General features: G+C 44.7%; 1 protein-coding gene and 1 pseudogene across 1 annotated transcript in view; both read right to left on the minus strand.

Annotated features, from left to right (window-relative positions):
* Nucleotides 1-6493, minus strand: part of CD40LG (CD40 ligand) — a 16987-nt gene extending 10494 nt beyond the window's left edge. The window contains exons 1-2 of the mRNA XM_030576385.1: nucleotides 6283-6493; nucleotides 2690-2827 (exon numbers count right to left, since the gene is read on the minus strand). Coding sequence (XP_030432245.1) covers nucleotides 2690-2827; nucleotides 6283-6438 — 294 coding nt within the window. The 5' untranslated portion in view covers nucleotides 6439-6493. The remainder of the gene's footprint in view (nucleotides 1-2689; nucleotides 2828-6282) is intronic.
* A 29638-nt stretch (nucleotides 6494-36131) lies between these two features.
* Nucleotides 36132-46054, minus strand: LOC115657039 (annotated as a pseudogene).
* Nucleotides 46055-63580: the final 17526 nt, after the last annotated feature.

Consider the following 63580-nt stretch of genomic DNA (forward strand, 5'->3'; position numbering starts at 1 on the left):
TTTGAAAACACTTAGAAGAATGACTGTACAGGGCAATTCAAGAAGTGTGAGGCTTTCCTAAAAGGCTATAGCATAGAGCTGCAATGCTGGTCTCCTCCAGCTCATACATGTGACTAGAAGGTATTCAGAACTGACGAGGCTGGTCAGTTTCAGGCATGATTTGCTTTATTAACTAGAGCCTGATTGAAAACGTTCAGAAGGACTCTCATTTGACTTTGATGGGCCCCTGATGGGCCTGCCACCAGAATCCACTTAATGCAGGTAGAAAATGCCAAATTATTATATTTACGGAACAGAATAAACACTGCTAATTAATTATTCCAAGAGATAGGCAGATTGAGGGCGCATTCCCCTAGTCTGACACCAATTCAGAGTTCATTAGCTGGTTCTCTTCACCTATTCTATCCACTGGGAAATGCCAGAAGGAACTTACTGACTATACCAAATGGATCCTAGTTAGTGCCTCGTCAATGAGCTCATAGTTAAATACCTGAATTTAAAAAACCCCATGATGATCTGTGTCCATGTAGCTGATATCAAACATCTGGAGCCCTGTGCTAGCTTAGATCTGTGTGTGGAATTCTCATTAACATTAATGGCACTGCACTTCCATGTGCAAACCAAGGACTGCATAACATAAAGCGTCTATGCTCGAGCAGAATTTAGACTCAGATGTGCTATGCACACTGTTCTCACGCATCTCAAATAACCTGCTGCCTTGCTTCTTCATGAATAGCAGACTTTTTTCTAGCTGCCAAACAGTATGTGCTGCACCTCACCCCCAGAAATCAAAATGAGCACAGTGTCTGGGCTCAGTTCTCAAGCGCTTTGCAACTTGTGTAGTCATTGACACCTGTGCAATGTGGGTGTAAAAACACTACCAAATCTCACACTAGTGACAGCATTTTACACCCACCTTCCAAAGGTGTCAGTAAGGTGCAAGACAGTGGAGAATCAGGCCGTCTGCGTACTGTTTAGCACACAGGGTTAGATCCTACCAGCAGCCCACAAATGGAGCTCCCTCCAGTTCTGCATGAAAGCTGGCATCAGAGCAATGTTAATGAATCATAGGACTGGAATGGACCTTAAGAGGTCATCTAATCCAATCTCTGCACTCATGGCAAGACTAAATATTATCTAGATCAGTGGTTCTCAAAGTAGGGCCACCGCTGGTTCAGGAAAAGCCCCCGGTCGGCCGGGCAGGTTTGTTTACCTGCCGTGTCCACAGGTTCGGCCGATTGCGGTGCTCACTGGCCATGATTCACTGCTCCAGGCCAATGGGGGCTCGGGAAGCAGCGCGGGCCGAGGGATGCGCTGGCCGCCCTTCCTGCAGCCCCCTTTGGCCTGGAGTGGTGAACCATGGCCAGTGGGAGCTGCAATCGGCCGAACCTGCGGACCCGGCAGGTAAACAAACCGGCCCAGCCCTCCAGGGGCTTTCCCTGAACAAGTGGTGGCCCTAGTTTGAGAACCACTGATCTAGACCATTCCTGACACGTGTTTGTTTAACCAGCTTTTAAAAATCTCCAATGATGGAGATTTCACAACCTCCCTAGGCAATTTATTCCTGTGCTTAACCACCCTGACAGTTAGGAAGTTTTTCCTAATGTCCAACCTGAAGCTCTCTTGCTACAATTTAAGACCATTTCTCCTTGTCCTATCCTCAGGGGTTAAGGAGAACAATTTTTCTTGGATACAATATGAGATCAACTTGCAGGGCGTCGGCTCCAACACTCCCACTAAGCCGATGAGAGTTAGGGTTTCAATGTCCTGAGTGTGGTACTGAGAACACAACCTCTTCTGTATCCTTTTGTAGCTACTGTCTTGTTTGTTAAATAATGGGTGAGATTGTTGTTACATAATGTAACTCATTTTAATGTAAAAAAGAGCAAATATCGTGAAGGGCTTAGAGTGACCCAGTATTTTGTCATCTATATTTTTCATGCTTGGCGCATTGCAAATATTGTTCTGGATAATGTTACTCCTGTGTAATAATTATGATGTGTTAAGTGCCACTGGTATACCATGCACTGGGGTGCTGGAACTAGGAGTGCAGGAAGTGTGGCACCACACCTTGGCTTGAAGTGGTTTCCATCATATACAGGGTTTATAGCTTTGTTCAATGGCTTTTAGCTTCCCCTCTATAAACATTGTTCCAACGCCACTGCCTTGCACTATATTTAACATGGAGGAGACATGATCCGAGCCCTCTGGAGCTCACACTCTAAACAGACACAGTAACTGAACTCCAATATAATTGAGCCTTTCCTATATCTTTGTCTTCAGTACATGATAAATAATGAAATCTCATTTTATCCTATGTCTGTTAAAAGTTTCATTCAATGCAGACGATTGTCAAACTTTCTAAGATAAACATTCCATTGTCAGCTGGAGCAGATTGTGTGAGTAAAATTACCCACAGGTGTTTGTGTTTGTTTGTACAATCAGGCTCTATAATGTTTGTTTTAATGGGCCAGATTCTGATCACACTTACATTATAATAATTCTATTTACTTCAGCTGAGTTATTCTGAATTTAATTCTAGTTAAAATGGGATTAGAATCTGGTCCAATATGTGGAAGTGTACAAATATTACTTTTTAAATACAACTTTGCAATATTGTGTGTGTGTACATACATATGTGACATTGCCAATCTTTATCAGCCTCTTTGTTTATTTAGTAGCATCTTACCTTGACTAGCAGATCCTGGAATCTGTTTATGATCTCCTTACAGTCCAATAATGATGAGCTCACACCTTCTGGTTTCCGACATTTTTGTATTCTTCGGAGGAACAAATAATCTTCTTGTAAGCTCAACTCCTGTTCCAACTGTCAGTGAGATAATAGAGAGGGTAAACAGAATGCTAGAGGCCAACAGACAAAAGAAAATAAGCTCACTGTATTCTGAAACGTCTCATGAAACAATAGATCCCTACACCATACCTCAAGCGCCCAACCCTGAAGTCCATACTCAAGCAAAGTTCCCATTAACTTCAATGGGAATTTTGTCCCTAAAATGAATAACAGCAATCGAAACTTGCTCTCAGATCTTTTGTATTAATTTTAGGGCTGTCAATTAACACATTTAACTCATGTGATTAACTCAAAAACATTGATCACAATTTAAAAAATTAATCATGATTGATTACACTTATAACAATAGAATACCAACTGAAATGTATTAAATATTTTTGGGTGTTTTTCTACATTTTCAATATTGATTTTAATTACAACACAGAATATAAAATGCACAGTGCTCACTTTATTTTATTATTTTTATTACAAATATTTGCACTGTAAAAATGATAAAAGAAATAGTATTTTTCAATTCACCTCATACAAGTACTGAAGTGCAATCTCTTTATCCTGAAAGTGTAACTTACAAATGCAGATTTTTTTTTTTGGTTACATAACTGCACTCAAAAACAAAACAAACTTCAGAGCCTACAAGTCCACTCAGTCCTACTTCTTATTCTGCCAATTGCTCAGACAAACAAGTTTGTTTACATTGGTGGGGGATATTGCTGCCTGCTTCTTATTTACAATGTCACCTGAAAGTGAGAACAGGCATTGGCATGGCACTTTTGTAGCCCGTGTTGCAAGATATTCACATGCCAAAAATGCTAAACATTCATATGCCCCATCATGCTTTGGCCACCATTCCAGAGGACATGCTTCCATGATGATGATGCTTGTTTAAAAAATGATGCATTAATTAAATTTGTGACTGAACTCCTTGGGAGGAGAATTGTATGCCTCCTGCTCTGTTTTACCCGCATTCTGCATATATTTCATGTTGTAGCAGACTCGGATGATGACGCAGCACATATTCATTTTAAGAACACTTTCACTGCAGATTTGACAAAACACAAAGAATGTACAGATGTGAGATTTCTAAAAATAGCTACAGTACTCGACCAAGTGCTATCCAAAATCTGAAGTGCCATTCAAAATCTGACAGGGACGAGGTGTGGAGCATGCTTTTAGAAGTCCTAAAAGAGCAACATTCTAATGCAGAAACTACAGAACCCAAACCACCAAAAAAGGAAATCAACCTTCTGCTGGTGGCATCTGACTCAGATGATGAAAACGAACATGTGTCAGTCCACACTGCTGTGGATCATTATTAAGCAGAACCCATCATCAGCATGGGAGCATGTCCTCTGGAATGGTGGTTGAAGCATGAAGGGTCATATGAATTTTTAGTGCATCTGGCACGTAAAATCTTGCAATGCCAGCTCTAACAGTGCCGTGCAAACCCCTGTTCTCACTTTCAAGTGACATTGTAAACAAGAAGCAAGCAGCATTATCTCCTGCAAATTGTAACCAATCTTGTATGTTTGAGTGATTGGCTGACCAAGAAGTGGATTGAGTGGATTTGTAGACTCTAAAGTTTTACATTGTTTTATTTTTGAATGCAGGTTTTTTTTTTACATAATTCTACATTTGTAAGTTCAACTTTCATGATAAAGAGATTGCACTACAGTACTTATATGAGGTGAATTGAAAAATACAATTTTGTTTTTTACAATGCAAATATTTGTAATAAAAAATAAATATAAACTGAGCACTGTACACTTTGTATTCTGTGTTATAACTGAAATTAATATATTTGAAAAAGTAGTAAACATCCAAAAATATTTAAAATAAATGGTATTCTATTGTTGTTTAACAGTACAATTACTCGTGATTAATTTTTTTAATCTCTTGACAGCCCTAATTAATTTACATTTTTCCCCTTTTCAAAAGGCAGAAGGTGAGATTTCATCAGTTGCTCTAGGTATCTGTGTGTGAATTTTGATGAAGAGCTTGATTCTGCCACCCTTAGTCATGTGGAGTAGAACCTTGAATCAGTAAGAAGTCCCACTGAAATCATTGAGGCTGTATTGGGATGGAAGAACACAGACTCCTGTGCCAATACACATTTCAGTGATTGGAACAGACTTCTGCATGATCTATGCTAGTGGATCCAAATGCAGGGTCAGACTCACTACTCATCATGAGTAAGGGTGGCACATTCAGACTCTTTCTATGGTGTACAACTGCATTTCATCTTCTTTTAGACCAAAACAGTCGATGTCATAACTCGGAGAAGAAATATTTTGTTGTGATAACTAGTCATTACATTCATTCAGACTGTGATGCTTTGTTTCTCTTGAGTAGGACCATACTGCACAAGTAGTTATATTCAAATCAGTGGGACTACTGCATAGTAAGGTACCACTCAATGTGGGTACAGAATTTACTAACTAATCCTCTGCATGCAAACTAACCCAGTCTTAATCTTCCAGACTCTTTTGCCTCTTGTACTTTAACATTTGGAGCCCAGCTCTACATTCCATGATTAGGGATCAGTATTAGCTCATTTAAATTTACATTATAAATGTGCAAAAATCTTTATTTTTAATTTCAATGAGAAAATATTGTCTGCATGCCTTTTAAGGAGAATACACTTTATTTTATACCCAATTCGGTTGTTTTACTTGATATATGAAGCACAGCTGGCTCACTTACTGTACATCATTTCTTTTAATACCCAGTTTAGTTGTTTTACTTGATATATGAAGCACATCTGGCTCACTTACTGTACATCGTTTCTTTTACTTGACTAAAAATTAGTTTTAGGCAAGCGACTATAAGCATAGCATAGTCTGGCTGCAGTTTCAATAAGAGCAAACTTGAACAGTTTTGAAATTTTGAATTCTTTAAAAAATATTGTTAGAAGCATGAAGCAGAATAATTTGGATTATGCTTATTTAAAAAAACTCTACTCTCCTAAAGTGAAACTTACTATAAAATTATCACAGGCAAATATTTAAAAGGCTTTTGAAATCTCTTCCTCTTGCTAGGTATCACTGTAAAGCTCAATACTGCTGAATCTAAAATACTATCACAAAATAAAAGATGTCACCTCACTCCCGATGAAGCGCATAGAATAATTGTCAAACTGTTCAAACCAACCCAACAAATATATCATTCTACTGTCACTGTATTTAATCTGATAAAATAAGCAGTTTAGTTTGATATAATCTATAGTGCCCTTTGCTATGCTATTATCATTTTGTTAATTAAAGTGGAAAACTCTTCATGACAACGTATCTTTTATTAAGTGGAAAATTAAGGCATAAACAAGAAGGTTATGCGATAAATGCTGCTTCTATGTAAGTGCAACTATTTGCATTATTCTGCCTCATTTTCCGCTGTTGTTAATTAGTTTTCTTTGAGCTAAATGTAAATCATTGTTAGAACCAGTCCATTTAACATGATCATGTTTCTAACCTTACCTTATCCAGCTTCATGTGAAGATATAAGCAAAAAAGTACAGTCCCAATAGTCTGTGCTATAATAAATGCAATAAGAAAACACATAAAAATTTTCATGGTGTTAGGTGAGCTGGTACTGATAGGTCGAGGCGTCGTTGGACTATAAGATTCGTTCATTCTCTGTTCAAGTGGCTGTGGCCTCCCCTTCAAAAGCAGGGTGCAGGAGCAGCATGAGAACTGCCTCGCTAGCACACTACTCAAGATAGTTAAGGGATAGATAGTTGTGACAACCCACACTTCCTGGAAAAAAATCCTTCGTAGTGGGTAGGTTTGTTCATTACCATCTCCCACAACAAAAAAGGGTGACTTGAACTTTCTTTTTTCATTCACTTCCATACTTTTTCCTATTGTTCTATCAGAAGTCAGTTGAATGTTCTTATTCCATGTATTCATACTTGCCTAGCAATGCTCCAGAAAATAACTTTATTTTTTTCCTACTGAGGACAAACATTTCATGGCTGATGGCTTCAAAGAAATGAGGAAAACAAATCCACAAGCAAAGCTGTTGAATTTCAGTGTGGAGAGTAAAAGATTGGGAAACAGTCAAACCAACACACACAAAAAGTCTTACTTTAATTTTTGTTTTCCTCAGTGAGGAAAGATGGTTTTGTAAGTAAGGACCTAGATAGGACTCAGGAGATGTGAGTTCAGTTCCTGGCTTTATCACAGTCTCTTCCTTTGTGACCATGGGCAAGTTGCATAATCTCTCTATGCCTGACCTCACTGTTTGTGAAAAGGGGGGGTAATAATACTTCTTGTATCTGCTTTGATGGTCTCTCTTTAGGGCAAGGAATGTCTCTTACCATGTGTTTGTACAGCACCTGGCAAAATAGACTGCCAGGCTTGGTTGAGGCCTTTATGTGCTATCATATCAACAGCCATAGTCTTGGGTTCTACGTCTTCTAGTATCGATTTACTTTTATAGCCAAGTTTTCAATGAATCTTCTGACTTTATGGGATGGCAGAGTTGGTCTTAGGGAAAATGGCATCCTGAGTGAACTTGTATTTTGGTGCCCCAACCTCTGCTGGCTGCCTGTGCTCCTCACCCATCCCCCCTGGCACCCACTGCCTCTCTGGGCTCCCCACCCCTCCCGTCACTGCAGGGCCCAGCTGCCTCCCCTCCCCATTGCCCCAAGCTCACTTCTGCTGCCTCAAACCCCATGCCCACCCCGCTTCTTGCCTCTTGACTATGGCGCCCTCCTGTCACAGCACCCTGGGCAATTGCCCACATCACCCACCCATAAGGTCTACCCTGTGTGACAGAATGTCCACCCCACACAGGTCTGAAGGGGTTAAATTAGGCCAATTAACCCAGGGCTGCCACTGGAGTAAAGCCCAGGTGTACTCAGGCCTAATTGCTGATGATGTCCAGCTGGTAGAGGACTCAGCCAGGTTTATAAAGACAGGAAGTTGGCTTCAGGAAGGAGCTGTGGGGGAAGTAGTCTGTAGTCACTCCCTCAGAGAAGAGAGGTGTATTTGGGGCTACGATGCCAACTAGCCTGTGGTTGCTCCCCGGGAGGAGGGAGTTTGGGCTGGTAAGCCTAGAGCAGAGGGGTGCCAGAAGGTAGAGCTGGGAAGTAGGAAGGAGTCATGAGGAACAGCAACATGGTCTGGGAGCGTATAGGCCATCTTTGCTAGAGAATGGGTCCCTGAACTGGAACCCAAAGTAGAGGGTGGGCCCGGGTTCCCCTACCAGCCACTGGAGGAGTGACACAGTCAGGGCAGTGAAGGGAAGACTGCCATTTTTATAGGGAGGGACTTTGATATCAGAAGGGATGGACTATAATGACCTGGTTGGAGGGCTGAGTCATGAAGGAGCACTCTGAGTCCATGGGCGAGGAACTCACAGAAGGGGGCATCAGAGCTGAAACTAGCTAATCCCCAGAGCAACCAGTAGGAGGTGCTCCAGTGGTGAGTGGACCCGATGACACTTGCACAATTAGGTGACAATCCTGCTCACATTGAAGTCCGTGGAAGTTTAGTAACTGAATTCAAAAGACCAGGTCTTTAAAGAGAGACAGTACTTTGGAAATCCGGTCCCAGCTGTTCAATAATCTGAGGGCCAAATCTTGGAGTCCTTGCTCAGGCAAAACTCTCTAGGCTTTTCACTGAGATCTCCAAGAAGAGGGGCAGTCCCCCCCACCTAGGTATGGAGAAGCTATCCACAAGCATCACCTTTTTACTCCCGCTGTCTTGGGAGTGAAAGCATTGATGAGTGACCTCATGCTGTTGCAAACTCACTGGCCATATTCCTCTCCTTTCCCTCCACCCCACCCCATCACCTGATGTGGAGAGAGCTGTTACAGAGCAGAGACTCTTGGTATCAAGATCCTTGCCATGACCTTTCTGCAACTTGACCCATTTAGGGAGCAACCAAAGCTCATGAGTGCTAGCAGTTGGGAGAGTGGGATCAGTACTTATAGTGAATAACAAGCCCTCTATTCGTAGAGAGGAAAGTTGGTCTCATTGTTAATGCACTGGCCTGGGATGCAGGAAATCTGCATTCATTTCTTGGCTCTGCCATAGACTCCTTGTGTAACCTTGGACATGTAGATCCAAATGTCACTGAATTTCTCTGGGCCTCACTTCTCCAGCTGTAACAAGGAAATGGTATCCCTTAATTTTCTGTCTTGTCTGTTTAGCCTGGAACTCTTTAAGGCAGAGACTGATTCCTAGTATGTGTTTGTACAGTGTCCAGCCCAATAAGGCTTTGGACTGAGATGGCCCGTTTCAGCACTGCTGTAACAAAAGCATGGCAATCCTGTGGGCTCCTAAACCATTAGCAATTAGTGGGATGGAGTGTTCGGATTTTGTGTGGTAGCTGAAAGTGGATCACACCATCGCAGAGAGGTAGGTCTGCAGTAGCTGTAATATGGGATTAGCAGTTTGCAACATAAATCAAAGGGTTAGATCTCTTGTTCAGGCAGCAATCAAACCATCATATAAAGTTGTTAAATGCAACAATCTTATCTGATGTGCACATGGCAATTAAAGAGCCGGATCCTGCGGGAGTTTGAGTGCTAGCTGTGAAGTGCTGAGTGCTGCTCCACTCGCATTGACTGCATTTGGAGTTGAGGATGCTCAGTGCCTTGCAGGGGTGCTCAGCACCTTGCAGAACTGAGCTCGCAGCTTCCTGCAGCTATACACCCACTCTCCAGCATCCTGTCCTGTGTGGTTGGGGAGCTGTTTGCTGCAAATGCAAATGCTGGTAAGCACAAGTACCAGTGCCACCAACTCAGTTTGACCTTGGGCAGGTCACTGAACCTCTGTATCTAAATTTAGAATCAGTAAAATGGATGCCCTAATACTGCCTGAGACTTATCTCATATGATTGTAATAGAATAGCAGCGGAAGGCTGGCCAGCCTTATGGTTAAGGCACTAGCTGTGGACTCGGGAGGTCTGCATTCAGTTCCTAGCTCCTCCACAGATTCCTGCATGACCTGAGGCAAGTCCCTTATCTCGGGGTTCCCCACTGGTAAAATGAGGATTATTATCCTTCTCTATTTAGATTGTAAGATCTTCAGGGCTGGGACTGCCTCTTACTATACATACACATAAAGCTCCTGGCAGAACAGAGATCTAATCTTAGCTTGGGCCTCTCAGCACCACCATAATGCAAAGAACAGCAATTCTGGGCTCATTCACAAAAAACCTTGCTGCAGTGAACTGTTCCAGGTCAAGTTTCTTCTGCACACCTCGAATCCGATTTAAACATTACCTTTGCTTTTCTATATGACAAAAGTTCCCCATCCCAGTTAGCCAAACCATAGCCCCTTCTTCATTCAAAAGCCTCTTGAATCACCCCATCCTCTGCCGAGGCCAAAGGAAGCGAACTTATAATTTAAAAGATGCAAACAAAGAGAGCCCCCTCCTTCCCAAGTTACCCCACCTCTGGGTTTCCCAGTGTATCTTGTCTTTGGGCTATCTTTCTTTTGGACAAACAGCTCTTCGGGGATGGGACTATTACTATTCTTGCATATTATACATGGATAAGCCCACTGTATGAACCAAATATTATTATTATATGCATTATGGTAGCAATAGAGGGCCTGACACACACCCCATTGAAGTCAGTGGAAAGATTCCTGTTGCCTTCAATGCGCTTTGGATTTGGCCCATTGGTCCCAACTGAGTTCAAGGCCCCATTTTGCTAGGCATTATACACACACATTGAGAGTAGCTGGAGACTAGCAGTTTGTTTCTGTTAAACTCAAGTTGATTAAGACCTTTGCAAATGCTAAACTGGACACTCAGTAAAGATTGTGCTAGGACACAAATGTTTATGCCTATTCTAGACATGGGCTGAGAGAGAGTTGCTGCCCCAACGAGTTTACAATCTAAATAGATAATGCAGACAGAAAGTAGGTTCAGTGACTGCCCCATTTTACAGGTGGGGAACTGGGCTCACAGAGATTAAGTGACTTGGTCACACAGGGAATCTGTGGCAGAGCCTGGAATCAAAGGCAGGTCCCTGAATACCAGCCCAATGCCTTTACTACAAGGGCATCCTTGATCTTTAAGCACATGTGATAGTAACCTCAATTTTCCTGACTTCTTCAAAGTTTCTTCTGAATTTGACTAGTTTTTAAAGAAACTGTTTAAATGAGAGAAAAAAGTGCTACATTAAGTCGTTACTTAATACTTTCCCCGAATCCTTCAATGTCAATAATGTGTGAAACCACAACGAAGCATTTTATAAAGAACAGCAGCTGAGGTTTTGCACAGATATTCCTAAACCCTGGCTGTCACCTGCAGATGAAACTCATTCAAATCATCTTTTGGATAAGTACCAGCAGCTATTTCACCGAAATGAGCACAGCCTCTGAATAACACCGGAAACTCTTAAAGCCCTTGACATGCACCCTGCAGGGAGGAGATGGTACTTTCTAGAACTTAACTCAAAAGGCCCAGGATTTCAAAAGTGGTTTAGGGTGGCCTCCATTTTTGGTGGCCCAACATGAAACTCTTAAAGGGGTCTGACTTACAAAGGTGGGTACTCAGCACTTTCTGAAACCAGGCCCCTTTCTGGTGTTGCAAGTTGAATACCCAAAATCACTAGTAACTTTTGAAAGTCTTGGCACAAAGTCACTTGAACAATGACTCTATGGGAGAATAGTGCATCTGGGATTCTGGCAGCAATTATCAATGCCCCCCTTGAGAGAGGGAAGGTTGACAATTTCTCTTAAAGAAGTCTGGCCTCTGCTGACTTGAAGTTGGCAGTCTGGCCAATCACCATCCTGTATCTCATCTACCTTTTCTGATTAAGATTATTGAAAAGCTGATGGCCAAGCAACTCTGAGTGTATAGCAGCCTGAGGTCTTGAACTGTTGTGGGGCTGAGTACCAGCCCAGGCATGGCACTGAGACTGCTCTGGTTGAGTGAGTAGGTGATGCTAGCAGTAGATCTGCTGGCTGACTTTGACACCCTTGACCATGAGATGGCGGTGACTCTTTTGTGGACTTCAGTGGGGCTGGGCAAAACTGCTCTTCGGAGGCTCCATCCTTTTCTGACTGAGCATTCTTAATAAGTGGTTTGCTCCTCCAAACTGAAGGAGCTCTCCTGGGAATCTCCAAATGGCTCCATCTTGTCACTCCTCTTGATCAATGCGCGTCTATGGGGCTGCTGGGAAGTCTAGGGAGAAGAAGGAGGTTGCAGTGGTTTTAGTATGCTGTTAACACCCAGCCCTAAAGTTTCATCCCCCTGCGCCCTGCCAAAGTGTTCAGTTGCCCAGCCCAATGTTTGAGGAGATCAAGGCAGTGGAGGATATGAGGAGGTACACACTGTCCCCACAGGGCCCTCGAGAAGGCAGAAGCTCATGCTGCAAGCCTCCCCAACATGCTTGGTGGAAGCAGTCATCCGGCAGTATGGAAGACTTGGTGGATGTAACAGAAGGGTCCTGTGGCCCTGTGGGTGGTTTAACTGTCCGAGGGGAAAGGGCAGTTGGGAGCACAGAAAGGCCCCAGTGGAGGATGTGAAGGGTGGGGGAGGGATTAGTTGTGTAGGATACCCCACAGGAACTGAAATCTGTCGAGCTGAACCCCTCAAAGCAGACCTGCAGGGCTTGGGATGGTTTCACACCCAGATCCCTTTGAACAGAATCCCAGGGCCCAAGTCACAAACCCCTTCCTGAATCAAACCAGGCAGGGTTCTCTCACAGCCAGATCACCGCCTGCTATGTGACAGGATGGGAAAATGTGATCCATCGCTTGGATGCCGAGTGACCTACTTAGGGTATTTCCACTGATCAGCAAATTGTCACAGCTATGGTTAGAGCATTCAGCATTGTTTACTAAGAAAATATCCGGTAGCCTCCCCTGATGTTCTGGCAAATACTGTAGGGTTGCTGCCGCGTACCATTGACTATGCTGATGAAAGGTGAGATTTTGTGTTCTCACTAGTGGTTTGCGTCTGGCTAGCTGATATATACCACTTGCCCCCCTGATGCTTTACAGTGTTCTGCACTTAATGAACATGCCACAGCGCAACGTACTAATAGCAATACAGTGAAAGGGAGGATTTTATTTTGAATCTCAAAGGCAGTTTGGTGTAACGCTGAGGGAGATACAAAGAAGATGTAGATCCAGGGGTATAGAGGGCATTAATAATTTAGCTTCCCCAGTTGTAACTTTTTTATAGCACCTCTCATTGCCACGTGAATTTGAAGGCCCTCAGTTTAACAATATATTTAGAAAACCAGGTATCAGCCCCAAGTTTCAAGATGGTCTTTGCAAACAGGAAACAAATATAGCCAGAAAACAGCAAAATGCCATCCGCATAAAGAGAAATGTTATGTTTGATTCTCCCTAGGTTTAATTATAGAAAGTTATATCTAGTCCACATTAGCACAGAAAGGACACGCAGGAGTGATTGTGAAAAGGTCTGAAGCTTGCAGTCCTGTGTTTTAAAAAAAAAAAAAAGTATCATTATCATGGCCATGTACGAACCAAGAACTGCACTTGCAAATTGTCATTTGAACGTGGAAATACAGAATTGATGCATGTGGATATAAGAATGTGTAACAACCTTCAGCAAGTTTGAAACCTCTGCCTTCAGTACTGCAGCAGAGACCTCCACCACTTGACCTAGAGAACTAACTCTGATAGCTAGCAGCAGTAATAGATATTTTTCCTCTAGGGAACACAGCACACGCTCGGCCAGTATGGTGCATATGCAGACCTATCTGCAGTACTATATTTTGGTCCCAGGGTTGGCTCCACATTTCAAAGCAGCCAGGCTGAGTTCTGGAGAAACACTCCATCAATCATCAAATAGAGTTGCAGAGAGCAACTAAAAAGAACAGCAGGGTGATGTGCTGACACAGCAGCATCAGAATACTGTGTCCCAATCACTCTGAGGCTTTTTGCAACTATATTTCCCATAATCTTGTCTTCTTCCCTGCCCCTCTTCTGACTGCTGCGGGGAGGAAGATGTCTCTGTTCTTTTTTCCCTCCAACCTTTCTTACTCTGCACCCCATCTGTCTGGAGGGACAGCGACTGCAGTCTGTTTATTCAGTGCTGCTTCCAGGGGCTCAAGTCACAGGGAGCGTGAGGAAGGCCCCTAGATGGTGGCTTATTCTCTAACCAGGGCTAGGCACAGAAAAGTAGCTCAGGCCACACACTTGGCTTTGATGAGAGCAGAACACAAGACTCCAAATGCTCATTACATGGTGCTGCTGGCTGAGCTTCTTGATTATAAGACTAAACCCACAGTCTTTTCACCAGGAGGGCACCTTTGACTTTCACCAGCTCAAAAGTGATGCTGCATCCCACTGCATCTACTGAGACACAAATAGCATCAGAAACTGCTCACTGAGGCGGCTGTACCTACCACTCCCTGCTTCCTAAAAATAGACCCTGGAAAAGCTCCACGCTGTGGCATTAGCCTTGCCAAAGCCTTGCTGTCTGAGTCATAGGGGAAGAACCCATCAGGCAGAGGCACCCCACGAGCTCCCCAAGCAGCGCACGGCCAGGCTTAGCATATGCTGAAAGCAGCTTTCACCAATACAGTTTTCAGAGGCTTGCGCGCATCAAAGCTGAACTGAAATGCACAAGTGGGGCTCTGCCCTTTTATCTTGTGACAGAAAAGAGTAGGTGTGTGGAAGAGCAAAAGCTGCGGGAGGCCCCCAGCCCTTCTAAGTGCCAACGCCATCTTCCTACAGTGCAACTCTGTAGGGTAGGTGGGGAGGGTCCCAGCATTACGCTGGCACTCCTACTCCTAGGCCTTTCCTGAAATAGATACGTGACAGTGTTCTTTATCTCTGCCGTGTTCACCAGCAAAACAAAAACACACGGCGCACTGAAAGAGGACACAAGCTGAGTGAGCAATTGCAGCAACCTGTCAGAGACTAAGTGTGACCTTCTCCAAAGATAGTGGGTCACTCACAATGTACTTAGAACTGTTTTCTGTTGTGACCCCATCACCTGTACCTGGGATTCTTCACATGCTGGAAATAACATTAAAAATGCAGGGGCTGGTTAACCCCTGCCTTGTGCTTTGTGTAGTGATTTACACCTGCTGCAACGTGGGAGTCAAATGCTACCAGGTCAGAATTTTCCACTTGTTTTCATGGTGGGAGCATTTGACACCCACTTTGCACTGGGTTTTCACAAGGGTAAGTGATAACACAAGGTGCAGGACAGTGCAGGATCAGGCCCAAAGAATTTTGGAAAGGCTCCTTTGCTTACCTGGTGGATGAGACACAAAATCAATAAGGGCCCTGTGGTGGGTTGGGTCACAGAAAGCCCTTTGGGACTACCACTTGAAGTGCTGAGACTACCTCTGAGCCCATCTTCCCTGGCAGCTTGGCACTTCAGTACCCTGTCTTGTTGAGTCAGACACGCTAGCCTGCTACAAACACAGACCCAGGTCTGAACCACATCCCCCACAAGCTGCAGACTTAACTGAAAACAGCTTAAGAAGTGCTTCTGTCTCCAGCATCCAGATACCCAATTCCCAGTGGGGTCCAAACCCAGAATAAACCTGTTTTACTCTGTATAAAGTTTATACAGGGTAAACTCATAATTTTTTGCCCTCTATAATACTGATAGAGAGATATGCACAGCTGTTTGCTCCCCAAGGTATTAATTACTTGCTCTGGGTTAATTAATAAGCAAAAAGTGATTTTATTAAGTATAACAAGTAGGATTTAAGTGGTTCCAAGTAATAACAGACAGAACAAAGTAAGTTGCCAAGCAAGATAAAACAAAAACATGCAAGTCTAAGCCTAGTAGGAAACTAAATGCAGATAAATCTCACCCTCAGAGATGTTCCAACAAGCTTCTTTCACAGATTAGATTCCTTCCTACTCTGGGTCCAGCAATCATTCACACCCACATAGTTACTGTCCTTTGTTCCAGTTTCTTTCAGGCATCTCTTTGGGGTAGAAAGGCTATCTCCTGAGCCAGCTCAAGACAAAATGGAGGGGTTTCCAGGACCTTTTATATTCTTTCTCTTGTGGGTGGAAACCCCTTTGTTCTCCTGTGCAAAATCACAGTAACAAGATGGAGTCTGTAGCCACCTGGGCAAGTCCCATGTCTATGAATGTTTCAGCTTTTTGCAGGCCAATGCCATTGTTTACATGTTAGTTTGAACATTCCCAGGAAAGCTCAGATGTGGATTGGCATCTCCCAAAGTCCATTGCTAGTTAAGTACTCCCAATTACTTGAATAACCTCTTCACACTATGTTGACCAAATCTGCCTTATGTGCTTTCTACAGCAAACACTTTAAATACAAGCATAGAGCCAACGTTCATAACTTCAGATATAAAAATGATACATGCATACAAATAGGATGAAGATATTCAGTAGCTCATAACCTTTGCAGAGATATGTTACATGGCATATGTAGCATAAAACATATTCCAGTTGCCATATTTACATTCATAAGCATATTTCCATAAAACAGTATTGGGTGCAACGTCACACCCTCCTCCTGAACTTAAGGCCAGAGACTTGGACACTGTCCATGGTGGAGGGAGTACAAGTAAAATCCCTGTTTGTCTCTGGTCACACTCCCTTCCTGTACCTTTAAACCTTACGATGTCATTCCTAGGTGTTTTAGCAAAGTTCTGGGTTCCTAGTCCTTGGGTGCCTGAAAACATGCTGGGGTGTAGTATCATTAACAGAATTCAGATAGCAACATTGGTTAAAGTGTAGGCATCTTGGCGTTTAGACATCAATGCCATGAGCGGTGTGCCTCAGTTTCCCCTTCCACACAGCAGCGTAGGCCTGTTATGCTTTTGCTTCTGTGCCAAGCTTCCATCCCATTTACAGGTATAAGCTGAAAAGCAGCATGATTGTGGGACTGTTTTGTCACCATCCCTAGCATGTACAAAAGTTTTTTCCACAAATCAGGTATGTCACACATCTTTAAAGGGTTTGCCGTTAGTTTCCCCCAACTTCTACTGCCTTCAGATGTCAAGACCAAAACCAGGAACACTCAGTGTGAGTGCAACTCCTGCAGATTCGACGGGAATCTGTACAGATGTCTGTACTGGACCCAGTCCTATTCAACATATTCATAAACGATCTGGAAAAAGAGTAAACAGTGAGGTGGCAACATTTTCAGATGATACAAAACTACTCAAGATAGTTAAGTCCCAGGCAGATTGCGAAGAGCTACAAAAGGATCTCTCAAAACTGGGTGACTCGGCAACAAAATGGCAGATGAAAATCAATGCTGATAAATACAAAGTAATGCACATTGGAAAACATAATCCCAACTATACATATAAAACGATGGGGTCTAAATTAGCTGTTACCACTCAAGAAAGAGACCTTGGAGTCATTGTGGATAGTTCTCTGAAAACATCCATTCAATGTGCAGCGGCAGTCAAAAAAGCAAACAGAATGTTGGGAACCATTAAGAAAGGGATAGATAATAAAACAGAAAATATCATATTGCCTCTATATAAATCCATGGTATGGCCACATCTTGAATACTGCGTGCAGATATGGTCGCCCCATCTCAAAAAACATATATTGAAATTGGAAGAGGTTCAGAAAAGGGCAACAAAAATGATTAAGGGTATGGAACAGCTTCCGTGTGAGGAGAGATTAATAAGACTGGGACTTTTCAGCTTGTAAAAGAGATGACAAAGGGCAGGGATATGATAGAAGTCTATAAAATCATAACTGGTGTGGAGAAAGTAAATAAGGAACTCAGGGCCTCACAGAGGATTCTGGGAGCCTGGGGTCTTCGGCGGTGGGGGGGCCCCGCTTCAGCAGCAGGGGATCCTTCCGCTCCGGGAACCGTCGCCAAAGTGCCCCGAAGACCCGCAGCGGGGGCCCCTTGCTGCCAAATTACCGCCAAAGCGGGACCCGCCACTGAAGTGCAGCCAGGTCTTTGGCGGTAATTCGGCAGCAGGAGGCACCCGCAGCGGGTCTTCGGGGTACTTTGGCGGCAGGTCCCGGAGTGGAAAGACCCTCCACTGCCAAATTACTGCCGAAGACCCAGCTGCACTTCAGTGGTGGGTCCCACTTGGGCGGTAATTCGGCGGCGGGGGTCTTTCTGCTACGGAGCGGAAGGACCCTCCACCAGCGAAGACCAGGAATGGAAGAAGCTCTGCAGGGGGGCCGCAAGAGTTTTCTGGGGCCTCCAGAGCGAGTGAAGGACCCCGCTCCAGGGGCCCCGAAAAACTCTCGTGGTGGCCCCTGTGGGGCCCGGGGCCTGGGGCAAATTGCTCCACTTGCCTCCCCCTCTGGGCGTCTCTGAAGGAACTGTTATTTACTGTTATTTACTCCTCATAACACAAGAGCTAGGGGTCACCAAAGGAAATTAATAGGCAGCAGGTCTAAAACAAACAAAAGGAAGTATTTTTCACACAATGCACAGTCAACCTGTGAAATTCCTTGCCAGAGGATGTTGTGAAGGCCAAGAATATAACAGGGTTCAAAAAAGATCAATATAAGTTCATGGAGGATAGGTCCATCAATGGTTATTAGCAAGGATGGGCAGGGATGGTGTCCCTAGCCTCTGTTTGCCAGAAGTTGGGAATGGGCGACAGGAAATGGATCACTTGATGATTACCTGTTCTGTTCATTCCCTCTGAAGCACTTGGCATTGGTCACTGTCAGTAGATAGGATGCTGAGCTAGATAGACTTTTGGTTTGACCCAGTACGGCCGTTCTTATGTTCTTAAATATGACATCTTGAGTACTCCTGTCATAAACAGATAGTTAAGGGTTAATGCCTCTTTTACCTGTAAAGGGTTAAGAAGCTCAGTAAACCTGGCTGACACCTAACCAGAGGACCAATAAGGGGACAAGATACTTTCAAATCTTGGTGGGGGGAAGTCTTTTGTTTGTGCTGTTTGTTTTGGGGATTGTTCGCTCTTGGGACTAAGAGGGACCAGACATCAATCCAGGCTCTCCAAATCTTTCTGAACCAGTCTCTCATGTTTCAAACTTGTAAGTAACAGCCAGACAAGGCGTGTTAGTCTTATTTTTGTTTTCTCAACTTGTAAATGTTCCTTTTTGCTGAGAGGATTTTACCTCTGTTTGCTGTAACTTTGAACCTAAGCCTAGAGGGGATTCCTCTGGGCTATATGAATCTGATTACCCTGTAAAGTATTTTCCATCCTGATTTTACATAGATGATTTTTATCTTTCTTTTCTTTAATTAAACGCCTTTTTTTCTTAATACCTGATTGATTTTTCCTTGTTTTTAGATCCAAGGGGATTGGATCTGGACTCACCAGGGAGTGGTGGGAGGAAGGAGGGGAGATGGTTAATTTCTCCTTGTTTTAAGATCCAAGGGATTGGATCTGGACTCACTAGGGAATTGGTGAAGGAGTCTCTCAAGTCTACCCAGGGAGGGGAAGGTTTTGGGGGGAAAGGGAGTGATCCAGACACTGAAACGTCTGGATGGTGGCAGTGATACCAGATCTAAGCTAGTAATTAAGCTTAGAAGTGTCCATGCAGGTCCCCACATCTGTACCCTAAAGTTCAGAGTGGGAAGGAACCTTAACAACTCCCCATTAAGATCAACATGTGCTTAAATGCTTTGCTGGAATAGGACCAGCTGCAGGATCGGGCTCTTAGGCCTCAGCGTTCGATCCATTTCCTGGCCTCCCTCACTAGGTTAATAAATGCTAGCTTTGCTCTGGAAACCATTGCAGAAATATTAATAATTAATTTTCTTCTTCTTAACATGAGGACAGACCCCAGGGTGGGTCAGCGTGCCCTCGATTCTGCTGCTTGCGCTCAAATACTTACCTGTGTTAGCCAAGACCATAGTATGCTCATCAAGCCCTGTGGGTGGCCCAACCATGAATAACTTGGGACAGAGCCACACTGGGTGGGTGTGGGTTACATAAGCAGGTGGCACATGTTAAGGAGGAAGGCTGACCTTGGGGTTAAGACATGACACTAGCACAGGAGTTTTAGGGTCAGTCCCCTGCACTGGCACAGACTCCCTGTGTTCTCCTCCAGCTGTAATATGGGGATAATATTTCCTTTGTGTAGCTCATCAATTTAGAGTGTAAACTCTTCACAGCAGGGACTGTCCCTTACTGTGTGCAAGTACCTCACCTAATATAACAGATGAGGTAGGTGCTGCTGTAATATAAAATAATAGTAAGGGAGGAAGGATGGTGCAGTGCTTAAGATGGCAGCCTTGGACTCAGCAGATCTGCATTTAATTCTCTGCTCCACCATAGACATAGAGCTATACAGTCAACAAGTCACATAGGCCCAGATCCTCATGGTATTTAGGTGCCATAGATTTCAGTGGAAGTGAGGCACCTAAATACCTTTTGAGGATCTGGGTCTTAGTCTCTCATTGCCTCTGTTCTCCATCCATACAATGGGGCTGATGGCACTTCCCTGCCTTACAGGGGGTTGTGAGGATGAATACATTAAAGATGTGGAGGTTCTCAGATACCAGGGGGATGAGAGCCAGGTAAGCACATACAACAGATAGAGTAATAAGAACTGGGATGCAGTGATTGGTTTGCCAGTGGAGAGGCCCTGAACAGAACCAGCACTCAGCCTGAGAGAGCTGGTTAACTATGGAGTCAGGAATGGGAGGGGAACTGCACTGAGCAAGGACACACAGAAATCTGAGTCTGTGTAACAGGCTGCTCCTAGAAAGCTGTTTCCATCTGAAGGCTATTCTGGCATCTCTGTGATATGAGTTGGCAGTTTCACTCCACCTTCCAATGGACAGATTTCCATATAATGAAAATTACCCCCACCATTAGCCACACTTCAGCAGAGTGGCTAACGACCAGATGGGCCTTTCATGCCAGAACATCTCTCGGACGTTGGATGGATCATCCAGGTCAGAGTCCAGGTGTGCCAGCCTGCTGAGGAGGGGATGCTGTTTTGTGAAGAAAGAACTCCACCCAGTGATCACTCCAGCATCTTTTCACTTATTATTACTAATATTTAAAATGTGCATGATGGTAGCATCTAGAGGCCCCAGCAGAGATCAGGACCCTCTTCCAGGCACTGAGAGTTCACACAAAAGAGACAGTCTCCGCTTACAATCTAAACAGACAAGATAAAGAAAGCATGGTAGTGCTATTGTCCCTGTCGTACTGATGGGGAGCTGAGACACAGAGACTGTGTCTTCCAGAGGCGTCTGTAGCTGAGTCAGGAGCAGGTCTCCTGTGTCCCTATCACACACCTAAGGGAATATCTACTACACTATGAAGAAAAACCTGCTGCACCAAGCCTCAGAGCTGGTTCAGGCTTGCAGGGCTCAGGCTGCAGGGCTATAAAATTGTAGTGTAGCTGCTCAGGCTCGAACTGGAACCCAGGCTCTGGGTCTGTCCCCCTGTCGTGGGGTCTCAGATCCCAGCCCGAGCCCCAATGTCAACAATGCAGTTTTATAGCCCTGCAGCCTGAGCCTCATGCACCCAAGTCAGCTGACCTGGGCCAGCCATGGCTGGGCTGCAGGTCTTTGATTGCAGTGTAGCCATGCCCTTAGTCGCAAAGCCACCATTCACCCACTTTCCCAAGCATTTTAATCATTTCAAAACTTCTTGTGAAAAGATTGGGTGACTTTGCACTGAGGGTGACATAACCTTATTCCCAGATTCTGGACCTTAGCGTCCAAAATATGGGGGTTAGCATGAAAACCTCCAAGCTTAGTTACCAGCTTGGACCTGGTACCTGCTGCCACCACCCAAAAAATTAGAGTGTTTTGGGGCACTCTGGTCCCACTGAAAAAACCCTTCCCTGGGGACCCCAAGACTCAACTCCCTTGAGTCTCACAACAAAGGGAAATAATCCTTTTTCCCTTCCCCCCTCCAGATGCTCCTGGAGAGATACACAGACACAAGCTCTGTGAAACTACGCAGAGTGATTCCCCCTCTCCGTTCCCAATCCGGGAACAAAAGCACTTTCCTCTTCACCCAGAGGAAATGCAAAATCAGGCTAGCAATCCAACACACAGCTCTCCCCTTGATTTCTTCCTCCCACCAATTCCCTGGTGAGTACAGACTCAATTTCCCTGAAGTAAAGAAAACTCCAACAGGTCTTAAAAGAAAGCTTTATATAAAAAAGAAAGAAAAAATACAAATGTTCTCTCTGTATTAAGATGATACAACACAGGGTCAATTGCTTAAAAGAATATTGAATAAACAGCCTTATTCAAAAAGAATACAAATCAAAGCACTTCAGCACTGATATTCATGCAAATACCAAAGAAAAGAAACCATAGAACTTACTATCTGATCTCTTTGTCCTTACACTTAGAAACAGAAGACTAGAAAATAGAACTACTTCTCCAAAGCTCAGAGGAAACAGGCAGACAGACTAAAGACTCAGAGACACACTTCCCTCCACCCAAAGTTGAAAAAATCCGGTTTCCTGATTGGTTCTCTGGTCAGGTGTTTCAGGTGAAAGAGACATTAACCCTTAGCTATCTGTTTATGACACGCCCCCCAAATTGCAGACAGTGGGGAAGCTCACTGGCTGCAATTTCCTTCTAGAACTTGAAAATAAACAGATTAATACAACACATGCACCTTTACATATACTACTAAGTATATAACTAACAGACTTTTACATTTTAAGAACACTTTTTAACTACTGGATTCTGGGAAACTCTCACGGGAGAGTGCATCAGCAACTTTGTTAGAAGCTCCTGTGATGTGTTGAATTTCAAAATCAAAATCTTGGAGAGCTAAACTCCAACGAAGAAGTTTCTTGTTGTTCCCCTTGGCAGTATGAAGCCACTTTAGTGCAGCATGGTCAGTTTGTAGTTGGAACCGCCGTCCCCAAACATATGGGCGTAGCTTTTCCAGGGCGTACACAATGGCATAGCATTCCTTTTCACTGACTGACCAGTGACTTTCCCTCTCAGACAGTTTCTTGCTGAGAAACACGACAGGATGGAAGTTGTGATCTGTTGCTTCCTGCATGAGCACTGCTCCTATACCACGCTCAGATGCATCTGTGGTTACTAGGAATGGTTTGTCAAAATCCGGGGCCCTGAGTACAGGGTCAGACATGAGTGTTGCCTTAAGCTGGGTAAAGGCTTTTTGACACTCATTAGTCCACTTAATGGCATTTGGCTGGGTCTTTTTGGTCAAGTCGGTCAATGGGGCAGCGATTTGGCTGTAGTGTGGTACAAATCGCCTGTAGTATCCGGCCAAGCCTAAGAAGGATTGGACCTGTTTTTTTGACCTTGGGACAGGCCACTTTTGGATAGCATCCACTTTGGCCTGTAGGGGGTTTATGGTTCCTCGACCCACCTGGTGCCCCAGGTAAGTCACTCTGTTTTGGCCTATTTGACACTTTTTGGCCTTAACAGTTAGTCCTGCCTGCCTGATGCGCTCAAAGACCTTTTCCAGGTGGAGTAGGTGTTCGGGCCAGGAGTCTGAAAAAATGGCCACATCATCGAGGTAGGCAACTGCAAATTCTCCCAGTCCAGCTAGTAGACCATCTACCAGCCTCTGGAAGGTGGCGGGTGCATTTCGAAGGCCGAAAGGAAGGACATTGAATTCATACACCCCCGCATGGGTGACGAATGCTGACCTCTCCTTGGCAGGTTCATCTAGCGGTACTTGCCAGTACCCCTTGGTTAAGTCTATTGTAGAGATGAACTGGGCACGTCCCAACTTTTCCAATAGCTCATCGGTACGTGGCATTGGATAGTTGTCCGGACGAGTTACAGCATTTAGCTTACGGTAGTCCACGCAAAAGCGTATTTCCCCATCTGGTTTGGGTACCAGAACCACTGGAGATGCCCATGCACTGGTAGATGGGCGGATTATACCCATCTGTAGCATGTTCTGGATCTCCCGTTCTATAGCAGCTTGGGCATGAGGAGACACCCGGTAGGGTGGGGTTCTGATTGGGTGAGCATTACCGGTATCAATGGAGTGGTATGCCCGTTCAGTCCGTCCTGGGGTGGCTGAGAACAATGGGGCGAAGCTAGTGCACAGCTCCTTGATTTGTTGCCGCTGCAGACGTTCCAGGGTGGTTGAGAGGTTCACCTCTTCCACGCCACCGTCTTTTTTCCCGTCGTAGTAGACACCGTCAGGCCACTCAGCATCATCTCCCTGGACTGTAAACTGACAAACCTGTAAGTCTCTGGAATAGAAAGGCTTGAGAGAATTAACATGGTACACTTTAGGCTTTAGTGAGGAATTGGGAAATGCTATGAGGTAGTTTACAGCTCCCAGGCGCTCTTGGACCGTGAATGGCCCTTCCCATGATGCTTCCATCTTATGGGCCTGTTGCGCCTTCAAGACCATAACCTGGTCTCCTACCTTGAAGGAACGTTCTCTGGCATGTCTGTCATACCAGGCCTTTTGCTCTTCTTGAGCATCCTTTAGGTTCTCTCTAGCAAGGGCTAAAGAGTGTCGGAGGGTGCTTTGTAGGTTGCTTACAAAGTCCAGAATGTTAGTTCCTGGAGAAGGCGTAAACCCCTCCCATTGCTGCTTCACCAACTGTAATGGCCCCTTAACCTCGTGACCATACACAAGTTCAAATGGTGAAAACCCTAAACTGGGATGTGGTACAGCCCTGTAGGCAAACAGCAACTGCTGCAACACTAGGTCCCAATTATTGGAGAATTCGTTGATGAATTTTCTTATTATGGCCCCCAAAGTTCCATTGAACCTTTCCACCAGGCCATTGGTTTGATGGTGGTACGGGGTGGCAACCAAGTGATTCACCCCATGAGTTTCCCACAGTTTTTCCATGGTCCCTGCCAGGAAATTAGACCCTGAATCTGTAAGGATGTCGGAGGGCCAACCTACCCTGGCAAAGATGTCTGTTAGGGCCAGGCATACAGTGTTAGCCCTGGTGTTGCCTAGAGCTACTGCTTCTGGCCATCGGGTAGCAAAGTCCACTAAAGTCAGTACATACTGCTTTCCTCTGGGCGTTTTTTTTGGGAAAGGGCCCAGAATATCCACAGCTACTCGCTGAAATGGGACCTCAATTATGGGGAGTGGCTGGAGAGGGGCCTTGACCTGGTCTTGAGGCTTACCTACTCTTTGGCATACCTCACAAGACCGGACATACTTGGCAACATCCTTGCCCATCCCCTCCCAGTGGAAGGACTTCCCCAACCGGTCCTTGGTTCTGTTCACCCCAGCATGGCCACTGGGATGATCATGGGCTAAGCTTAAGAGCTTCTCCCGGTACTTAGTTGGAACCACCAACTGTTTCTGCGGCTGCCATTCTTCCCGGTGTCCACCAGAAAGAATTTCCTTGTATAGAAGTCCTTGGTCTATAACAAACCGGGATCGATTAGAAGAGCTGAGAGGCGGTGGGGTGCTCCGTGCCGCCGCCCACGCTTTCTGAAGGCTGTCATCTGCTTCCTGCTCAGCCTGGAACTGTTCCCTTGAGGCTGGGGTCACCAGTTCTTCCTCAGACTGTGGACTTGGGCTTGGTCCCTCTGGAAGCGATGTAGGTGATGGGGTTGTTTCCGTTGCTGGTGAACCGCTCTCCGCTGGTGCACCTGAGGGTATTTCAGGCTCTGGCTGAGCCTTTTGGGTATGGCTGTCGTGTGCTTCTGCCAGTTCTGGCTCGCTGGCGCCCTCTGGCGTTGAGTTTGAAGATGTGGTTGCACTTGCTGGTGCTGGTTGCTGTTCCAGTTCCGGGCCTGGGACTGGAGATGCTGTGGCTGTTTCAGTGGTAGGCATGGAATCCGGGTCCACTACCTCTGTCTGGGTCTCTGGTAACACAGACGGGGCCTCTGTGGACGGCTCAGGAACAGGAATGGGTCTGGAAGCTTGCCTGGTTTGGCTACGGGTAACCATTCCCACTCTCTTGGCCCGCCTCACCTGGTTGGCCAAGTCTTCCCCCAGTAGCATGGGGATAGGATAATTGTCATAGACTGCAAAAGTCCACATTCCTGACCAGCCTTTGTACTGGACAGGCAGTTGAGCTGTAGGCAAGTGTACAGCTTGTGACATGAAGGGGTAAATTGTAACTTTGGCCTTTGGGTTGATGAATTTGGGGTCAACGAAGGATTGGTGGATAGCTGACACTTGTGCCCCCGTGTCTCTCCACGCAGTAACCTTCTTTCCGCCCACTCTCAAATTTTCCCTTCGCTCCAAGGGTATTTGAGAGGCATCTGGGCCTGGGGATCTTTGGGGTGATGGTGGTGTAATGAATTGCACTCGCATGGTGTTCTTGGGACAGTTGGCCTTGATATGTCCCAGTTCATTACACTTAAAGCATCTTCCATCTGATGGGTCACTGGGCCGAGGTGAGTTACTGGAGACTGGTGAGGTTGAAGAGTAGGGTATCTGTGGCTTTACATGGGTGGTATGTAGGGTCTTTGGCTGTCCTCGGTTGTAGGGTTTATGGTCTGTGTGCCCCCTGGGGTAATCGTTCCCCTTGACAGTAGCTTTTTTGCTTTCTGCCAGTTCCATCCATTTGGCTCCAATCTCCCCCGCCTCAGCGATAGTTTTGGGATTTCTATCTTGTATGTACCGTGTGATGTCTTCAGGAACACCATCCAAGAACTGCTCCATTTGTATGAGGAGGTTCACTTCTTCCAAGGTTTGAATGTTGTTTCCTGTTAACCAGGCCTCATAGTTTTTTGCAATGTAGTAGGCGTGTTTGGGAAATGACACCTCTGGTTTCCACTTTTGGGTTCTGAAGCGCCGACGGGCATGATCTGGGGTTATCCCCATCCGGTATCTGGCCTTGGTTTGAAAAAGTTTATAGTCGTTCATTTGCAGCTTAGGCATTTCAGCTGCCACCTCTGCTAAAGGTCCACTGAGTTGTGGCCTTAATTCCACCATGTACTGGTCTTCGGGGATGTTGTACCCAAGACAGGCTCTTTCAAAATTTTCCAAGAAGGCCTCGGTGTCATCACCTGCCTTGTAGGTGGGAAATTTCCTGTGCTGTGGAGCAATAATGGGCGATGGGTTGTTAGGATTGGCTGGAGTCTGTTGCTTAGCCTTTTCTAATTCCATGGCCTGTTGGTGGGCTTCCCTCTGGAGTTCTATCTGTCTTCTGTGGGCTGCCTCATCTTCTGCTTGTTTCCTTCGGTAGGCCACCTCTTCTGCTTCTAGTTTTCTTTTGTGTGCTGCCTCTTGGGCTGCCTGTTTGATGCTTTCTTCCTTTTCTTTCAGCTCCATCTCTTTTTGTTTTATTTCTAGTTGTCGCCTGTGTTCAGCTTCTTTGAATTGGTCTTCGGCCTTAATTTTTGCCTTAGAAGTCATGATTCCTGTTTTCTTGTGTTGGGGTGCCCTCCGGTGTTTATCCTCTGAACTGCAGGTTCTCTGTTGCCTCCTGAAGTCTGCCTAGCAACAGTGCTTTTTTCCTTTTCTCTCTCTAGCTAATGTTCAATTAAGGGAAACCAGAAAAACCACTTTATCTGCATGCATATAAGTGCTGATACTTGCCTCCTAATGGGAGGGCTATTGCATGACAAAAGACCCTTAACAGTCTTCTCGCTTAATATGCAAACCACAAACTGCTAGAGAGCAGAAAAAAAAATTCTCTCTGGTTCCCTTTTAAAACCAAACTGTTTCTCTCTGCTAAAAAACCCTTAGCAGAGAAAAGAAAAATATAATATTCCTACTGGCTTCTGGATTCTGTCTATATCCCGCCGCTGCACACCATGACATAACCTTATTCCCAGATTCTGGACCTTAGCGTCCAAAATTTGGGGGTTAGCATGAAAACCTCCAAGCTTAGTTACCAGCTTGGACCTGGTACTGCTGCCACCACCCAAAAAATTAGAGTGTTTTGGGGCACTCTGGTACCCCTGAAAAACCTTCCCTGGGGACCACAAGACCCAAATCCCTTGAGTCTCACAACAAAGGGAAATAATCCTTTTTCCCTTCCCCCCTCCAGATGCTCCTGGAGAGATACACAGACACAAGCTCTGTGAAACTACGCAGAGTGATTCCCCCTCTCCGTTCCCAATCCGGGAACAAAAGCACTTTCCTCTTCACCCAGAGGAAATGCAAAATCAGGCTAGCAATCCAACACACAGCTCTCCCCTTGATTTCTTCCTCCCACCAATTCCCTGGTGAGTACAGACTCAATTTCCCTGAAGTAAAGAAAACTCCAACAGGTCTTAAAAGAAAGCTTTATATAAAAAAGAAAGAAAAAATACAAATGTTCTCTCTGTATTAAGATGATACAACACAGGGTCAATTGCTTAAAAGAATATTGAATAAACAGCCTTATTCAAAAAGAATACAAATCAAAGCACTTCAGCACTGATATTCATGCAAATACCAAAGAAAAGAAACCATAGAACTTACTATCTGATCTCTTTGTCCTTACACTTAGAAACAGAAGACTAGAAAATAGAACTACTTCTCCAAAGCTCAGAGGAAACAGGCAGACAGACTAAAGACTCAGAGACACACTTCCCTCCACCCAAAGTTGAAAAAATCCGGTTTCCTGATTGGTTCTCTGGTCAGGTGTTTCAGGTGAAAGAGACATTAACCCTTAGCTATCTGTTTATGACAGAGGGGCACTCAGACAAACGGTGGGGCATGGGCAGCCTTTCTTCCTGGATCTTGGTCCCTGCTCAGGTTCACGTACGATAATATTTCCATGAACATGAGATATTCCTGAGTTAAAAAATGGAGCTCAGCCCACTAGAAAAGGCAGACACTCAAGGGTCAGTGCAACTCAGCCCACAGGCTGAATCTTATAGACCCTGGTCATAAAGATGATGGAAAATCTTCATGCCCCGATTAGCTTCTCCATAAAAACGTGACCACCTCTCTGGGACTTAACATGAGGATTAGTATGGGGGCAGATGGGATCATTGCACTAAAATGGCAATTTGCATGCTGCTGAAATCCCCAGACAGTGCTCCATTTAGTACTTCAAGCCAAACAGAGAACACATGCCAAGCATAATCAGGGCCAACGCTAATGCTCCAGTATCACAGAACCACTTGCAAGACAAGGCTGGGGCACAACGAATATGACTGATACTGTAATAATAGCCCACGACACTGCAGTGTTAGTATTGTAAGCTGTAGCATTTGTGGCACCAGTGTAAGGGTTTCTTTATAAGGAGCTGAAGCTCTGAACGCCGCTAACACTACTATTGCAGAACATAATGCCTGCATGCTGGTTGCCACAGGCTCTCCTGCAATTCCAATCTTCATCCCCTCCCACCACCAGCTTTTGAGATGGTAGCCGTCTCAGCCAAAGCCAGGCACTAGCCTGAGATTGCAATAACCTTTCATTATCCTGTGCCTTCAGAAAGTGATTCTGCTAGCAGAGAGCCCTTATAAAGATGCTTCACTACAAATGTTAAATCGCTAGCAGCATGTCAGATGCCAGCTCAGCTCTGCCACCTACTGACTCATCATGCACCCATCCATCCATCTCACACTTAGTCACACACTGCTTGGTAAGGAAAGTGGCTGGTGAAAAGAAATTAACAGTGCAGCAAATGTGATGCACCAAGTGATCCTGGGGAAAACTCTAAAGTGGGATGCACAAGTAAATTCATTTTCCAAAGGCTGTCTAACAATGACACTTGGAAGTACACAAGAAAAAGAGTGCTGGCCTCAGACTAGTTTTAAAACTGCAAAGCAAGGGGCTCTGCTAAGAAGAGAATAAAATAAAGCTCATTAACATGCATGCGGCTGCAGGCAAGATCACTTTCTACCACTCAGTCCAGAGGTTAAGTGACGCTTCAAGCACATCTCGAAGTATGGGCCTGCTCCTGCCCTCGCTGATGTCCATGAGAGTTTCCGGTGCTCTGCACTTACGAGGATTTGCCCTTTGGAGTTGTCTGAGGCCCAGTCCTGGAAGGCTAAATATAGTGGGAGTTGAGGATTGCTCAGCATACCACAATGCACGTGTTCCTGGGATGCTGTGGTGGTCTCCCAAGAAAAACACTTTAAAGATCATTCTTTTTGAGAAGGGGTTTGCAGGGATTCCACCATTTTCCCTGTTTAACTTCCCCTCTGCCATCTTCACAGGCCTCTTGAGGCAACCACTGGCTTCTCATATTAGTACATAGAGCCCTTCAGCTGCTGACTGTGCCATTCCAAAGGCTGGTGGTGAGAGGGGATGAAGGTTGGAAAGGGAATTGCAGGAGGGCAGCACCATGCACTCTCCTCCCCAGAACGGGCCACAAGGCTTGTGATCCCTCCTCTTACCAACAAGTGAGAATCTTGGCTGCCTCCCATAAGGCTGCTGAATTATCTGGATAGACTGCAGAACTGTCCCCTGGGGAAGGAAATTCAGCCAGGTTCAGTATCTCTCCACCACATTCTAGCTAGGTTGACTAAAGTATTCTTCCGTCGACCTAGCTGCATCTCTACTGGGGGTTAGGTCAGCATAGTTACAGTGCTCAGAGGTGTGAATCAAAATGTAGATTTATGTAGATCTAAATTTTAAGTGTAGACTATGCCTCAGTCTGCAGAAGGCCTGGAACAATAGCTTTGAGTGGTGTGAACTGCTCCAGTCAGATCAGCGAGGGGTTAACTCAGGGGCCCCAGGAGGATAATTTAAATGCAGCTTGTTAACTGTTTAATTGCTCATGGAGGAAAGGACAGGGAGGGTCACGGATCTGCACAATTTACTGTGAGTGTTGTCTCCCTGGGAGCAAGCTGGGCAAGACTGTGTCCAGCCCACACATGGCTGTAAACTAGGGTAACCAGGTCTCCCAATTTTTTAGGGACAGTCCTGATATTTGGGGCTTTTTCTTATATAGAGGCCTATTATCCCCCACCCCGTCCAATTTTTCACACTTGCTACCTGGTCACCCTAGTGTAAATGCAGCAAGGCAGAGAATGCAGGGGAGCTCTCCTCTCTGCACAACAGTGTGGGACTTGGTCACAATGGCAGCCCTGGGCCCAGGGGCGGCTCCAGGCATCAGTGCAGCAAGTGCGTGCCTGGGGCGGCAAGACACGGGGGGTGGGCTGCCAGTCACTGTGAGGGCGGCGGTCAGGCAGCCTTCGGGGGTGTTTCTGCGGGAGGACCGCTGGTCCCGCGGTTTTGGTGGCAATTCAGCGGCAGGTATGATGAAGGCGCAGGACTGGCAGATCACCCGCAGAACCACTGCCAAATCTGCGTGACTGGCGGACCTGCCGCAGAAGCCTGCCGTGCTTGGGGCAGCAAAAAACATAGAGCCGCCCCTGCCTGGGCCCAGGGAGCCGAAGAATTCAGAAGGCTACTTGCCTTGTCCAAAGGGGACAGGGAGAGGGCAGGGCTATGACTCTGCTGTGCCCTGACTAGTGGAACTGGACATGGGCCTGATCCAAAGCCCTTGAAATCACTGGGCCATTGACTTCATGGGGTTATGGATCAGGCTTCATGTTCAGAGTGGAGCTGACACAGCATCCTCTCCAACGATGGCACAGCAGCCACATGCCCCCAAATCCAGTTCTCTTCGCTTAAGAACCGGTTTGGCCCCAACAGCACCTGCTTGCTGGATAAAAAATGTTGCAAAGCAAATGAACACCTTGCCCCAGTGGTAGCACTCTCTTTAGATGGTGAGAAGGCCTTCAACCACGTGGAGCTGGGGAAGTATCTATTCAACACTTCGGAGGCAGCGCTGCCTTCTCTGAAGTCAATGGGAGCAGTGTATTGACTCGGACCTGGCCCAGAGTTTATTGATTTCAATGGGATTATCATTTAACCCTCTGGCAAGAATTTTAGCGGATGGGATTTTGTCACAGCCCTCTGGTTTACACAGAGGAATTGGCAAGGACAGGCCCTTGAATCCACATCTTTCTGGCACTAAAACCTTTATTAGGCATATTCAGAGGTGTCACTAACCCCACCTCCCACAGAGTCCAGTGTGCCACAGTCCTCCTCTGCAGAGTTACTGTGAGGGGAGCTCTACAGCATAGAAAACCAATGCCAGTGGGTGAAGTTCTCCGTATCATGTGAAGTAAATATAAGTCTTAGTCTATAAATAATAAAATACAAGGAGAAGATGAGATTAACGCTGGATTTACTTTTATTAATATTACAAAATCAACCAGCATTTGCATCATTGGAAATAAAAAATAGAGAAAAAAGCTCTCAGTCCTTGTGCTATAAAAACTAGCCTGCAGGGAGGGCAATATCTCCAAAATTAAGTATTCATCACTGGATCCGTTCCACACTTCCAATATTCAAAAGCAAAAGGGCATACATGTCAAAGAAAGGAACAACTGGAGACAGTTGAAATTACCTGCAGTTGTGAGAATTACTTTGATACTACAAAGATGAGAAATAATATGTGTTTTCTAACTCAAAACGTGTTGTAATGTATAGTGATGAACTCTGTGTAATAAACATATTATATACACACACACACTCAGTTATATACACACAGGGATTCCTTTTCCCAGTTCTTTTTTTCCCTCTTCTTCTTTACATGTGCAACCTGTAAAAATCCAAGAGTTTCTAAACTTAGAGGTAGTTTTTGATTCTGGTCTTTTTTTGACACACCACATTAATCGGGTGGTAAATGTCATAGCTGGCTCCTCCAAACTCCAACCCTGAATGTAGCAAAGGATTTGGTGAGGACTGCTAGAGAAGAGAACTGCATTTCCACGTTTCCACCTGAATAACCCTGATTCCATTTATATCCTCAGAGCTAGGGGTTGCCTCTCTGATTTCTCTACAGATGTAACTGATGGGTGCTAGGGCAGTCATGTTACTGGTTCAGTATCTCAGCATGCTGCTGTTTCTATAGCTATCAACACCAGTCAGCAGATGAGGGGCTTTAAGAGACACGTCTATTCCTTATTCTAACCAGGCACTGGCCAAGGGAACGGGTTTATGGATCCAGATGAGAGTGAAAAGAGGGTCCAGACTCAAAGCCTAGAATGCATAAGGTGTTTGGGATCTGACTCAGAGGCAAAGCAATGCAGGATTAGGCTTTCAGGACCGTGTGCTTAGTTCCTTGCTCCTGCACAATTCTCCGTGGAATTTTGTCAGAACAAGGAAGTCAAGTTTGGTCTAACCTGTTTCCCCTCTTATTTCCAGATATCTCTACCAGCTGGCACATTCCTGGAGGGCTGGAGACAGCATGGGGAATTCCTCTGCCAGTGGGTGAATTTCACCCCTATTACATGAAGCAAATATATAAGGCTTAGACAAAGACTCCACCCCTTCCCCATCCATTTGCTGTGCAGGGAATGGATGAAAAATCCAAAACACAAGCACTGAGTTCCTCAGGGTCCCCAGATCTGCTGTGCAAGCAGCCGCCTAAGAACCAGGCATGGGGATGAAGATGTCTTTACCTCCCATGCAGCTGGATTAAGTCAACATCTACCCCTTGGGTTTTTTCTGAGGAGATGAGCATGTCACCTACATTCTCACATTTTGTGCTGATCTCAAATATGACCAATTTACTGTAGTCAGTGGGAATTTTGCCTGAGTTGGGACTGCAGGATCAGACCCTACACTAACATCCGGTGGGTGTTCCTTCACCACCAGTAAGAAGGGCAGATTCTACTAACAGGCAGGAAGTACATTTACTGCTCTGATGGGTGTTGAAACGGTACAGTTTAAAAGCAGAGGACACAATGAGGAGGCTAAAGACATGGTAGCAGGCTTATCTGCACTCGCCTATTTATGCACAGGCTGTACCACAAATGCAGTATTTTATTAAGGTCTGAACCTCCTTAACAACACCCAGTTCCATCTGGGTCAAAATTACAAGGGTGAATGGAATGACCCTTTGAATATATCTAGCAATAATTTTCTTCTTTTTTTTTCCCTACTGGCCTAACATTTCTGGGAGGGGTAGAGAAGAGTGTGTTGCCAGACCCACAGCATTTAGAGTTTTGAGTCCATTAATTTAAAATGAGTGTTAAAAAAGCAGCAAAAGCTGCCAGAAGGCCCAGAACACAATGCTAAACTATTTACATAACACATCCATGCCACAATGCATGTTTCATATGTGGAATTTAGTATTTAGTGCAATCAGACACAGCCATCAGCAATAGGATTACCATACTCCTTTCTCAGAACCTGCTTGTGGAAAGCAGCAGCAAGACTGCATTTTCTTTGGTTGCTTTCAGTCCCAAAGCTAAGCTGACAGCCCTCCACTGGCCAAGAATTTCTTGTTTAATTAGTACTAAATCATGAGAGAAATGGCACAAGCGTTAATTGCAGCAGCTGGCTCAGGGAAAAGCCATGAGCATCCTGTTCTTAGAAACTGCAGTGCCTCTGAACTGTCCTGAGGGGTAAGAAATCACGTCCTTCACAGGGCTTGGTGTGCTAGGGTCAGTCTGGGTTGTAGAGGGGTTAGGAGCCACACTGGGAATGGGAATAGGACAATGCTGGCTGTGTTTGTTACAAGGCGAGATAGCTGGGGCAGACAAACTGGTGGAGCTAGCTGTCTGGAGGCATGACTGCCCATCCTTGGTTCTGGGGAAGGATAGCTGGTGTTCTGGGGTACCAGGCTGGACCTCTGCCCTACAGGGAGGGAAAGGAGAGTGGGATGGGTAGAGAGGACCCTAGGTGCTAACAGAGGGCAGGAGGCGAGAAGTCCAGCTGGATGAACTCTCCTTCATCTAGGCAAGATTGTACCTTATTCACAAACAGGAATGGGGGAGACAGAAGGACCATGTTACACTTGCAGTGTTACACTTTTACCAGAATAGTGAGAGTCTGAGACTTTATATAGCCTTTGCGGTTCAAACAGCAGCCTTGATATCAGCTGGATATCAAGTAGCTCACACACACAACTGGAGCCGGGGGAACAATAGTGGGACAAGTATCAGAGGGGTAGCCACGTTAGTCTGGATCTGCAAAAAGCGACAAAGAGTCCTGTGGCACATTATACACTAACAGATATATTGGAGCATAAGCTTCCGTGGGTGAATACCCACTTTGACAGATGTGGGACAGTAATTTATTTAGCACTTCTCCCAAACAAAACTAAATGGGAAGGAAACAATGGTAATTTTAAGCTTGTGGAATAAAGAGTGAAACTTTTCTGCTAATGTTCACCCTATTCCTGAGTTGGAACGTCCTTTACTGCACCCAAGTCCAAAAACATACAGGACCAGGTTTGACTGGAGGGCAGTGCAAGCAGCCTTGGCATTTAGCGAGCATCTACATTGGCAAGCCTTTGCTCAAATTTCCCCACCACAGTGACTGCCGGTTCAGCTCCAGCCATTGCAGCCCTAATACAGACTTCAGGTGGCCACAGAGCTACCTGACACAATGCTTTAAATGCCAGCAACTGCACTGTCTCTTCTAGCACTCTCACTCTTGCTACCACCTGTGGAATTGTGCAGCTGGGAGCAACGGAAGGAAATGTTAGCAAAAGCTCTAGCATAGAAAGAGCCAGAGATGGTTAGCTCCTTAGGGCAGGTACTGTCCTGCATGTACAGGGGCCAAGCACACCATTGGCATTTTGACAATTAAGCTGTGCAAAATAATGTGAAACAAACCATTCTTTACTGTTTCCTGGACTTTAAGGCCAGAAGAGATCAGAGTAGCTTATCATAACACAGGCAATATCAGGCAGACTTCAGATCAGCATATTTCTTGACTGGCAGAGGAGGATAAAAACATTAAACCAACAAAACAGTATCTGATACTTTTGAAGCTCTACCACACAAAGCTGGATGGTTCAATTAAGCAATTGTTATAGTGGAGTCACAGTCATTTTGCTTAAAACAATTTGCATTTCTGCATTGACACTAAGAATTGTGATTTGAGGGGCTGATAAACCAGTGCTCGAGCAGCTCCCCATGTTAGGATTTCAGGCCTTGGGGTCTAGCATTTTTGTACATGTTCATGAACAAAATGCTGCTAGGTGACTAGAGACAAAAACTCTAGAAATAAAGATAGAAAGGGATTTTAGGAGCCTGTTTCTCGCTCTGTGACTAGGTAGCATAGATAACACAGGTATTTCTCTCGGTTCACCATGCTGCAGTGTCACTGGCCCAGAAGAGGTATTTCCAGGAAAGATGATTTTAGTGCTAGTGAATCAGAGCTTCTGATGGCAATAACAGGTCATCTACCATTCCAGAAATGATATAGAAAAAACCATTACAGAACAACCATTACTTCAGAATTAAGAGGGTCACAAACGTTTTGTTGATGTTTCTAGGTAGAAATGTTTCTTTGCCAGTAATGTTTGTATTACCGGCAACACTGAAGTCTATTCCAGTAGCTTGCATACATGTGGTATTCTTAAATGTGTAAGATTTAGGGCATGTATGCTGAAGTGTGAAAGGCTGCTAGCTGACAATCTCCAGCTGTGATCTGTATTGCATCTTATTCTTCTTGGCAGACATAAACCTAACGTCGTTGAGTAGTGGGAGTCCCATGGGCCTCGGTGATGTCTTCTATGTTCATCCTATTGTTCATTTCTATTGGGAATTGGGACATTCTTTCATTGCTGGGCCAACATAGAAGTTGAATGGAGGGTTGTAAAAGCAGCTTTTTGATCTAAACTTTGTAATTAACCACAAGAGTCTTTTGGTTTTTTGAAGAGCATTGAGTGTTATTTTTGCTTTGCCTTTCATCCGCCGGTGTTTGAGACAGGGGAATCTCCATTATCTGGCCAGCTGTCTCAAAGTTTTGGCTCTCTTTTGAATTGAGTATGTTTTCAGTACGCTGAGGGAACGGTCCACCTTTTACTACAGTGATAAAACACCTGTAGAACTAAAGAAGAAGAAAAATTGAAAAACTGAAATTCAGGAGAGCGTATGCTAAGAACATAGTCTCGAGCAGCCCCTTAAGGATCACGTCACACAAACCTGAGAGAGGAATAATAAACTTCATATTATTACTAGCTCCCTGCACTTTATCCTGTGCATAATAAATCTGAGGAACTGGCCGAGAAGCCTGTTAATGTAACCCACTCGTCAATGTGTATTACAGGTCCCACTCCATGTGCCACCCACTGAGAACACAACTGTGTTACAGTCCCCCACTTACATAGCCCATCTTTTTAACTCAAGATGTAGAGCCCCATGATTTTAGCTCTGGAAGTCCCCAGTTTAGTCCCTACTGTCAGCCAATATGAGGGCCGTCCCCTTTTTAATCACAGCTTTGCTACCCAAATCAGCTGACAAAATGTGGACTGTTTCAAAACCAACACCCTCCAGAGTGCAGGAGGTGATGGGGTAATGAAACCGGCTATAAAAGGGAAAGAGGAGTCACTGTGGAGGAACAATACGCCACTACACACAATGGAAAACCAAATGCAGACCCCAAGACAATCCCTGCCTCCCTACTAGAATTTTTCAACTTTGCTCATAGATATACAGCTTTAAGGATGGATTTCCCTTTATTTTGACTGATCTTCTGTTCAGACTTCATTATCAAGCTATAGCTTAGCTCCACATGAAGCACAAGGAGAGAATATAGGTTGCTTGTTTTTAGGATCTACTTCCTTCAAGAGGAACTCTTCATAAACATAGAACTGAGCAGATCCTACTGCATCCCATTCACTAGGCTTCTGACTCTGATGCAAGGGTTGAAGATCCCCTTTCAAAAGAACCTCACCCCTCTTTTAACAGCAATCCCCGTGGTCTAGGAAATGTGGCAGGCTTTGGTTGAAGTATTACATATTTGACACAAATAAAGATGATAGCAACAAGAATGGGCCGTTTGCTGAAGAAAAAGAAACCCACATACAAAACCACCCAAACCAAATTAAAACCAAAGAGACCAGTTTACTTTAGTAATAGAACCTCATCACTAACACTGAATTTAGGCTACAAGTCAGGATGCCAGCTCAGAATTTGGTTGACCCTTGACCAGAACTTTGTTAATGTAATCAAAGAAGGTGCCTAAAGAAAGCCCTGTATGAAAGAGAACATTGATGTAAGGACAAGAAGAGCTAGGGCTGGAAAATGTCACCATTCCAGAGAAGCACAAGTTACAAATCTATCACTGCCAACTTTTATCACTTTTCTAAGGAAGCCCAGCTATAAGACTGGGTGTTGTAATGGTCCACTAGAAAGGGACTGAGACACCCCAACTCATTTCAGACAGGTCCCCATACAAAGTTGTTACATATATTTTAACAATAGCACTTACTGATCACAAATCTAATATGAAGGAGCAATTGTATTCCAGAATAAATACAAACAACGTGAAATTCTTACCTGTTTGTTCAAGAGCACACAGAGAACAGGATTAACAAATGTGCTAGTCTTTGCCAAAATGGATGGGACAATGCTTACTGTTGGAGTGATTATTCCTGGCTTGCCAAATATTGCAATCAAAGATACTATCCCATATGGCATCCAGCAGAGGAGGTAGCAGGTAACCATGGATACCACCATAAAAAGTATGTGGCGTTCCCTCTTCTGAACCATTGTCATATTAAACTGAGAAACCTGCTAAAATAAAGTAGTTTTATGAAACTCAGGAGTGGGGGTTATTTCAGTCCTAAATTTAACAAGTTTATAGATGCTGAAGGATTATGTGACACATGCAAATGATTTTGTCATGTAACTATCCTGATATTTGCAATGGCACAGCTATTCTGTCACTAATATTCCTACTCATATGAGGAACACAAAATTTTTTGTATAAAAGAAGTCCATTTATCTGTGCCATTTTTTCCTTATCCCAGGGTGTAACAAGCCAAGAACATATACATCCAAATTTAGCACAGAATACATGTAAACAGTGACCTCTACTGGAATAGGATAAGCCTGTTTTGGTGTACAATTTTGCTCTAAATACCTGAACTATCTCTTTGGCTAAATGCATAGGGAACCTGCTTTGGCAGTACAGGTTCTAAGTGCAAATCCTATTAGGGTTATATATGGCTGGAGAAGGGCCAAATTTGGATATCATTTGTTACAGGCGTATTTCAATATCTCTCTAGGACTGTCTTGAAAAAACATATTCAATGAATTAGACCCTTTGGCTTCAAAGGAACTATTCACATCAGCATGGGTTTGCAAGACTGGGTCCATTGACTTCAAAAGAGCTGCACTGATTTATACCAGCTGAAGATCTGCCCATTGTGTTTGTTTAGTGTTTCCTGTTAATTCCAACTCTGTGTGAGCTCAATAATGGCAAGACCCTTCCATCCAAATGGGATGTTGTGCGGCCATCAAGGCTCTGACTTACATAACAGTGCTGATGGCATCTGGAAACATTTCTGTGTTAATGCCTAACAAGAGCTTTTCTGCACCCAGCATCCCCCCCTTAAATTAGACTTATTAAGATGCTAGCTTTGAAAGGGACTAGCCAAATCTGAAGGATTACTAACGCATAGATTTAGCTTAATAGATCTGGCTTGGATAGCTGCCCACTGCCCTTGTGTAACTGTCAAATGCACAGTTTTCCTCTTTTTCTACACTTAGGTCAACCTACCACTTTGCTTAAACAATGAAGATCTGCGCATTCCAGTTTGCAGATGAACAGAGCAGCTATCAGCTAGATTATGGTATCAGTTTGGAAATGTATTGCTAACTAGGTAGCTGTGTGCACCATTTTATTGCATGTTAATAAATAAATCAATAGCTCACATTTACATATTCAAAGCAGTGAACAAATATCATTCAATCCCCACAAATCCTTATGACATGGGAAAGAAAGTACAATAGGGTGAGGCAGTTGTCATTGAAAGTCAGTGGAACTCAGACACCTAAGTGCTATTTGTGACTTGGAATGTCTACCCCATTATCCCCACTCGAGAGATGGGTGAACACAGAATTTTTAAGATTTGATTAAGGTGGCAGGGAAGGTACATTTCAGAGCTGGGATTAGGCTTTAGCAGCTCTTGGAGCCTCCTCCTGAATTCTAACCAAACAGATCGCACTGCCTCTCTGATGCCATCATGTGAATTATATAAAACTGAGTTGTGATTGGCTGAGCCAGGCCAATGACAGTAGTTAATGAACATTACTAGAGTACAGTTTAGAACTGTTAAATAGGTGACCTCATCACACAGATGAGCAAAAATATAGTTTACTATGCCCAGCACATTCAAAAACAAATACAAAGAAATATCACAAATAAGCATTCTAGCCCATTTTTTGTCCTGTCTTTCCTTAGCATCACATACACCATCAATTTTTAGACAGCACTTTCCAGTGGAGTCTCCCATCCCACTGCTGTTCCTCCACATCAGCCTATATATACAACTTCATCTTCAGTGAATTAAACATGCATAAAATAAAAGACAGGTTAGCTTAGAGGATTTCTGTGAATTTGTGTTCTCTTTTTGAGCGTTCTGCTAGGAATGTGTGAACTACTGGTGTTCATATCACGTCTCTAGTTCTTTGCACATTTTAAAAGCCATGGGGAATGATTTCTTACATAACTGTCTGCCACTGGAACTCAAAGCAACACCACAATTCAAGATGCTAAAAATACCTCCATGATTCATTCATAAAATGATTCCAGAGGTAAGTGTCCTCGAGAAAGAGGCCAGAATTCTACATATGTAGTGAGACACTTTGTCCAGGTTGCATAATCTTTTAGGGATGCATTTTCCAATATTACTGAAGAGTTCTTGTATTTCTCACAAGCCAGTTCAACAGTGTAGCACCTCGATACATTTAGTAATAACAAATTCCTGAAGTATTCATAAAGTCAGCCTAGCAGCTCTGGGTCATGACTAAAACAGAGGCATCAAAATACATGTATTTGTGAATCGATCGATGATCTAACATCATTTCTAAACTGCTATGGATCTGACTTGTTGTATGTTAGGTCCTAATCCAATACACCTGTCCCGCACTGAGGATATGTCCTTGTAGAGTCAGATTTAGTGTAAATGCCAGGAGGAGCTGCATGAGGCAGTGTGTCATATGCAGGTGACACTTCTGAAATCAGAGGTTGACAGACACATCTGATTTTTAAAAATGCATTCTTCTTATTTTAGTACTCTGGCAAAGTGTTTTATACCGAGCTCTTCAACTGAGCCCTGATTGTAGCCCCTGCTCAGCCCCTCCTTTTAGCAAACAAAAAATGTTGCTCCAGGGAAGTAAATACTATCAGTCAAACCAGCAACTGGATGTAGATCCAGAGCTGTCAGTAGATGCATGTAGGTGCTACACAACATGCCAAGTACTTGTAATACACCTGTCACCATGGTATCTGTGCACTGATGTCATGCATAGTACAATACTTAGCAACACTAGCGCCTGATCCAAAACTTACTGAAGTCACTAGATACTTGTCACGTGGACTTCAGTGAGTTTTAGATCAGGCCTCATATGAGATAAACATGGTTTATCATCCTGAACTCTATATCTTATGGCATTTGTTGGCCTATGTTATAGCCTTAAACATAGATTTGTGTGTAAAGGAAGTTTAAATAAATTGCTATGTCAAGGTGTTTGGGAGCTGCCATGTTAGACTGACTTGTTAATTACAGTTTATGTAATTACACCAGGATTAGGAGCCCAGTTCTGTGTTGTCTTACACCCTATGCAACTCTATTCAAGTAAATGCAGAATTTAGCTCATTGACTTTTTAAAGAAGCCGATAACTGAGTACTCTCTTTTGGAGCCGTTACTGTGTATATTCATAGAAATATAGAGCTGGAAGAGACCTCAAGAGGCCATCAAGTCCAGCCCCCTATCCTGTGGCAGGACCTTGTATTGTATAAGTACTAAGAAACAAAAGGACATTAAAGTCCCTTACTGATGTATGTGTTTGTGTGCACATACAGTGCTAACAAAATATTAACTATGCACACATGTAACAGCACTTGGCTTTTATACAGTGGTCTCATCTGTAGATCTCAAAGAACTTTACCAAGGATCAGTATTGCCAATCCCAAACTTTCAAAAATCATAAATCAAACTCCCCAAAAAATCATGGGATTGTTAAAAATAATACAGTTGGGATTCTTTTTATTTGTCTTCTGGTTTTTGAGCCATTATGGTTCAAGTTTTCAAGATATTCTCTGAAACCATGAGGTAGAAACCTACTTTTAAAAAAATGAAAGCTGAGATTCTCCTGTTACAACATGACTCCATGAGCTGAGGCTTTAAGAAAGCCACCAAATATTGCAAGACTGCAATTTTATCATGAGAGTTGGCGACACTGAATTCCCATTTTAAAGATGGGGGAAACAGAAGAGTCAAATGCAGTAAAATACATCTGGATATAACAATACCAGTCCCATACTGCTTCTGGAGGCACCACTTTCTGCTGATCACTTTTTGCTGTGCACTCTTCAAAGCAGGGACTGTCTCCCCACTAACTTTGAAAAGCTCCTAGCACATATAACTTGCCCTAGTGAACAGAGTCATTCACAGCTTTGTGAAAATAAAATCCCTACTTTTAACACTGCACATGTGCTCACTCAATTACAGCTACTTATGACCAGAGCCTTGAATTGTCCAAAGCATGTCACAGTAGACTGTTGCACATGTAATAACATGTTGCCTGATGTGCAACAATGCAATCCACTAGGTCCTGTGAACAGCAAATACCTGAGCTACCCAGTACCTAGGAGCACCTGGCTACTGCAGCAAGAAATGTGTTAACTACATAATAATAGTCATTACCCTCACTTTCCATAATCTGGTAGATATTTGTTGTGTTCTATACAGTCTTTATTGCTAGCTCTCCCATCTGTGCTCCAGAGATACACAGCAGTTTCCCTGACCAGTTAAACTGGATTTAGAGCTGTGTTGAGTCTAGGAGCAGACAGTGAATCTAGACCAATAGCTGCAAACCACAACTAAAGTAGATTGAGGCTGACTCAGACTATGGGCTCTTTGGCACGGGGATCATCTTTCTATTACATTTATTTACATAAAGGAGCGTGCCATTCCCTGATGGAGCCTCCCAGAACTACCACAATAAGTTCAGCATTTGGCATCACTGTCAAAACACCCATTGACTTCAGTGGGAGCAGGATCATAGCTCCCCGCGTATTGCTTTATGGCAGATTTCATTCCTGATAGGCAGACATGGATATCACATGTCCTGCAACAGGCAGAACTCTAAGAATATCCCCATTCAGTACAGAGAAAAGAAGAATGCAGTTACAACCACCATATGTTAGAGCAGCTAGAGAAGATACTTACCATTTGGATTGCTCTCAGTATTTTCCCATAACAATAGATCATTGTCAGAAGAGGCAATATAAGGCAGAAGATAAAGAGGCATATGATGTAAGAGATATTGTTAGGAGACCTGGAGTGCCTTGCTACTGAGCATGTGGTGCCTGGGCCTTACAAAGGAGGCAAAGTTCAAAACAAGGAGTATAACCAAGACCCTGCAATAAAGAGCCAGGATTTCTGGTAGCTGGACACGTTCACTTTCATGCGCCTCCTGAGCACTGTGATGTAGCGTTCGTACGAGAGGATGGAAAGGGAAATCAGAGAGACAATGCCTGCAGGGAAAGAGATGGGCATGATGTTAGTGAGTCAGAAAGATGAAGGGGGTTATTCCCATGGAGTCAAGTCTTGCAGCCCTTACTCAGTCATGACTCCCACTGCAGGTACATGTCAACTCTTGCTGACTTTGGCCCTGCAGGATTCTCCCCATGAGTCTGTCTGAGCTACTGCTCAGTATAGGCACAGTTGGCTTTTCCAGATTCTCCCACTGGGAGAGAAGCAAGCACACAGGGTAGGGATAGATGGAAAGTGCACAGATTCTGACCTGCCAGCCAGTTGAAACCCTTGGGTCCGGTCCTGATGCCCTTCCTCTCATGAGTACTCACTTCTCACTGAAGGGAACAGCTGCAGGATCAGGCATTTGAAATGGTCGTGCAATAAATCTGAGATTTTTAATTTCAAACAAATATCCTGCTGCGAGAGCGAAAAAAACAAAAAAAAAAACCCCTATCAGAATGGCTGCAGTAAAATGCATCTGGATATAAAAATATCAGTCCCCAGCTGCTCCTGGCAGCACCACTTTCTGCTGATCGCTTGTTTATTTCTGTTGACAGACCATGGGGCTGATCCTGCCTCCACAGAGGTCAATGTGAAACTCCCACTGACTACAGAACAGCAGTTCTCAAACTGTGGGTCGGGACCCCAAAGTGGGTCACTGGCTTAGACTTGCTGGGGTCCGGAGCTAAAGCTAAAGCCCAAACCAGAGGGCTTCAGCCCCGGTTGGCAGGGCTAAGGTTTCAGGCACCCTGCCTGGGGCTGAAGCCCTTGGGCTTGGGCTTTGGCCCCCCAGCCTGGGGCAGTGGGGCTTTGGCTTTGCCCTGCCCACACCTGGGGTGGTGGAGTGTGGGTGGACTCAAGCTTCAGTCCCCCCTCCTGGGGTCCTGTAGTAATTTTTGTTGTCAGAAGGCGGTTGCAGTGTAATGAAGTTTGAGAACCCCTGCTGTAGACCATCACCCATATTGACCATCTCTGCATTGTTCCCATGTGTTTGTTTTAGCTATAAAATCCCAAATCTGCATAACTCATAGCTATATTAGTGGTCACAGTTATTACAGCTTATCTATATGAGGAAATTGACCCAAATAGCTATTGCAGATAGCTCCCCATGTGGATACTCTATTCCAGAATAATTGCTTTGCTTTGGAAGCACGCTAATTTGTCTTAAATAAAGTGATTTATTCCAGAATATAGTATCCCCTTGGGGAGCAACCACAAAACAGCCATTCTGGTCTATTTCCCCATGTAAACAAACCCTAAGTAAAGGGGGAAACTGTGCTAGCTTTGGTACCACTAGGTGGTAGCTATTAGCAAATGCTGCCATTTTTAATGCAGGCCTCTGTAAGAGAGCTGGGTGGAGAAAAGTAATTCAGTTTCACAGAGGATTTTGATATTTGGTAGATGGCATGGAAGGACTCTTCCAACAGCTGGAGTGAATGTGAAGTATCAGGGAACTAGGTCAAAGGTGAATGAGTCTGGGTGAAGTGATAAGGGTTAATGGGTGATTGCCGGGAGGAAAGGGGGCTGGAGTGCACAGAAGTGTGAGAGCCATGTGCTAGTCTCCCCTGTAGGCACTTACGCAATACAAATAAATATCAATATTAGTAAGTGTGATTGGCCTGTGAGCCAGTGATAACAGTAAATTACAGGCAGAAGAATCTGGTGCCTGCTTAGCCCTTCATTTGTGCCCATAATCCATACTGACGTCAACTGACAGGATGAGTGGGCTCCAGTTATATACATTTAGTCGAGGCGGCCCTAAAACTCCTTGGTCACCTAAAACTCGGAACATCTATAGATGATGTGTCTAGCAAAGCATTGCCAGGATAACATGCATGGTAGAATTTTTTGTTAAAGCAAAGAGCATTCTTCCTGCTTGTTTTAAGTTCAAAAGACGCAGGTCTTAAAACTTAAAACTTCCCAAAAACAACTCCTCTTTGAGCAAGACCAGGCATATACAGTTTCATCCCATAAGGAACTCTACTGGGCAAGCGACAGATAAGCGGAAAGAGCCCTCTCTTGATGATGGAGGTAAAGTTTCACACCTCTGCCACTCAACAATGCTGGAGAAGTGCCCAGAACTATGGTCCGACATGCAAGGATTTAAAAGAAACCTTGTAGACAATGGTGATTTACTAAAACCCATAGCAACCAGACTCTTCTTTGGAAACCAACACACAGGGCACACTCAGCAACACCGGCCTTCCACTTCACCTTCTCCATCCCCAAACCACAGGCAACCAAGACAGTTTGTTCTCTGTTATTAATCAGACCCTCCACAAAACACTAGAGGCAACACTTCCAAGGTTAGGTGCCTTCAGTCCCTCTCCTACACCCATATGTAAAAGAGGCTTGATATGCAGAGGTGTTGCACACTTACAAACTGCCCTGAAATTCAAAGGAGTTCTGCATGCTGGGCATCTCTGAAACATCAGCCCAAACTTTTATTTAGATGCCTAATTATGGATTTAGGAACCCAAATGTAGACACTCTTGTTTGAAAATCTTGGCCTAGAAGACAGAATAATCCAGCACTAGCAAGAGGGCCTAGTTGTCTTGTCCTAACAGGTCTCTGGGGCCAGGTTTTCCAGTGGGTGGAAGCACACACTGCTTTCCCTGCCAGTCTGTATATTTCTGCTCTGACTCGGGAGGTGGCTGCATGCAAGGTGGGGATCCTTACCCCAAGGAACCCAGGGCCTCTGTCCCCATCAGCACTGTGCTGCCAGCGCCCTAGAAGAGGAAGTGTGACTCAGCCCGGGCACTGCCCCTGTGGGCTGCGGCAGGGCTGTTTCCTCCTCTCGGTACTAGCGGGAGCTGGGCAGCCACACCTACCAAAGAGGGCGTTGGCGAAGCCGTACCAGCAGGTTGTTCAGGCAGCCCAGCACCAGGATGATGCCCAGACACACGGTCACCAGCTGTGCCCCATGCGCCCCAGGCCCCCAGCCACCCAGCCCAGCGGCGGCCCCTCCAAGCTCAGGTTGCCGGAACCCCAAACCCGGTTGGGGTTAGTGAGGTTGAGGCTCCGCTCTGCCAGGACCGGCCTCATGTCTGTGGCGCTGCCTGCTCCCCCCTGCGCCCTTCTCCCTTGCGTGGGAGTCTGGTACAGCCGCGCCCTCTTCCTCTAGCGCCCTGTACCCTTCTCCATCATGCGGGGGGGGGTCTGGTACCACTGCACCTTCTTCCCTTAGCGCCCTGCGCCTTTTTTCATTGCGCGGGGGGGGGTCTGGTACAGCTGCGCCTTCTTCCCTTAGCGCCCTGCGCCCTTTTTCATTGCGCAGGGGGGAGTCTGGTACAGCTGTGCCTTCTTCTCTTAGCGCCCTGCGCCCTTTTTCATTGCGCGGGGGGGGGTCCGGTACAGCTGCACCTTCTTCCCTCAGCGCCCTGTGCCCTTCTCCATTGCGCGGGGGAAGGGGTCTGGTAGAGCTGCGCCTTCTTCCCTTAGCGCCCTGCGCCCTTCTCCATTGTGCGGGGGTCTGGTACAGCTGCACCTTCTCCCCTCAGCGCCCTGCACCCTTCTCCATTGCGTGGGGGTCTGGTACAGCTGCGCCCTCTTCCTCTAGCGCCCTGCACTCTTCTCCATTGCGCGGGGGGGGGGGGTCTGGTACAGCTGTGCCTTCTTCCCTCAGCGCCCTGCGCCCTTCTCCATTGCATGGGGGGGTCTGGTAGAGCTGCGCCTTCTTCCCTCAGCGCCCTGCGCCCTTCTCCATTGCACGAGGGTCTGGTACAGCTGCGCCTTCTTCCCTCAGCGCCCTGCGCCCTTCTCCATTGCACGAGGGTCTGGTACAGCTGCACCTTCTTCCCTCAGCGCCCTGCGCCCTTCTCCATTGCACGGGGGTCTGGTAGAGCTGCGCCTTCTTCCCTTAGCACCCTGCGCCCTTCTCCATTGCGCCAGGGTCTGGTACAGCTGCGCCCTCTTCCTCTAGCGCCCTGCGCCCTTCTCCATTGCGCAGGGAGGGCCTGGTAGAGCTGCGCCTTCTTCCCTCAGCGCCCTGAGCCCTTCTCCATTGCGCAGGGGTCTGGTACAACTGCGCCTTCTTCCCTTAGCGCCCTGCCCCCTTCTCCATTGCGCGGGATGGTCTGGTACAGCTGCGCCTTCTACCTCAAGCACACTGCGCCCTTCTCCATTGCGCGGGGGGGTCCGGTAAAGTTGCGCCCTCTTCTTCTAGCACCCTGCGCCCTTCTTCGCTGCGCCAACGAGGAAGGCTGCAGCTCGCCACCTCTAGCCTACAAGGCAGTCAGGTAATCATAGACTCATAGACTCATAGGTCAGAAGGGACCAATATGATCATCTAGTCTGACCTCCTGCACAAGGCAGGCCACAGAACCCTACCCATCCACTTTTATACAACCCCTAATCCAGGACTGAGTTATTGAAATCCTCAAAACTGGTTTGAAGACTTCAAACTGCAGAGAATCCACCAGCAAGCGACCCATGCCCCACGCTGCAGAGGAAGGCGAAAAACCTCCAGGGCCCCTGCCAATCCGCCCTGGAGGAAAATTCCTTCCCGACCCCAAATATGGTGATCAGCTAAACCCTGAGCATGTGGGCAAGACTCACCAGCCAGCACCCAAGAAGGAATTCTCTGCAGTAACTCAGTTCCCATCCCATCCAACATCTCCCCGCAGACCATTGAGCAGACTTATCTGGTGATAATCCAAGATCAATTGCCCAAATTAAACTATCCTATCATAACATCCCCTCCATATACTTATCAAGCTTAGTCTTGAAGCCAGATAAGTCTTTTGCCCCCACTACTTCCCTCGGAAGGCTGTTCCAAAACTTCACTCCCCTAATGGTTAGAAACCTTCGTCTAATTTCAAGTCTAAACTTCCTAATATCCAGTTTGTACCCATTCGTCCTCGTGCCTACATTAGAACTAAACTTAAATAATTCCTCTCCCTCCCTAACGTTAACGCCCCTGATATATTTATATAGAGCAAGCATATCCCCCCGCAGCCTTCTTTTGGCCAGGCTAAACAAGCCAAGCTCTTTGAGTCTCCTTTCATAAGGCAGGTTTTCCATTCCAGGGCTCATGTTAGTTTCTTAGCATGATCACACACTGAATTCAGTTCTTGGAAAGTCTGCCTGCTTAAAGGTTGTAAGCACTTATAAACATGCCCTCATTCACACTGAGCCAGGCCACTGTTTCACTTCAGCCTGAGGAGGGCATGTTCACAGTGGGGCTGCATCAGGGGGAGCAACCATAGGAAATACACCAGCCCCCAGTGTGTGGTGTTCACTTATCCCCAGGAAATGGTCATTGTCAGATCCCTTTATTGCCATTGTCCCAAAGGTGTCTGAGAAGGCTACGCTTTCCCTCCATCATTAAAATGATGATCACTGTCTAGGAGCTGACCTCTGGGTGACATCTGATGTGTATACTTTTGAAAGCAGTGTTTGATCGTTTAGCCATTCTTATTGTAACCCAATTGTACCTGCTGCTTCAAAAGCAAAGCGTTTTGAGAGCAAAGAGATCTCCAGAGAAAAGTACCGAGCAGCAGGTGAACATCTTGCTGTGTTACACCTGTGCAGATCTTGGCTGCAGGTGCTTTAATTACAAAAAGCAGTGAGTAAAAGAAACAGATGAGAAGAGTAGGAGGAAAAAAGAAGAATGAGATACATGTGGTTAGAAAGAGCTGATTTAGACACTAATCACTTCAATAGAGCTAATAGCAATGAGGGGGAGGGAGAGAAAGGACAAATAAAGCCCAGGAGTGATGGTAGAGAAGGGCTGGTCTTGTGCCTAAGGCATGTGGCTGTGAGTTAAGAGATTTCCTTCCTGGTTCTGTTACAGACTTTCTGGGTTACTTGCAAGTCACTTCATTGCTGTGGCCCGACATTGTCAGGACAGGACTGTTTGGGAGAGAAACTGCAAGTAGCATTGTGGAGATTCCCTTGCATTGTTCTGTCAGCGAGGGAGGAGGTGGCCTTCTGCAAGAAAGTCATTCCTAAATCTGGCCAATCCCCGCTATCTACAAAACACCAGTGTCAGCTCTGGTTATTATTCCATTTGACCTACTGCAGTCTTCCTGCTCTCAACTAGGCCAGTAATCTGCACCTGTTCAGAGACCTGGCATTCAGTTAGTTTGATGTTGCTAAATCCCTTGTTTGTTTCCCCCTCACCCCTGGTGTTCAGATTAGTAGATTTAGCAGCGATTTCCTTGGTGTTGTTTATCACAGTTGGGATGGTTTCCACAGCAGAAAGTATCTTCTTTGGAGTTAATTGGCTCCTGCGATGCTGGGACAGAGAACTCCTCCAGCTGAGGGTTGGTAGGTACAGCTGCCTGTAGGGTGTCCCTCAGTTTGAAGAAGATCCAATGATGTAAGAGAGAATGGTAACACCACATTCCACGTCTCTGGGGGTTCTAATGGTCTATTTGCTTTCTATTGTCTAGTTGAGGAAGCAAGAGCTCCTGATTCACTCAGCTCCCTGTTCCAGCCCTGTCCTTGCACTTCAAATTTTAACCGATTTTGTAATTGATCATTGGTGGCAATGATTTTAAACATAGTTTGTGTCTACATGCAACTCTGTGTGTTTAAAAAACCATGAGATTGGCTTAAACATTAGGAGACTTTAAATAATACATCTTGGGTTAGGATTATTTGCCTTCTGGTTTTGTACCTCTAGAATTCACTTTTTCAAACTTTTCTTCCCAGCTATGAAGGTAGGCAATGCTTTTATTTAAACAAAAAAAAAAAGCAAAGTTTTCCCATAATAACTTATGCTCTTAGGGGCAGGGATCATTTTTTTGGTCTGTTTGGGCAAGTGGGGGCCTAGTACAGTGGGGTCCTGATGTTAATGCAATATGAATAATTAATAATAATCTAATTCCAGGAGCTGGGGCTTTAAGAAAAACATATATCTGGAGCCCTTGTGATCAAATCAGGAAAGTGGTGACACCAGGTGCTGATCCTGCCATGGACTGTGCTTGCGTGCCATCAAGTGGTCAGTTGCAGGTTCAGGACTTGATTAATATCTATAGCATCAAGCCACAGGTTACCCACTCACAAGGCCAGATGACTCAGGGGCAGGAGGAGGAGTTTAAACTCCTTCTAACTCTGTTTTCAAAACTGGCTGGAGTTCAAGTTGACTGTATCCATTTAGTGTCAGCTTTTGGGCTACTTTATTTTGGGCTGCAGTTATGTAGATCTAACAGCAGAAGACTCGCAACCTATTGTTAGAAACAGGGAAATGAATGGGGTTGGGGAAGACTATATCTGTGATATTTTGCTTAGATGTTATCAGTTATTCTGTCTTTGCACAACCCTTGCTTATAGTCTCAAAGTGGTGCAAAGCCCACCCTGGTACTGAGAGTTAACAGGAGCCTGAGTGCTCAGTCAACCCACCAGCTGGCACTTGGGCACTAAACAGGTTGATTAGCAGGTCCACCTGGAAAGGAGTCAGGTTTCCTGAGAGAGCTCAGTTAGGGGAGACCCAGGAGAGGGGAAGTTTGTGTGTGTGTGTGTTGTGACTGGGATGGCAGAAATCAGGAGACTTGGGAAAAAGCCTGAGAAAGCAGAATGAGGTCCTATGGGGCATGACTCTCAGGAGGCAATCCTTGAGTGCTGGTGCTCAGGTGAGGAGCAGCATACTGGGGAGGACTAGTGTTCAAGCCTGGGAGGGATGGAAGTGGTTTGTGGTTATGCTGTTGGTTTGGGGTTTGTTGGAGAACTCCAGGGAGGAATCCTGTGACTCACGGCCCTGAAGGAAAGGTGAAACCTGAGGCTTCAGGGAGCCTGAGATAAACCCTGGTACTCTATGAGCCCAGGGAGGGGCTGTGTGAAAGACCAGAAGACTCTCTGAGATAGAAAGAGGATGCAGGGACCTTGAATAGCCAGATCTTGCCTGTTCATTACAGGGGTACTGGGCTGGAACTCTGAGAAGAAAGAGGGCCTGGTTTCCCTTACCAGCCACTGGAAAAGGTGATGTGAAGACCCTGGAGAGCCTGAGACTTGGTTGGAGGGCTAAGTCATGAGAGGAAGCAGGCCACTGCAGGGCTGGAGTGACCGACCGCCAGCAGGGGGTGCTAGATGAAGAGAGCCTGCTATGTTATGCCCAGCTATGAGGAGGTGAATCAGCGGTGAGTCCACTCCTTCACAGGCTGTCTGTATGTGTTTGGAGGGTGTCTATCCTATGCACTGTATTGTGGGTGTTACTGCAATTCAAATAATCAATTTTCTCTTTTGAAAGAGCCCTTGAGTGACAAATGGAAAACACATTTTTTGTTTATGAAAATAGCTTTTTTTTCACTGGGTCAAATTAATCTTTGGAGTAACTGCACTGGCTTCAAACTAGCATGACAGCTTGTGTTTAGGAATTAGTCACACTTTGTCTATGATTCCTGTTCTGCCTTCACAAGCAATATGAAGAAGGCCGTTTCTTGGAAAGGAAGAACTACTGTATGCAGGTTAAGAAAATGAAGTGTGTTGTTTAGATCTAATTTGGGAAAGTAGAGCCATTAAACTTAACCTTAGATTATAGTTAAGTCAAGTCTTAAAACTCAAATGAAGTCTGACACCTGGTGCTGCACCAAACAAAAACTTGCTGGCTGCTTTGTGCTTTTCCTACAAACAATTTCTTTTCAACATGCATAGGAATACTGCATAAATGGTACATGTGTTGCATTTTTGTACTCTTAAAATCCATAAGCTAGTGTCCAGTTTTGTAACTTGGGCTACCAAACGCTAATTTTATTGCAGGAAACAGAATGAATTCTGTATAATGTGCATGTAATCTTGATCCTGATTGATCCCTTATTTGGGCAAACCCGAACAAAAAGAACAAACATGTTGTAGAGGTTAGTCACCTTGCTTAAAGCACTACTTGGAAGTGTTCCAATACTTCAGTGAAGAGAGTGGTATAAGAACCTGTGTAGACTGGAATGGATCTTTCCACTGATTGCAAAGACTGGCCCTATATGTCATTTACTCAGAAATAAACTGCTCTATATTAATACAGTGCTGTTATCAAATGAGGCTCAAAGTACTAAAACTCTATGGAAAAATGCAATTATCTATTGAATTATTGTTTAAAATATATTTTATAGTTAAGAAGTGAAGTTGGGACATACAGCCCTCTGCATAATTACAATCAGCAATAATTGTTGAGACCTTGAGGGGGCAGGGGAAGACTCTTTTGATGCTAATTCTTTTTGAAAACATGGCCCTAATCCAGCATCAATAAAACAGTGTGTGGTAAGTGGAACTACTACAATGTCACCATATATCTGAAATATTGCATTTTCTTTGGTAGTTGCACTAAAGCCAAGGGACCTTAATTAAAATCTGTCTTAAAAAAAAAAACAAAGTTGAAAGGTCCAGAGAGGGACTAACTCTAATTGTCTACAGTAATTGTTTAATTAGCATTTATATTTTTCAATGAAGCAATCTGAATGTGTTCAGATGGACTAGCTAAGTATCAGCACAGTGTGCTTGACTTCAGATAGGTTCTTATGAGAAGAAGAGAAGAGACCAATGTGTTATTAACCCCTCTGTTACTCAGGTTTAAACCTACCCCATCTTACTATTGCATCCTTGGTATGCTGCTGAGATTTGTCTCATTTAGGTAATTACAGAGGGTTGGGCAGGCCTAAAATATCCATGCTCTACCCTGCCCTCCCCCCTTGAAAATAATCAAACAGTAAGTTGGCTTGACTAGTTTACTATGTGTTTGTGATAAAACATTTATGCACCACTTGACAAAAACAGGCACCCAGATACTGATGCCACAGCTAGATCCAGGCAGGCTTGGGGGTCTGTTCACATGGTACTGTAGAATGAAGGCCCTACCAATTTTACAGATGTAAAAATCACATCATGGACAGTCAAATAAGCCCTTCCCTGTGAAATCTGATCTCCCCCTGCTGCTATGAGCTCCCAGCTCCTGCAGGGCTGGGAAGGGACAGGACTTGTGCAGGAGATGGACAGCTGCTCTTGGTGTGGGGCGCGGGGGAGGACCTCAGACCCACCTCTGGGAACCTGTGTGTCTGCAGGAAGCTCAGTGGTTGCTGCCTTCAGAGTCCAGTAACACCCGCCCCACACACTCTGTTGGGTTGGGACCCCCACAGTTACAGCACCATGAAATTTCAAATTTAAACATCTGAAAACATGGATTTGAAACATTGGTAAACTTCTACGGCCATGAAATTGACCATAATGGACTGTGAATTTGGTAGAGCCCTAGCCATAAGGCTTTGCAACAGAGTAGAAGCACCCTCTCATTTATATCAAGGGACAATCCAGTTCAAAGGCCTCTGCAAATGTTTGGCCAAACTGCCTGTCACCTGGCCAGATACTACAGTGACAGGTGGTCATATAGGTACCCCATTACATAGATAGAAACTATGATTTAATGACAATGCAGATAGGCTTGAGTAGCTTGGCTTAGTCTGATCCTAATATCCCCTTAACTCAAAAATAACCATTCATAAGATTTTTGTCTCATGCACTCACCTTTCCTAGCTGTGAGTTTCCAAACACAACTCACCATCACAGCCTGTCTGATCGCCTGTGAGAAAGTACTTCCTGAATAGACTTCAAAACTAGCCATGAGGGAAGAGTAGACTTTAAATAGCTTGCAAATAACAACCCACCTGTAGCTACTAACCCAAGTATAATAACTACAGACCCTCTTGAAGTGGTACGCAGTTTATTCTGCTCAATTAGCAAATTGTACCCTAATGCCGACAAGCAATCATTGTGTTCGGATCCCAGGCATTTGTCTAAATGAATAATTTATCTCTTTGAAAAACTTCTGTCGAGATTTAAGGTCTCACTGCTCAACTGGAATGGCTTGTTCAACACTAGCATGTGGTCTAATTTCCTCTTTGCAATTATTCATAAGTCCTAGCACACACTCTGTGCTAAGAAACTTGGCCCACTTCTCAGTTACAGACTTGCGGGGAGAAGGCAAAGGCAGCTTCAAGCCATCTATATGTTCCTTTTAGTGTGATGCAGTCAGGGGCCTGCTCAGCTCTCAGTGTAAACTAATGTAGCCCCTATCCTTTGGGCAAAAAATGAACATATGTGGAGCTCTGAAATCCCAACACTTCTGAGCACATTCAGTCACAACCATAAGACAGTGTGGGAAAATGTAGGAGAAGATTTTTTTCAAAGGCACAAACAGAAGTCAGGTGCTTAATTCTCAATGGAAGTTGGGTACTTAGCTGCCTCATGAAAATCTCCCCCTTAAACACAAATATCTTATGATTTTGTAGCAAATAAACCTATTTAATGCTCTTCTCTTGATTCTGAGAAAATTCTTCTTGTCCCCCATTCTTAGTATCCCATGTGCAAAGAAACCTGTTACATTGATCTGAGAGGTAGTGGAGTTGAAAATATGACTGAGGTTAGCAGTCTAGACTTGGCTTATCTGGGGGATTGAAACTGACATGTATTAACCTTTTGATTAACCAAATTCCACATGGTGCTTCAAAGAGCATAGCTTGGTTAAGCACCAATGTGATGCTTTATAAAGTGCGAGATCTATAATTTTTTCAATCATTAAAACCCCAGTGCCCATTACTCAGTCCCTGCAGAATTCTAGTGAACAGGAATACTAATGTTTGTTAAAACTTAAAACAAAGTTATTTTTAGTTTGTCTTTCAATAATCTGGCTCCCTGCATCAGTTCCAGGGGAGACATTTAATGATAATGGATGGAAGGATTCAGTGTCTGTCTGTTTCTCATTAGATGCTCAAAGACTCCATAGGGGTCCACGTGATGTGAGTACAGTTCTGTTGGCATTGTGTCTGCTCAGCAGTAATGCTCAGGATTCTTCTTATACAAACTCCTGACAAAAGAAAAGGAGGCACCTGAACTATTCTTCCTATACAACACATCCCCACAAGCCTGTTCTCCCTTCGGAAACAATAGGCAAACAAAAGGGACACTGCAGCGCTAAGAAAGGGGTGATCCTTAGTAAGTGAAATCCAAGCTTATTAGGGAAGCAGGGCTTTAGAAGAGAACCTGACATCTGCTACTCAAAGGTCAGCATGCAATATGTCCCATTATTGGTTTGGCCTGGAGCAGGGAGAGAAACCCAGCACACTACACTGTCCTGGGACTTTGTTCTAAACTGCATGGTGTTTAGGGTTGGCATAGAACCAATCCTGTGATCAGCAATGACAACTTCCCCACAACTGTGCCCACTACTGCTTATGGGGTGCAACTGAGGATTGGGTGCCCTGTGCCTGGTGCATTCATTCATTTAACTAAGAGACCACAGACCTAGGGGTAAAGAGCTCTTTGTTATATCAGTGTTTCTCAAACTGGAGCCACCACTTATGTAGGGAAAGCCCCTGGTGGGCCAGGCCAGTTTGTTTACTTGCCTCGTCCACAGGTCTGGCTGATCGTGGTTCCCACTGGCCATGGTTCGCCGCCACAGGCCAATGGGGGCTGCAGGAAGTGCCGTGAGCTGAGAGACATACTGGCCTCCGCTTCCAGCAGCCCTCATTGGCCTGGAGCAGTGAACCGTGGCCAGTGGGAGCCATGATCGGCCAGACCTGTGGACGGGGCTGTCAAAACCTAGTCCCAGATTTGGACCTTAGCGTCCAAAATATGGGGGTTAGCATGAAAACCTCCAAGCTTAGTTACCAGCTTGGACCTGGTAAAGCTGCCACCACCCAAAAAATTAGTGTTTTGGGGCACTCTGGTCTCCACAAAAACCTTCCCTGGGGACCCCAAGACCCAAATCCCTTGAGTCTCACAACAAAGGGAAATAAACCTTTTCCCTTCCCCCCCTCCAGGTGTTCCTGGAGAGATACACAGAAGCAAACTCCGTGAGTCTAAACAGAGGGACTCCACCCTCCCCGTTCCCAGTCCTGGAAAACAGAATTGCTTCCCTCTTCATCCAGAGGGAATGCAAAGTCAGGCTAGTAAATCTAACACACACAGATTTCCCCCTGACTTCTTCCTCCCACCAATTCCCTGGTGAGTACAGACTCAATTCCCTGGAATTCCTCACTAAAGAAAAACTCCAACAGGTCTGAAAAAGAAAGCTTTATATAAAAAGAAAGAAAAATACATTAAAATGGTCTCTCTGTATTAAGGTGACACAGGGTCATTTGCTTAAAAGAATATTGAATAAACAGCCTTATTCAAAAAGAATACAATTCAAAGCACTCCAGCAACTATACCTATGTAAATACAAAAGAAAATATAGAAATCACTATCTGATCTTTGTACTCACAACTTGGAAACAGAAGATTAGAAAGCAGGAAATAGAAATCACTCCTCATAGCCGAGAGAGCATACAGGCAGACAGAAGACCCAAGAACAAAGGACTCACACACAAAGTTCCCTTCACCCAGATTTGAAAAAGTCTTGTTTCCTGATTGGTCCTCTGGTCAGGTGGTTCAGATTACTTCTTTCCAGGTGAAAGAGACGTTAACCCTTAGCTATCTGTTCATGACAGGGGCAGGTAAACAAACCGGCCCAGCCCACCATGGGCTTTCCCTACATAAGCGGCAGCCCCAGTTTGAGAAACACTGTGTTACATAGTGCAGTTTGGATTCCAGCTGCATTAACCAGGTTCAGACTGGGTTACAGAAGATGAGCTTTGTTCACAAGGATGCATTGTTCAAGTGACCAGCTGCATGGGAGATATTAGGAAATTAGAGGTATCTATTTTTTTGCCAGTGGCATAACAGATGTTGTTTGTATTCCAAGTGCTTATACTACAGATAAGCTGTCTCTACTTACATGAGACCACCAAGAGCTGTGAGTTTCATGGATTTCTTTTAATTAAAAAAAAAAGTAAATGCATATTACACAGGGGGTGGAAAAAATTAAATGTAAAGAACATTAAGATGGCAAAGTCAAGCACTCAAAAGTTAGGAAATGTCTAATTTGCCTGGATAACGAAGGAATGTTGAGATTCTGGTTCCTTTTCAGAATGTGGAATGGAGTCTACTTTAGTGCTGGTAAATCTTCAGAGGATCTCACAGCAAATTAGAGAGCTCCAACTTACTGGGGGGAAAATGCAGCCACAGCAGAATCATTTCTTTGACCAAGGCACCACTGCCATATTTAGCTGACCTTTCCCAAAAAATTCAGCAAGAGGCAGATATCTGGCATGGGAGAACTTCCACCCAGATGGTTAAAGTTTGGCAAAATTATAAATGACTGAAAACAGGGTCTTATAATGGAAAGTCTGAGGCAACCTTTGCTATACGCAGAACTACCTGTGCCACCTATACTATAGATAGAGACATGGCTAGAATATAGGCTTGGCTTAAACCAGGATGAATGGACAAAGAGAGAGATCAGCTTCTGTGAGAACTAACTGACTGACTTGTTCTTTTTAAAAAAAAAAATTAAGCACATCCTCTGAAATAACTTGCTCTTCGAGATCTCCTGTGTAAGCCAATCATACGAGTGTATTTATCCACATTCCATAGGAGAATTGGAGACCATAAAGAGGAGCTTCTTTCCTAAAATCACATGGCCTCTCAGTGAGAGGTCTCCATCTCCCACAACACTGTTCTATGAACTAAACTGTGCTGCCATGTACGGAGCTCAATTTTAGAGATGGGAGTAGCTTTGAGTAAGAGGCAAAAACTTAATTGCATGTCTAGGAATGGATCAGGGAAATAAATGTGATTCAGATGTCTCCTAGCCCACTGGCAATTGTATCTGAACCATCTGCTCTTCCAGGTGAGAGAGGGGTGTGTGTGTGGGGGGGTGTATCAACTTTAAGGTGATCTGCAGCGTTGGGTGGCAGCTCTGATAGGAGGACCATGGTCAGATGTCATGAAGATAAGAAATGGCCCAAGAGCTAGAAAGAACTGGGTTGAATAAAGTCTGATGAAAAAGGCAGAAACTTTTTTCCACCAGAGATTGTTGTGGCAATGAACTCCGTTTGATCTCAGGGCAGAACCCTGCACATTGAATGTAATATATAATTTGATAAAAATAATTAATTAGCTCTCAATACACTTAAAACATGAATATGAAAAGTAAAATTATCTGTATTTTGGTAATGAGAACTGAATGTTGTATAACTAGTCTATGCCAATGCATTAACTGACAGTTCTCCAAGCACTGAACGAAGGCTTGTAATAATTGATCCAGGCAGGATTATTTTTGACTCTGCTTGATTACAAGAGATGCAATTTAGACATTTAGTACATCCAGCTTCCCTCCAACAATTCGATTTATTTTTCCGTTTGGCAGAGTGGCAGACTGATGCTATTTGGAGTGTATGTAGTTTACAATAGATAACATGCATTAAGACTTGCAGTATGGAATGATCATGTCCATGGGGTAAAGAAGGAATAAGTGGTGATATCTTCCCCAGTGCCACCCACTTCTGGTAACAAAATAAGACTGATGATTCTCCCTCTCCTTCCTTATCTAAGGCTCAAGTGGTACAGTAGCACAGCTGGACTGTAGACTGCTAAACTGTATTGTACGATTCAACCACTAGGTGGTGCCATATATTACCTATTCCAGAGGTTCTCAAACTGTGGTCTGTGGACCATGAGCTCCGTTCAGGTGGTCTGTGAACAGTTCCCTCTAAGGTGCGTGCCTGGGTGGCTGCATACAACAGAATGAAGGGTCACCCACCTAATTAGTGGAGCCATGCAGGTGTGGCTCCACTAATTATGTGCCTGGACCCAGGAGAAGACACACACATAACGTGAGGTGGTGGCCTTGGGGAGGAGTAGTGGGTAGGTGGGAGGGGTCAGTGGGGTGAATTTGGGATGCACAGGGCTGCAGCAGCCAGAGAAAGAGGCAACTTTCCCCAGCTCCAGGGCTGTGGCTGCCATGGAGAGATGGTCCTCCTTCCCAACCTCAGCTCTGTGGAGGGGGAGAGACCCCCCAACCCCTCCTTCCCAGCCACAGCTCGGGGGCTGCTGCAGTAGAGGAGAGAGGGCACATCCACTGTATTAGAAAGGTAAGACTACTGATATTAAAATATGAGTTGTGTGCTTTTATTTGTAGAGCAAAACAAGCTACAGTGGGTTTTTTGCTTTTGTTTTTATATATATATAAAAATCACTGTTATCCAAAGCACTTTATAATAGTTAGCTAATGGTACAAACAACATTTGGAAAGATCGTTAAGTGGTCTGCCAAGACACTCAACAATTTTCAAGTGATCCTCAAAAAAGGAAGTTTGAGAACCATTGACCTGTTCAACTTAAGCTCACAACCGCCATTCCTAGAGACACAAACTAGGGGAAGTAATATTTATTGGGCCAACTTCTCTTGGTGAGAAGGTTTTGAGTCACCCAGAGCTCTGCTTAAGGTCCAAATCTTCTTAAACTCTCACCAACAGAAGTTGGTCCCATAAACACTATTACCTCTCCCACCTTGTCTTTCTAATGTCTTGGGACTGACATGACTGCAGCAACACTGCATACAACAGCCATTCCAAGCAGTACATGAAATGATCTCCTGGCAGACATGGCTCTGCTATATCTGTCTGACAAAGAGGCTCTATTGAAAGTCCATATCTGGTACAAGAGCCTGACCTGAAATCTACTGTGTATATGGTGTACGTGGCACTTAGTACAGTGATCGAATGGGCTTTCCATTGTTGTAGTAAATCCATCCCCTTGAGAGTTGGTAGCTAATCAATTGATGATTTCTTCCATCAAGCAACCGTATCTACAGTGGGGTTTGATTCGACCTATATTGAACAGGATTTGAAATTTTTCACAGCCCTGAGCTGTGTAGCTAGGTTGACCTAATTTTCAGGAGAGACCTGTCCTGAGGAATGAAATAGTTAACAATGCTGACATTTCAAATTACCCCCTGCCCAATGAGGGTGTCTATGCTGCACCCCAAGCCAAGGTCTATGGGACCTAGGCTTGTGGACGCAGTGTTTCCAAGCCCTCCTTTGAGCATCCATGCCACAGTGTAAACCTGGGTCTCACAGCCATGCTAACGAATCCATGGTGCACTACACAAACCTGACTCGAGTCTGCTGCTTGACCTGTGTCCCTGCTGCAAAATGACAGGGCTGGGACCTGAGTAACAGAGAGGCTTGGGCTCTGACCCATCCTCTAGTAGGATCCCAGGACCCACCTCCTGAGCATTTGCTGATGTGAGTCGGTCTGACTTGTGTGTGGACAGAAGGGAGGTTTGGGCTCAAACTGAATCAGAGCCCAGGCTTACGCAGTGTAGACATATGGTACGCCCTCAGTGAAATGAATGGGGTCATTTACGCCTCTGAGGGTATGTCTTCACTACTGTCCGGATCGGTGGGCAGCAATTGATCCAGAGGGGATCGATTTATCACATCTAGTCTGGACGCGATAAATCAGTCCCTGGTGGATCGATTGCTGCCTGCCAATCCGGCTGGTAGTGAAGACATACCCTGAGATGTCCCTGCATCTGTTTATACTCAGGGTCACACGTTTGAGTTTTTCTTCACAACCATGAGAGCTAGACACTTATCTTATTGTCCATTAAAAACCTCTTTATAGAAATAGTGGTACATGGTACTGGCTATTTCCAAGGCCTGATCTTATTCCTCAGTGGGACTTTCTGCAAAATAAAGTACTATCTCATCCTGAAAAAGGATAGTAGAATCTGCAGATTGCATGTATCCAATAGCTGGCATTGTAAAGAGCCTGGGGCATCGTAAATTTCTATTTAAATTAGCTGTGTGCATCAGTTGTCATTTCCAGACAGATACAAAGGATATTCAAATTACTAGTGAAGCATAAAAATGGCATATTTATAAAAATGGGGCTATTCCTTTTAAAAAATTTATTTTTGTTAAACGGGAGCATTATAATAATTTCATTTGTTTCCCAGCTGATTTTTGTAGTTCGGTCAAGCCTACTGCCTGGCTTATAAACAAACCTTCTTTTTAAAAAATATTTCCTTTTTAGCTAAAAGTAGTCTGTTCTTGATCGGTTGCATGTTCAACCCTGTCAACTACTGGGAGTAGTAATCGGCATTTAAATCTGATACCCCACACTAAACTAAGGGAAAGGTTAATGGGACTGTGCCTTTTTAACAGGTTACATAAAGTTATTTAAAATAAATCTATGGCAAATCACAGCTTCCTTTTTATTTAACTTTCTTTCATTTAAAAAAAAAGCAGGCATCTTGCGGGAAGAGGGAATTAATCTAAGAAATGGTAATGCTCAGCAATAACATACTACTTATTTTCAAAGCACTGCGCGGTCATTTATGACATTGATTATGGGTTTGCACTGCTGCTGTAGCCATGTTGATCCCAGAATTTTAGAGACAAGGTGGATGAGAATCTTTTATTGGACCAAATTCTACTGCTGCTTGAAAGCTTGTCTCTTTCACCAGCAGAAGTTGGAACAGTAAAAGAAATGACCTCACCCACCTTGTCTCTCATTTATTACAGATAACGTTGACAGTTATACTCTGAAAAGTGACTAAACTTTTAGTCAGGAGTGTCCATCTCTATTGACTCTGACACTAAAGCAGATTTGGGCTGTGTCTATGCTACACACCCTCTCTTGGTATAGGTATGTCACCATAATCCCCTGACAGAGATGCAGTTTACACTGACAGAAGGAGCTTTTCTACCAGTGAAGAAATGCCACCACCAGAATTATGTTTATGCTGACAAAAGCACTTCTCTGTCGGCATGGCTGCATCGACTCTGGGGCTGACTCCTGACTGACATAGCAATGCCAATATAAGCTTTAAGTGTAGACCAAGCCTTGAGCGGCTTGTGTAAATGATGAATTTCTAAACAGCCAGCCTCAGAAGCTCAGCGTAGGGTTCTAGTGTGGAGGTGATGAGCTAATAAAAAAAAAACAACTCATACCTAGTCACCAGCCATACCTATAAATAAGTTGCAATCGAAAGTGTGTATCTCAAAATAAAGTTTGTGCTGTTGGAGGCTGGCTAACAATTTCATTGGTAATGGATGGGAAGGACTAGGATCCGCTGGATCTCACCCTCACCTGTAGCTGGATCAACTCTTCAGTCTCAGCAGAAGAGAAAAGCAGTAATGCCTATCTGTCCCTGGACCTGCATAGGAGGGAACAAAGCTTACTCCGAGCTGTATCCCATACCACATATGTTAGAGCAGCGCAGTGAAGTAAGAGGTGCTGGGAACTAATGCAGGTAAAGTTGTTTGGTAAATGAATGCAACTTGACGTAATTGGAACCACCTACTGGGCACTTGAGCGAAGGCCTTGTCTGAATAGGGAAGCTATTGCGAAATGGAGATGGGGGTATGGGTTTGTTTTTTTAAAAAAGTGCAGGATACTTGCTACGCAAACTCCTCATGTGGACATTTCTTTTCACACTGTGGTTTACTGTAATCCACTTCCAAAGTGGATTAAGCCAAACTGGACAAAGGCGCTTGGTGTAGAATGAGTGTCCATGTGGGGAGTTAGTGTGCGATAGCTAATCTGGACTATCAAACCCTTAGTGTTTCCAAAGCACCAAATGACTTTGGGTGCCCAGCTTGAGATACTTTATCAAAGGGGCCTGGTTCTAGACATTCTTTGGTCCAGTGGTTAGGACACTAGTCTTTGGCTTGGGAGATGGGCGTTCCTTTTGCCATCTGCAAAAAGGGGGATGATAGCGCTCCTATACCTCACAGCGAGGTTACATTAAAGATTGAGGCAATGAAATGCTATGATAGGGTGAGAAATATAAGTACTTAAGATGGATAGATGGACCTAGAATTTGTGGCAAAGTACACTGTATCTGAACTCTCAAGCACCCAGTGTGTTCCTCTTTAAATTGCATTATTTTCGTTGGCTTCAGCACATTAGGACCATGTCAACAAAGCAGATGGATACTGGTTTTAGCAAAACTGTGACCAAAAGTGCTCACTCTCTCTCTGTGCTAGGTTTCTGTGCCATCTAGTGGTGCCTCTAGACATCGTTGACCTGAAAGCTGTTTGATGCGCCTGGTGCTTCTGATCTCGTTTGCCTCCGTTTTACACTGCTGTTCCTCCATTGCTTTCAGTGAAACTACTCCTGATTTACACTGGTGGAAGAGCAGAATTAGGCCCAGTCTTACTGCATGAGTGAATTAGCAGTATAAGAGGCTATAATTCTGTGAGCGCTCGCTTGCTTTGTCAAGTGCATTCTACAGCCTGAGAGGCTTTGAACCAAAATTAAAACAAGTGCTAGTCTATGTGAAAGAAACGTCTGAAATGTAAATATCAGCACCGGACTAACTGCGCGCTAATTTAAAATAGGCAGTAAGTAGTAATAAGAGGCAATAAATTTGCCAGTGCAGCCCACTGTCAAAGTTGGTTGCTTTTGCTGTGATGGGACTCATTTACCCAATAGCATATTCGCCTCCCCCTTAAGTTTTCAGCTTGTTTTGCTAGTAATAAGAATCTCTATCTGCAACTACAGCAGGAGACTATTTTTAACAACTGATTAGAAGACAGGGTGGAATATCGAACCAGTTTCCAGTCACCCATGAAAATTATCACATCATAATGGCAGGAGTCGGAATATGGTCATCTCACCCATGAAGGAGTCAGAAGTCTGCCTGCCTGTCTACGAATATAAACAAGCAAGAGAATTTCAGACTTTTTGGTAATATAGTCTTTTAATCTGATCATCTGGCAAGAGTGTATTGTAGCTTCATATACAGCGATCAC

This window comes from Gopherus evgoodei, chromosome 9, assembly GCF_007399415.2.
Source record: "Gopherus evgoodei ecotype Sinaloan lineage chromosome 9, rGopEvg1_v1.p, whole genome shotgun sequence".
Classification (NCBI taxonomy): domain Eukaryota; kingdom Metazoa; phylum Chordata; order Testudines; family Testudinidae; genus Gopherus; species Gopherus evgoodei.